General features: G+C 41.3%; 2 protein-coding genes across 3 annotated transcripts; one reads left to right on the forward strand and one right to left on the reverse strand.

Annotated features, from left to right (window-relative positions):
- Positions 1–14,388: 14,388 nt before the first annotated feature.
- LACC1 (laccase domain containing 1) lies at positions 14,389–37,098 on the reverse strand. 2 transcript variants are annotated; one of them, XM_077811839.1, is made up of 7 exons: positions 36,911–37,098; positions 33,670–33,776; positions 27,565–28,189; positions 24,838–25,019; positions 24,094–24,259; positions 21,588–21,813; positions 14,389–20,940 (listed from the first exon to the last, which is right to left on the reverse strand). In XM_077811839.1, the coding sequence occupies exons 3-7, from the start codon at positions 28,136–28,138 to the stop codon at positions 20,766–20,768; spliced, it is 1,323 nt and encodes a 440-aa protein (XP_077667965.1). In that variant the 5' UTR covers positions 28,139–28,189; positions 33,670–33,776; positions 36,911–37,098; the 3' UTR covers positions 14,389–20,765. The 2 variants fall into 2 exon arrangements, with proteins under 2 accessions (XP_077667965.1, XP_077667960.1); XM_077811834.1 differs by lacking the exons at positions 33,670–33,776; positions 36,911–37,098 and adding an exon at positions 31,504–31,631.
- A 3,868-nt stretch (positions 37,099–40,966) lies between these two features.
- CCDC122 (coiled-coil domain containing 122) lies at positions 40,967–52,189 on the forward strand. Its single transcript, XM_077833336.1, has 4 exons — positions 40,967–41,080; positions 46,337–46,735; positions 49,987–50,103; positions 52,040–52,189. Exons 1-4 carry the CDS (start codon positions 40,967–40,969, stop codon positions 52,187–52,189), a joined length of 780 nt encoding a protein of 259 aa, XP_077689462.1.
- The last annotated feature ends 19,900 nt before the right edge of the window (positions 52,190–72,089 follow it).

Raw genomic sequence — 72,089 nt, forward strand, 5'->3', positions numbered from 1 at the left:
CCTTCCCTGCAGTTGTCTCTAGCTATTAGATCATGCATGCCTGGGTTTACATAACAGAGCAGAGCTGGATGTGAGTGAGAGCCACCCACACAAAGAATGAAAACTGTCCACAGTGGAGATGTTAATATATGAAAATCAGGCTACCTCCTGTATGTGTGTTTATCCAGCTACATACACACAGCGAACGCTAGCTAGATAAACACAGATACTGTAAATATAGCTCTCTCTCTCTAGTGCACTCTCAGGCATATGCATGCATGCATGAACAGTACATCTTTTTTCTTGATATAGAGTATATCTTTTGCACAGACACAGAGGAGAGGAAAACAGTCAAAACTAGCAACATGTGACTGCAAAACCACGCAAATTCATAGGCAGGTCTAGAACATGAGGCTACCTTTAAATCATTTTTTGAAATTGACTAGTTTTCAATGTAACAGTATCCTCCCCAACCCCCCTCCTTCTCCTTTATTTTTTTCTGGCAAAGGCTAGTCTGTTTTCTAAACCTTGGAACAAATTCTACCTTATTTACACTCACACAATTTAACTATTTTCTATGGCATTTGCACAAGTACAGGGCCACATTCTGCTCTCATTACACCCATTGACTCAGTGGGTTGCATTTGAGGGCTGAATTTGGCATTCGCTGTGCAAATCACAATGCTGTATCACACATCTGTCTGTGGTAGACCACCTGCTTTAGGAGCTACATCGGAAGCACACATGTGTGAGTCCAATTAATCCCACCCCAGTGGATGCTGCATGGTGTGTCTTTCTAACTGGCCTGGAATCAACCCTCTGGCCAAGGCCTCTTGGCTGTTTTGTATCCTTTTGGGGGTCTCAGGTGAAACAACAAAACAGGACACACACAGCAAATGAGGTTAAACAAAATAAATGAAAAGAGAAACCTGTAAGCAGCTCCCTCCAGGATAGGGGCCTCTCTTGCTACTAAGGGCCCTGGGAGCATCAGTGTCCACTTCAGAGTTCACTGGGCTCCAGTGCAAATCTCAGCCATGTCCCACAAGGGTAGGGGCTCTGCAGGCTGTCAGCCCTTTCTTAGGGGCTGGAGAAGTTCAACAGCCTGCTCCCTTCCCCGGGTTGCCCCAGCTGAGTGGAGTTCCCTCATTTTAATTCTTCCTCCAGTCCTGGCACGATCCACAGGTGCAGAGGGGCAGGTCCACTCCAGCCCAAAGCAGTTCCTTAATTCCTTTCATGCCAGTGCATGGTTTATCTATGCCATCAAATTCTGCCATCTGCCGTACATTTTAAAGTAGTTTATATTCTCTAATAGAGGATAGCACACCCACATGCGCATTGAGACTACTGGCATGAGAATGAACCAGTCAGCAGGAGGAAGCGTTTCAGAATTGGCCTCCTGTTCGGTACTATTACCTGCTCACACAAGTTGCATAACTTGTATGTACAAGTGATGCACAAAAAGTTCACATGCGTGTGTGTCTGTGTGTGTATGGGAACAAAGTTGCTTGCTCAGAAGTGGAGAATGTCTTTCCAAAATAAGGCCACTGGTACACTACCTTTTGTGACAGGTTACAGTGCCTGTGTCTGTTTTACACTCTATACTTTGCTATAAATATTGAATGTTTTGAGCTGGGTATGAAGGTAGGGTTCATTGTGTTTCTCTCACATAAAAATTGCTTTTCAGTGGTTTAAGAACATAAGAACGGCCATACTGGGTCAGACCAAAGGTTCATCTAGCCCAGTATCCTGTCTTCCGACAGTGACCAATGCTAGGTACCCCAGAAGGAATGAACAGAACAGGTAATCATCAAGTGATCCATCCCCTGTCGCTCACTCCCAGCTTCTGGCAAACAGAGGCTAGGGACACCGTCCCGGCCCATCCTGGCAAATAGCCATTGATGGACCTATCCTCCATGAATTTATCTAGTTCTTTTTTGAACCCTGTTATAGTCTTGGCCTTCACAACATCCTCTGGCAAAGAGTTCCACAGGTTGACTTTGCGTTGTGTGAAAAAATACTTCCTTTTGTTTGCTTTAAACTTGCTGCCTTTCATTTTCATTTGGTGACTCCTAGTTCTTGTGTTATGAGAAGGAATAAGTAGCACTTCCTTATTTACTTTCTCCATACCAGTCATGATTTTATAGACCTTTAGCATATCCCGGCTTAATTGGCTCTTTTCCAAAATGAAAAGTCCCAGTCTTATTAATCTCTCCTCGTACGGAAGCTGTTCCATACTCATAATCATTTTTGTTGTCCTTTTCTGAACTCTTTCCAATTCCAATATATCTTTTTTGAGATGGGGTTGACCACAACTGCATGCAATATTCAAGATGTGGCCGTACCATGGATTTATATAGAGGCAATATGATATTTTGTCTTATTATCTATCCCTTTCTTAATGATTCCCAACATTCTGTTCACTTTTTTGACTGCCATTGCACATTGAGTGGATGTTTTCAGAGAACTATCCTCAATGGCTCCAAGATCTCTCTCTAAAGTGGTAACAGCTAATTTAGGCCCCATCATTTTATACGTATTGTTGGGATTATGTTTTCCCATGTGCATTACTTCGCATTTATCAACATTTAATTTCATCTGCCATTTTGTTGCCCAGTTTTGAGAGATCCTTTTGTAGCTCTTTGCAGTCTGCCTGGGACTTAACTATCTTGAGTAGTTTTGTATCATCTGCAAATTTTGCCACCTCACTGTTTACCCCTTTTTCCAGATCATTTATGAATATGTTGAATAGGACTGGTCCCAGTACAGACCCCTGGGGGATACCACTATTTACCTCTCTCCATTCTGAAAACCGACCATGTATACCAACCTTTTGTTTCCTATCTTTTAACCAGTTACCAATCCATGAGAGGACCTTCCCTCTTATCCCATGACACCTTACTTTGCTTAAGAGCCTTTGGTGAGGGACCTTGTCAAAGGCTTTCTGAAAATCTAAGTACACTATATCCAGTGGATTCCCCTTGTCCACATGCCTGTTGACCCCCTCAAAGTATTCTAGTAGATTGGTGAGGCGTGATTTCCCTTTACAAAAACCACGTTGACTCTTTCCCAACAAATTATGTTCATCTATATGTCTGACGATATTGTTCTTTACTATAGTTTCAACCAGTTTGCCAGGTACTGAAGTCAGGTTTACTGGCCTGTAATTGCTGGGATCACCTCTGGAGACCTTTTTAAAAATTGGCGTCACATTAGCTATCCTCCAGTCATTCAGTACAGAAGCTGATTTAAATGATAAGTTACAGACTATAGTTAGTAGGTCTGCAATTTCACATTTGAGTTCCATCAGAACTCTTGGGTGAATATCATCTGGTCCTGGTGACTTATTACTTATGACTTATTATTTATCAGTTTCTTCCAAAACCTCCTCTAATGACACCTCAATCTGGGACAGTTCCTCAGATTTGTCACCTAAAAAGAATGGCTCAGGTTTGGGAATCTCACATTCTCCACTGTGAAGACTGATGCAAAGAATTCATTTAGTTTCTCCGCAATGGCTTTATCGTTCTTGAATGCTCCTTTAGCATCTAGATTGTCCAGTGGCCCCACTTGTTGTTTAGCAGGCTTCCTGCTTCTGATGTACTTCAATTTTTTTTTTTTTTTTTTGCTATTACTTTTTAAGTCTTTGGCTAGCTGTTATTCAAATTCTTTTTTGGCCTTCCTAATGATATTTTTACACTTCATTCGCCAGACTTTATGCTCCTTTCTATTTTCCTCACTAGGATTTAACTTCCACTTTTAAAAGGATGCCTTTTTGTCTCTCACTGCTTCTTTTACTTTGTTGTTCAGCCACCGTGGCACTTTTTGGGTTCTCTTATTATGTTTTTTTAATTTGGGATATACATTTAAGTTGAGCCTCTATTATGGTTTCTTTAAAAGGTTTCCATACAGCTTGCAGAGATTTCACTTTTGGCACTGTACCTTTTAATTTCTGTTTAAACTAACCTCCTCATTTTTGTGTAGTTCCCCTTTCTGAAATTAAATACTACAGTGTTGGGTTGCTGTGGTGTTTTTTCCCGCCACAGGAATGTTAAATTTAATTATATTATGGTCACTATTACCAAGTGGTCCAGCTATATTCACCTCTTGGACCAGATCCTGTGCTCCACTTAGGACTATATAAAGAATTGCCTCTCCTCTTGCGGGTTCCAGGACTAGCTGCTCCAAGAAGCAGTCATTTAAGGTGTCAAGAAACTTTATCTCTGCATCCTGTCCTGAGGTGACATGTACCCAGTCAATATGAGAATAGTTGAAATCCCCCATTATCACTGAGTTTTTTATTTTAATAGCCTCTCTAATCTCCCTGAACATTTCACAGTTACTACCACCATTCTGGTCAGGTGGTTGGTAATATATCCCTATTGCCATATTCTTATTTTTAGAGCATGGAATTACTATCCATAGTAATTCTGTGGTACAGTTTGATTCATTTAAGGTTTTAACTTCATTTGATTCTACGCTTTCTTTCACACATAGTGCCACTCCCCCACCAGCAAGACCTGTTCTGTCCTTCTGATATATTTTGTACCCTGGTATTACTGTGTCCCATTGATTATCCTTATTCCACCAAGTTTCTCTAATGTCTATTATATCAATATCCTCATTTAATATGAGGCACTCTAGTTCACCCATCTTATTATTTAGATTTCTAGCATTGGTATATAAGCCCTTTAAAAACTTGTAACTTTTTAGCTGTCTGCCATTACATGATGCAATTGAATGGGACTCTTTTTCATTTGACAGTTTCTGATCAGATCCTACCTGTATTTTATCATTTTCCATCCTCTCCTCTTTACTAGGACATAGAGAGTCTCCATTAATAGATCCTCCCCTTAGGGGTGTCTCTGTCGGAACCACATGCTCTTCCGCACCCATTGGCTTTCCCCAGCCCTTAGTTTAAAAAACTGCTCTATGACCTTTTTAATTTGAAGTGCCAGCAATCTGGTTCCATTTTGGTTCAGGTGGAGCCCATGCTTCCTGTTTAGGCTCCACCTTTCTTCATGTGCTTGTGCCCTCTCCACTCAGGTAGCATAGTGGATGACAACTACACCAGTGTTGGGTATGACTCCCAAAGACAATTCTATCACATCAAATATACATCCTCAAAAAATCAACAGACAGACATTCAGACAGGAGGGGATGTTACTGATACAACCCCGAGTGAACAGTAACTCATACACTAATGAAAAATGACATGGATTTCCTATGTATAGTTTCTCTACTTCTCTGGGATCCTCACCAAACAAATCACTGTATCCCCTAATATTCTATGCGCCATTCAGAAATTCAGTCCAGATCATAATAGCTCCAGATTTCATTGTAGCTAGATCAGGAGATGGGGAGGAAGAACTCCTAGGTTCTATTCCCATCTCTACCCATGACTTGCTTTGTTACTTTGGGCAAGTCAATTAACCTCTCATTGCCTCCATTTTCTTATTAGTATGTTAAAGTGCACCGAGCTATTATTACAATTCATGATGGTAAAGCACTTTGAGATCAGTAAGAGGTGCTATTACCATTAGAAGTGATTTGTATTATGGGAATGCCAAGAGACCCCAGTCAGGACCCAGGGCTTCCTTGTGCTAGGTGGCATTAAGATGTAGGTTGAGATCTTTGAAGCTGTGGAGTTTAACTACACAGAAATCCCATTAATCTCAATGGGAGGTTGCCATGTTCATGAATCTTCTAGTCATCATAAGAACAGACGGCAAAATCTATTATGGTTGTGATGGTCCAGTGAGACTGTAGCAAAATCAGTGCCTTAGTTAGGACTGAATACGTACCAATGTGAGGGACTCAATTCCCTCCCAGAAAAGGTGGCATTAGAGGGAGGAGGAAAAGGGGCAAAGTGGAGAGACACCCAGCATTAAAGCAAAGCCCAAACGCTCAACACTATTGCCACCTACTGAAAAATCAGTAGTTCTTATTATCATGTTGAATACTCAGGGTCAGTTTGTTCAGTTTGCCAAAGAATGTCTGAAATAAGGTCACCTGATCTCAGTTTGTTCACTGATTGACAAAGCCCACTGACCTTATGTGATAGGTAATGGATACATATAAAGGGTCACATATTCAGAATGTAATGATAAAGATATTTGTGCAATATTATTCTTTGCACAATACTGAAAATATAGTTACATCACGGATTCCATGCCATGCTCAAAAATGAAGCTGTGCTGAAAGTCTTTCTAATTTTCCTGTTTCTCTTTTTCTAGGGCCTGGTGGCAATGTTAATATTTTTATGGTTCTTCATCTCTATATTGGATCAAAACAACAACCTCAGGAACCCGTTTTTCAACCTTCTGTCCCCATTGTTTTCAGGTAAGAGGAGATCACACTTAATCGGCTTAATCCTTCCTGCCCAATCAGAGTACAAGCTATACTAGGTCGCATGCAAAACATCTTAAGTAACTTTTTTGAAACAAGCATCAGATTTATCTGAACCCTGTATAGGCCCTGAAGCAGTAGACCACTGGAGTGGGCCTACTCCCATGCTCAAAGATAAGCACATAGGTACGCAAGTGCTCTGCTGAATCAGGTCTGTAGTGTTCAGAGTAGTAGCCGTGTTAGTCTGTATTCACAAAAAGAAGAGGAGTACTTGTGGCACCTTAGAGACTAACAAATGTATTTGAGCATAAGCTTTCGTGAGCTACAGTATCTGTAACAAAATTCTTGAACTCTATCAGGTATGAAAAATTCTCAACAATTGATGAAAATAAGAGTCAGTCTGGAGGTGCAGATGAGTAGTGATGGCACAGCATAATGCCATAATGCCATAATGCCAGGAGGGGAATGGAGTTCAAGGTACACAATCAGCTGTGGCGACCACAAGGTCTCCACTTCTGCTTAGTAGGTAGGATGGGCTTTGTGTCCCTCCATGATGAGCTCTCTGTTCAACCCAGCAACAGTTTTGAAGGGCTCTACACTCCAGAGAGCCCCTTTGTACTGAAATTTAGAGTACATAAGTAGTTATCGCATATATCAAGGGACCATTCAAGGTTAAGTGGCCCATTAACACCCCTCCAGTCATAAGGGGGAAAGGAAGGGCAGGGAAAGGCAGCTTGGAGGCGGTTGTTAGTGGGTTATAGATTGTTGTCAAAAGCCATAAATCCAGTATCTCTATTCAATCCATGATTTCTAGTGTCTAGCAAAGTTATGAATTTAAGCTCTCAGGCTCATATTTTGAAAGTGTTGTGCAGATTTCCTTTAGAATGAGGACTGATAGGTCAGAGACAGTGGGATCACTCTTGAATGAGCTCACAAAGGAAAACGATAAAAGAAACAAAAACACCATATCACCTGTGGGTGGACACTTTTCACAAAGCAATAACTTCACCTGAAATTGTCCCTTGAAACATGTGTTAACTACTTATGCTAAACAATCTGTTCCAACTTGTGTTTAGCTGTGACACTCTGATGCTTGGTCTACACTACAGAGTTACGTCAATGCAAAGTAGCTTACAACCTAACTCTGTGAGTGTCCATACTAAAATGTCATTCCTGCCAATAATAACTCACCCGCCTTGCCGATTTAATAACTCCACCTCCAAGAGAGACATAGTGCATATGTAACCCATGCCTGCTTGGTGTGGCACTCTGTTGCCCTCTAGTGGCACCTAGCCCAGCTAGAGATGGATGAGTCTGTTACAGCCATGTGGCTTTTAGCTCACGCAGTAGAGAAGCGCAGTGTGGATATGCAAAAATTATTTAATTACAGAGGTGGCTGTACGTTGACATAACTTAGGTCGACCTAATTTTATAGTGCAAACTTGCTCTTAGTGCATTTAAGAGCTCTGTGTAAGTTTAAAAGCTTGTCTCTCTCTCAACAGAAGTCAGTCCAGTAAAAGACATTACCTAACCCACCTTGTCTCTAGTCTCCTGGGACTGAGATGGCTACAACAACATTGCAGGCAAAACAGTATTGGTATTATAATAATAATTTTATTTATTTATTTATTTATTTACAGCATCCCAAAATATGCCAAACACTTAGCAGAAGATATGGGGCCAGATCCTGGGATCTGGATGAACTACACATGACACAGGTCCAGGGAGGGTGCTATAAAGGTGTCATAAAGCTCATCTTTGCCCTCCCTGGATCATGGGCTGATTGTGTATTGTGCTGGTCTCCAGGCATAAAGGCTGATCTGAGTTATGCCAGTCACCAAAAGACCCAGAGCACTTAAACAGCATCCCTAGCAATGAAAGCAGGGGATTGGAGGGATGTAAGGAAATCCCAGCCGTGCCCCTTTCCCCCTTGCCATGTTCATAACAAGGAAGGTAAGTTTGGTGTAGGAAGATCCATAGCACGAGAGGATCCTCCTATTCTGAAGTGAACCCTCCATGGCCAACTGAACTGGGTTTACGGAGAGAACTTGGTGGTACCGTGCAAAGAGGCGTTGCCAAACTACAGTTTCCAGCCCAGCCTCGTTGAGCTTGCAATCTACAGAAAAGCATGACACAACACATGGATTAAGAGAAACAAAAGGGCAAGAGGGAGCAAGAAGAACAAGGGTTACAACAGCAAGGCTGTGTGGTTGTTTAGTGAGTAACATATGCATCTTAATGGGTTTTTAAGTTGTGATTCATTTTGATTGGTTCTATCTTTCTTCTTTTTCTTCTTGTCATTTTGACATATTTGTTAAAGGCCAAGAAGGTGGGAAAAGCAACAAAATAAAAACAAACAAAAACATCTCCTATAATTGCTATTTCCAGCTCATGATTTAAAACTGAAATGTAACAATAACCTGTGTTAGGTACTTAGACTAAATATGGAATCATTTAAATTTGAGAAGGCTATTGTCATGGATTAAGTTGATTTAGATCTAATCTAAGTAGAATCCAACTTTTCTTCTCAATCCATTCAGGCTTTTGCTGAAGTGAAGTAGGGTTGAATGATTTCACATTTAGGAGAGTTCAGAGTTGCAAAACAGCTGTGACCAGAGTTCAGTGCTAACTCAGGAAATCAGTGGTTTGTCTCGCTGGGAAAGGCCAGGCAAAACACATATCGGAACTACAGTTTGATAACTGTGCGAACAAGACTATGGTTGCATAAATATGTAAATACAACATCTGAGAATGGAACAGCCAGAGAACTATTGTTTGACTGCAGGCCTAAAATATAGAAAAGAAAAGAAAAACCCTCAAAGAGTTACAATGCTCTTGTATACATTTTTAAACACTGATGCATGCGTTATGGCAGCAAAATGTGCATTTGCATGCATGCAGAATGGGTATGCATAAATGATCTATGAATTTGATCTGATTAGTACCTGTGTGCTCAGAGACTGTACCCATTTGTACACTCCAGGATCTATTTCTAATTGCAAATGAGAGTTTTGCGTGCACAGTTTCCTGTTTACATATTCCCAAATGCAAAATGAGGTGCTGAAGACCTTTGGTTTAGTGGCTGGCAAAACTTAGGCCCTAATCCTGCACAAACTTGCACACATGCTTAACTTCAGTAGGAGAATTCACAGTGCATAAAGTTACATATTTGTTTTAGTCTTTGCAGGATTGAGGCCTTTGGAGCTATATTTGAAAATCTCACCCCCTTTGTTAGTACAGAATTGATGAAGTGTAGCCAAACAATACAGAAAGAAAAGGAGTACTTGTGGCACCTTAGAGACTAACCAATTTAGCTCACGAAAGCTTATGCTCAAATAAATTGGTTAGTCTCTAAGGTGCCACAAGTACTCCTTTTCTTTTTGCGAATACAGACTAACACGGCTGTTACTCTGAAACCAAACAATACAGAGTTATACTGTTAAGAATTAATGTAGAACCTAGGATGTCTTAGAATGACAGAAGATGAAGAAGAATCATTAAAAATTAGAACCGGAAGACACAGAAATTGTCAGCCTCTGGAATATTTAATTTACAGTTCTTGTCCCCTAAGCATTTTTTCTCTCTTCCTTTAAATCCCTCCTTCAAAATATTTCTTATGTGAAACTTTAATATGCCGGTCATGTCACTAGTATATCTCCTGAACTTCACTGTTATCTGATGTTTGTTTTCTGTCTGAGTTAATGCCCCATGTAAATGTATCAGGGCTTCAGGAGTCAATCCTTACATTTTTCAGAGTAGCAGCCGTGTTAGTCTGTATCCACAAAAAGAAAAGGAGGACTTGTGGCACCTTAGAGACTAACAAATTTATTTGAGAATAAGCTTTCGTGAGCTACAGTGGAAAATACAATGGGGAGATTTATATACACAGAGAACATGAAACAATGGGTGTTACCATACACACTGTAATGAGAGTGATCAGGTAAGGTGAGCTATTACCAGCAAGAGAGGGAAAAAAAACAAAAAACCCTTTTGTAGTGATAATCAAGGTTAGTTATTAATAGAGTTAAGCCTAAACCAAACTCCTAGATTCAAACACATCAAAACTTAAAAACAGACACTTATAACTAGGCAAACCAAAAGACAAGGCCCAAACATCCTCAAATTTGACTTCAAAACCTGGATCCAGATCCAAATGCTGAGGCTTGAATTCTCTTTACACATAATATTATTAACAACAAAATGGACAACGCTGTTTTTATTGTGTTCATTATACTAGATGATCTGTGAAACTCTCTCACTGAAACTACTATGTTATTAACACAACACTAATTGCTACTGAAAGGAAAGCCCCTTAACTATGGGTGGGAATCTCCATCGCTTGCATAAGAAATGATTTTATAAGCTATTTCCTCCTCAGATAAAAATCCATTTTGACACTCCCTTTTCTAAGAAGCGTACAACACATGAACGGCCTCATTACAACAGTTTGATTGCTCAGTCAAGTTGACAGCACTAAGGGTGCTCTAGGTGAGCCTTGCTCTGCCCTGTTATTACATATTAGAGCTCCTTCAGCGTAGTCCTCCCTCTCTGAGTCTTGCACGTCAAGGATCAAATCCTGTCTCCTCCTGGGGAAGAGGGCTTGTGAGCCACTTTGCCAACAATGGGTTCTGCTGCAGCAGGGCAGAGTTACCCACTTAATGTTCCACAGAGCATGCATAGGGATGTTGCTCCTGCACTTGGCATTGCTCCACAAACCCATGGTCTTCTCCGTAGAGAATATGGTCATGTCCCCAGACCACCAGCCTGCTGGCTGTGGTGTGCAGCATGTACTAGAGCAGGGCAGGTGCTGCTCTTTGGTAACAAATTTACCCACACGGGAGTGGAAACTCCTTGGATTCACACTCTCTGGAAGTTTCCCCCTGATTCTCTCAGGAGCAAGGTGGAGTTTGAACCACCCCTCCCTGTAGGGAGGGCAAGGTACACAACCACCAAACCCAGCTTTTGAGGGATGATGCTGAGACTTTTCTGTACAACCCTCTCCCTCTCATCTCTCCTGACAATCCTTTGATATAAAGGTTGCGAGGGCCCTCTCCAATTACTGACACTCCAGTAGAACCCCTTAAGTTGTGGGAGGTCGCAGAGTGGAACACAGAGAAGTTACAGGAGAGTGAGTGCAGGAACTTGATTGGGTCTAGCTAGCCCATGAATTGCAGGTGAAAAGCCAGCAGAACCCAACAGAACCAATCCATTCCTTTCCACCCTCTCCCTAGCACCAGGGCTGGAGCCCTGCCCAGAGGCTTCCGTGGCTTAGTGAGGAGGTCGTGCCCCCTTTTTCTGCACCCCCTAGGTATTGGCAGGATCTGCTAGGTAATGGCCTTGCTCTGCTCAGAAAGGACTGGTTTCTGCCAACCTTCTTACCTGGTGTTTTATCTTACCCCACCAATGAGCCTCTTGTTTCCAATGTCACCACTTGCAGAATAAGGTACTTCTCAGTATGAGTCAGAGAGTGGCAGAATCTGGCTCCCCGAAGCAGTAGGGAGCATAAGGCCCTGAATTAGAAGCTCCGGATTTGGTCCACAGCAAACAAGAGAAGACTCCTGAGCAATTCTAAGCTCTCAGCTCTTGAGCCAAACACACCTAATGCCACTTGCTGTTACAGCTGGCTGCAGAGAAATATTGTGGTAGAAATTCTTCCACATCTGCACAATAGGGAGGTTAGCCAAGCTGAACAAAACTGAGAGAAGTTTCTTTTTAGTATTTTCAGTCCAGAAACACAGAAAGATATGAGAAGGACAGAGGCTTACCATTCACTGCTTCCCCTGTTGTCCTAGGAAATTATTGCCAATCATCTCAGGCTCCAGCAAATCACTTAAGCAGATGCTTAGCCTTATGCCAGGATTGCATAAATGCATTGCTGGACTGGGGTCTCAGTGCTTCCTAGCAGGATAAAAACCACTGTATCCTTCCCTGCTGATGCACACCCCTTCTCACACTAGAAGATGGTAGTGGGGAGAGAAACCCTTCTCACACTAGATTTGGAGATTGATTTAATCCTGTGCAAGTGGGTAAGAACTTCAACTGCCAACTCTGGTTCCTGGAGCCTTTCTAACCCTTGAGCCTTCAGACACATATCTTGTTTCCCAGCTGATGGTAATCTAACCTTTTCCTCTCCATCTCAGAGTTTCATGCAAAATAAATGGTGTCAAAATGAATACCTCCTGTTTGAGCAATGCAATGCTAGTTTGGTGCTGCCCACAATTAGGTGTGCCTCTCAGGACATTTGCCAGGTGCATCCGAGTAGATTGTGCAGGCATTGCAAATCCAAAAGGGGAAGAGGAGGTAAAAGTAAAAAGGAAAGAACTGAGACAAGCCAATGGGTGATATGTGTCCCATACTTTTAACAAACTCAGAAAAAATTGACTACCTAATTTAAAGTAGCCTTAAGCATCATTAGCATTTGTGGCCAATAACTTCACAGAGGAACACTTTTGGTAGTATTATTCAATCAGCCTGGTGACAATTACGGGGGTCACATTTTCACACAGATGAATTGTTCTTGAACTACCTCTTCAATGTGCTGTCATAGAAATGACTTCATCCTCATGATACCGTCTCTTTCCACCTCTTGTTTTTCTCCACAATCTCTAACCATTAATGTTTAATATCCTCTGACAGCATCCCAAGGCAGATTTGTTTCCTCACTCCTGTCCATTTACAAGAACGTTCCTTGTCATGTCTCCAGAGCCACAGAGTGACAAATATTTATCGCTCTTTTTCAACAGCAGTTATTCTGCTGGAAGGAGGTAGCTCAACCTCAGATTGGCAGGTGAATATCCCTATGGTGAGCAACCCCGAGACTATCTGCCAAGAGCATGCACTGGAACTGGCAGGCAGCACAGGACGTAGATCAACTGCCCTTCTTAGATTCATAGATTTCAAGGCCATTGTGAACATCTAATCCAATTCCAATTTCAGCCCAATAACTTGTGGTTAAATTACAGTACATATTGTTAAAAGACATCTAATCTTGAGGTAAAGACTTCAAGTGACTGAGGATATGCCTCAGTCTTAGGTAAACTATTCCAGTGTATAATTTCCTTCACTGCTAAAAATTTGCAACTTATTTCCAGAATGGATTTTTCTATTGTCAACTTCCAGCCACTGGATTTTGTTATGTCGTTGTCTGATGAACTAAAGAGCCCTCACATCTCAGATGCCACAGCATCAGGAATACCAATAGTTCAGCTGAGTAAGGCCTGTCCTCCCCCCACTCATGCAGGTTGCTCCTGGAAGAATACTATGGATTATGAATTACGGCTGGGGAGGCTAAAATAAATCATTATTAAAGCACAGCAGGCTATGAGTCCTTTGCAAAAGAAGAAGAAACCAAAGGTGGCTAATGTGGCTCACCACTCCAGAGTTTGGTAGTTCCGTGCTGAAAATTAGGTGTGAATTTGCCGTCTAAAGGAAAAAGGCCAGTGCAGTTTTACACAGAAGACAAAAGAGCCTCTATGCTGCTTTGGGATGACTGTACTTGGAATAATGCATCAGTTCAATTCTCACCCTTACCCAAAAGCTGTTGATAAACTGGGCAGAGCTCAGAGAAGAGCAGAGGACTGGAGGGGTTGATTTATGAAGAAAGATTCAAGGAGCTAACTATTGTAAATAGGTTAAATGATGACAAGGAGGAATATAATAACTGCCTATAATATGTGAAGGGTGTAATCACCAAGGAAGAAGAGGGGTTATTCTGGATCTTTCAGAGTGGTGTGCATAAGAAATAATTCAAGCTATGCGAAGAACAGAAGTTCCGTTTTGCAAAGGGCCTTGAGATTTTTGAAAACAAATGCCATTACAATTCAGAATGAATCCCCAAAGTTTTGAAATTCTCCATGATTCCAACAAAATTCCATTACAATTCAGAATGAAACCCCAAAGTTTTGAAATTTTCCATGATTCCAACTTTGTTTTAGATTATATTATAATACATAATACAATACAAAATAAATTCTAACCAAAAAGTTGTTTCAAAAGGAAAATCTGAAACTTTTTATTTAAAAAAACCTTGAAATGGGACATTTTGACATTGTCAGAGTTCTCCCCACCACACACTCTTTTTTTCTCCAAAACAAAATTATGACAACATTGACATGATTTCATTCAGCATTTCTAATTCAACTGCACTTCATTTTACAACGGAAACCTGTTCTCTCAGCTATTTTGCCAGCTCTAGAAACAATAGAAAGTAAAAAAGAAACTTTAGTTGAATGTCACAGTTTCTGAAAGAGTGCTGTATTAATAGTGTGGAATGGCTTCCCAAGAGGAACAGATGACAGTCCTGTATTTCAGAACATATAAAGTTAGGCCATGTCTACACTTAAAAGCTTACAGTGACACAGCTGTAAGAGCGCTCGTGTAGCCGCGTTATGCTAATGGGAGAGAGCTCGCCTGTCAACATAATAAAACCAGCTCAATGAGTGGTGGTAGCTATGTCAGCAGGAAAGCATCTCCCGCCGACATAGCGCTGTGCACACGAGCACTTATGCCGGAAAAACTTACATCACTCGGGGTGGGTTTTTTTCACACCCTTGAGCAACAGAAGTTTTGCTGACATGAGTGCGAGGGTAGACATGGCCTTCAAATGGACAAGATACTAGACCACAAACCATGTGGCATTGGCAGGGAGGTGGACTGCATACCCTAACAGATTGCTTCTATCTTTTAGCAATTAGATTTTGTGAAAAACAAGAGATACATTCATTACTGATTTATATGCTCTGCTCTCAATTCAGTGGCCTTGTCTATAGTGAGCATTTCTTGAAAACCCTCCTACCCAAAATACCCTGGTATTTTGACATTTGTCTCATTTATGCTTGTTCTAAGCTGGGTTTGACAATATAAACACCAATAGTCAGTCTATGTTAGCGTTCCCACCATGGTTAGCACGGATGTAGTTGCAGTTATAATAGTGCAATGGAGGGAAAATTTGAGAAATCTCTCAGTGTAGTACCAGCCAAGGGGATTGCACAAGATATAAATGAAGATTTGGCAAGAAACATCCATGAGCCTAAGGTGGCTTGCCTAACTCAGGTGAACTCCTGAAACTCTCGTAAAGCTTTCTACCACAATTTCCTAGAGAAGGAACTGAGACACAATTATCTGTATAATCATCTTTTTAATACAGATTATATAAAGCATTGAGAAAAGCATTGTAACTGAAAACATTCATTGGGCCTGATTCTCTCATCACACTGGGTTTTACAATGTTGACTTTAATTGAGTTACTTGTGATTTACATCAGTTTAGGGGAATCAGGCCCAGGGTCTTTCAGACAAAATCAACAAAATGTTTTCATTATGACAACATCTATGAGAGTCCCTTTAAGATGCCTTTGAGGAAAGCACTGAAGCACGTATCTCAGGTTTCTATAGTACCATTGGCAATGACATATTACATTTGCTTTAACTAAATGCCTGCAAAATGCAAAGCAAAATTTCACAACGCTGCCTAAAGCCATTATATCAGGTGAGAAAAAATAAATTATGCATATTTAAATGTAAAGAGTTCTTAGAGCCCACATTATAAAAGAGACATGTTCAAGTACTATGTTAGGTTCCCTACTTTCAAAATAAAGGATGTCAAATTACTATATTATAAGCCATTACAGTCATGCAATCCTATGCTAAATGTAGAGATGACACTGCTAGAAAAACAAATCTCATTCAACATTTACTAGTTCTGAATTACATTTGCAGTAGAATAAAGGAAACACTCCCTTAGGTATAATTAATTGTGAAAATGAATCCTAATAGTTTAGCACAGTCCATATTGATTTTGTCTCAGATCTCTTTTATGTTGCAGGAACCAAATGGAAATCCATGCAGTGTCCTTGTTCCCATGTTTGCCAGAATACAGGTTGCCTTAGAGATATGATGTCACATTTGTTAAAGTGGAATATAGATATTTCAGCCACATTGCTCATGATAGCTCAAGCCTCTGAAATTCTTCTTGGGGTCTCTTTTGAATGGATTACAAGGAGAAAACTCACACAAATAGATTCAGCAAAATACCTGTAACACGTGATGCTACTGTAAATTAAACATTTTGTAATGAAAGATCAGAGAGATTACTTTAAAGGCTAACTCCCTATTCTTCTCAGAGTGACATTAGGTAACACATAATTATGCTTTCTACCAGCACCAAGAACTGTATATTGCATATTAAAGGGAAAGCAAGCAAGTGAAACCTTTTAATGTTACAAAAATGTGCAGTACTGTATAATAATTTATAACATCCTGAGTGCATTTGATACACATGCCTAAAATCATTCTTAAATTAAATACTTCAAATGAATGCCTAAATTATTCACTCATTGGAAAACTCTGGTAAATGTCTGCTGGAAATGGAAAGCACAAGTCAGTTAAACTGTATTACACTTGGGTTGCCAGGATTCTTTGGAGGCACGTGTCCCTTCCAGCAAAGCAAGACATTATTTTTCCTGTCACATGGAGAATTTAGCATGCCCATGTAGTGTACTGTTATGTTGTCACACACGAGATCCATGTTCATGAAGGACTATGGGACTCAAAGGACAAAATCAGGGCACACATGATGTTAATGCACGCAGCCTCAGGATAAGCGAATGCAGTTCATCTCTCTCATTGCATTACTCAAAAGCAACTGATCCATGAAGTGAAATGAGGACAGCACAGGCTGAATCTAGGAACGTTGACTTGTTTGCTATTGAGGCTGATAATGGGGGACCATTGTGAAACCATCCTGTGGGGTATGGCTTGGTGGACCCTTACAAAGATCCTGTGCTTAGGAGGTAGGCTCCACACTGGCTCTGTGCTGTTTTAGAGGGGACTGCTGGGGCTATGTCAGAGAGAGCACAAATAGCTCCTCACATGGTTCCTGTCTAATAGCTGCTGCATAGAAAGACAGACTGTGCAAAGCCTGTACTGCATCCCCACAGGGTAGATTCTGTCTCCTTAAACACCTGCTCCGGACAGTCATATGAAGCTCTCTTATTCCGTTTATAGGGGGTTTTGTGTGGCATTTGTGAATTTCACCATACAAAAAGATAGCAGAAGATAAGCACGAGAAGGAAAAAACATTAAAGGGAGAAAAGACCCACTGTGCGAAATACAGTTCTGTCTGGGAAAGGTGAAACCCTTCCGGCATGTTAGTGGTTGTAATTTGTGGTGCATATGTCAGTGTGTGTTACACCAGTCAGTGTATATTACATGTGCTACTCTCTGCTCAATCCACAGAGGACTGGAGCCTATTACAGCTCTCAAGCTCTGACCAGAAGACCACACAGGAAAATCTACACACCTCCCTCAGAGACCTGAAGGTTACCATCCAATGCTGAAGCAACGCTGTTCTAATATAATACTTGATCATTCATTTCTCAAAGCCTGTTCAATAATTGGAATATATCAATGCAAATGAAAAGCTCTGTCCAGAATTTACAGCTGCATTGAATGTTAATTATACTGTATATTTACAGAAGACAGTGTTCAGTATGATAATATCCTCACACTCTCCTCACAGCACATCCCAGTAATAATTAATAATACCATTTACTAACTTGATAATAGCTCAGAGAAATGTTATATATTCACACTAGAAGTTAATGGGTGAGAAGGATTATTAAACAAGTATGTCAGAATAATTTATGAAACATGTTAAAAGTTCCCCTAGAGGTGGTGAGGCTCGGCTGCTACTACTGATCTGCTTATTAATACAAACAGCAGAAAAAACTCTACGCTTACAAACTATACACACAGCTGTGAAAGAACATGCTCAGACTATTGTTATCCAGTCCTACCTGCACCTTTTATTTGATTATATGTAAATATATTTGTTACGTAGAGCCTAGTGCAATGGGGCGCTGACTTGGCTGGGATCTCTTAATTATTATTTATTTATTGTGTGGTGGCAGAACATCAAGCTAGGTGCTGTACAAACACACAAAAAAGCTGGCCCCTGCTCTAAAATATAGGCTAAGTAATGTAGTGTAATAGAAATAATGAACAACAATGGTAAAAATGGCTTGTGAGGCTCAGTGTGAGCACATTTTCAGCAGAACTACTCATTTTGCACTTGTTCTGTGACTTGGATACTTTTCTTACCTATAAATGGTCATTTTTCCAACAGACAACGTAAGTCTCTAACATCACGCTTGAGCAGCTATGAGTGACCTGGTGGAACTGCAGAATGATCTTAAACCGCCAATCACATCCCAACTGCAAATGCTACAGTACTAAAGCTACAGACAGAAGCTGAGAGGGGAGGGGAGAGGTACCTTAAGGGAAATAAAACAGAGAACGATAACTAAAAGTGAAAGAACTTTCTCCAGAAAGACTGCAGTGCAAGGGAAAACGATTGTCCGAATGAGAAATAGGAAGTGAAAAACATACAAAATAAAACCACCGGTAGATTATAGCTAAAGAATAGTGTCAGTGGATTCTGACCTTGTCCATAAAGTCCATTTACAAATAAGACACAGATTTAAAAAAAAAAAAATTATCTCCAAATGGACAAGCAAAGTCTCTAATTTGCCAGGATCTAAATAGCAGCCCCTCAAAAAGAACAGATTACTTTTCAAGCACAGATGCCGGAATGATTTAGCTGAAGACCTATTGGCAAAGTCATAATAAGAGTCTACTTTACAGTGTCTTATAAAAATAGCTTTGGAACACCAAACTGCAGCTTCACAGATCTGCTCCAACAAAGCGTTATCCTGGCTAAAGAGTGAATGAGTGAGCCCTGACCCCGTAGTGGGCAACACTTATCCTGGCCCATGCAAGGGACTGGTTGAAAAATAGAAAAGATTTTCCAGACATTTCCCCCAAGACGTAAGCCAGAGAACTCTGCAGGTTATAATCATCCTAGTAATTAGGGTGACCAGGCAGCAAATGTGAAAAATCGGGACAGGGGGTAGGGGGTAATAGGAGCCTATATAAGAAAAAGACCCCAAAATCATGACTGTCCCTATAAAATCGGGATATCTGGCCACCCTACTAGTAATGGACCTGGCAGATAAATGACTACAGTACGGGGAGGCTCTTTTCACTCATATATGATGACCAATAATGTCTATTGTGAAACCATAGTGTCCAGAGACACATTTTCAGTAGGAGCATAAGAAGGGTGCATATTTAGATTTTACTAGCAGAACAGATAATGGGGTTAAAACAGGTTTCTTTTTTTTCTTGAGTTTAGATCAAGCAGAGAAGATAGTGTCTAGAGTAAGCTCAAGCTGGTAAGAAAGCATTGGTTACTAAGAACAAGCAATGTGGGAGAATAAGAAAGTTTCTGAGCTTTATTGAGGGTTACCTGGCCACATCCCCAACAACAACAGAACTATGTTCTATGTTTACTGGAGCTATGGTTGCAGATTTTATCTACCTCCGGGACTGCTGCCGAAAGCAGTTGGTGGTTTAATATAATAGAGACCTATCCAGGCCTATAATAGAGATCTATCCATTGCCATATCACAAGAGGAGTTCTCACCTGATCTTCTTCAGTTTTGAACCTTGCTTGAATTGTAAAGGCCTAACCGGGGAAAGAAAGTTAATGGAGATTTTAGATGCATGTATGGAAACTCAGGATTCCTGCTGGTCAGACTGTATGATATAGTGAGACAGAGATGCTGAGAGGAGCCATCAAGCTCACTTGGAATTGTATAAATTTTCAATTCCACTGATTATTCAGGCCTGAAACTGACCTTGTGCACTAAGAAAGGACTTGGTGTCCAGTGAAGCTAGCTTAGGAACTTTAATCATCTTAAATTAAAATCCATTGGGAAAAAATAAGCAGAAACCAAATCATGAAACTTTGGTTATGTATTACTAATGATCCCTTTGCAACTTTCATAATGAGCTCAAACATTTCAGTCCACCCAGCATACAGGCAGGGGGAGCTGAGAGCCAAGAAATATACAAAATAGAAAAGAAACATCTCCTCTCCAATATGTCCCTCTGATTCTGTGTCTTAACTTTGAATACAAAAATGATACATGCATACAAATAGGATGAATAGATTCAGTAGATCATAACCTTTACAGAGATATGTTACATGGCATATATACCATAAAACATATTCCAGTTATGTCATATATACATTCATAAGCATATTTCCATAAAGCCTTATGGGGTGCAACATCACAGCAGGTATAATTCAGAAAGGTATGGGGCTGTTGTGCATGGATGGCCTAGTTCCCACATATCTCCACTTTCCATGAGAACTTCCCCATGCAACCCTCTCTTTGGGTCTTTAATTCTGCTGCTGGTCTCGCCTCCCACAGAGGAATAAGGCATCGCAACAGGTACAAATCCTTTATGATAAATCCACTTCTTCCTCAGCGCTTATCAGTTGAAGGAAAGGGGAGAGGCCTACTATCAGGAGAGTAAGATGTCAAGTAATGCTAACAGTTATTGCCTGGTTACTACCCAAGGATAAGGGACGTTACCTCAGTCTCTGATCGATATGAAGCCAATCTGTGTGCCAAAGTTAGTGCCATCACGAACATGAGAGTAAAATGTATCAGGGTGGCATGCTGTGCAGAAAGTGAGACTTTGGTTGTGGTCAGTGACAGAATCATCCTGTATGTTCTGAGGCAGAATCCCTCCAGTCTCTAGAAGAATTCTTAAAGAACGGAAGAAAAAGAAAAGATGAACATTTTATCAAATGGCACATTCCTTAAGCCAGTGTGTTACTGCTATTGCAATAGTGTAAGACAAACTGTGCTAATACCATTTTTCTTTAGATTAAAATAAGTGGTTTTGCTCATTCTTTAGGACACATACTGAAGCTTGAACATGTATACAGAACAAAGAAGCTACTCTTAAGGCATAAAATAGCTGAAATATAGCAATATTTCAAACTAGAAGACTTGGTTCTGTCCTGACTTGCTGCTAGAGGAAACTCGATACTTTGGCAACACATAACAAAACTTTGCTTGTAATGTTGTTATCCAGAAAAGCTCAGTTCAGTACATGGTGTTCTTGGAGACAGTGGGGATTTCTTTTGTCCGTCCCACCCAGTTTTTCAAGTGGAATTCAACAGTACACAAGGTGAGCAAATATCGTCCTTAGGTTCATTCATTAAGGGCTTGATACTGCAATGCTCCCATGAAATTCTGAGAGCCCTCAACTCCTACCCAGTAGGACCACACTCCATATCAGTGACTAACTGGAACTAGAACCTAAATTTCTTTTGACTCAGTCTTTTGTCCTCATCCCTAGGCTACTTAGCACAACAAACTATAGCGTAGAAAAACACACGAGACTTACCGTGTTGCCCTTCTAATATCAATATAGGGAGTTGGAGAGTCAAACTGTCTGACACATTTTGGATCAAGACTGTAAAATTCCTTTGCTGATTCCCGACGAAGTGTAAAACAGCATGGTCCAACAGATGGGCCCAGCACCACAAGTATATCCTTAACGTTACAGCCATATTCTTTTATCATAGCATTTACTGTAGCCATAGCAACTCCTAACAAAGTGCCTTGCCATCCTAAGAAAAAACATAAGGGGAAAAAATCCTGTAAAATTATTTTTGAATTGAATGCTTACAGAAAATTATTATTATTAATTATTATTATTATTATTATTAAGGATCTAAAAGCCAAATACATGGAGGAATAATTAGCTTTTAGCAAACATTAACAGTCCTCAGAGCATTCTTCTGAAGTAGCCGCATTACCATTTTAGAGATGGGGAAACTGAAGAAGAAAGGAGCTTTAAACTGCCCAAGGGCAAAGGAAGCCAACATTACAAGGGGGCTTAGAACTCAGGAATCCTTTGCTCCCAGCCCTGATTTTAGACCATTCAATTACACCTCACTGTTCCTCTGTGCTGCAATATCTCATGGGTTAAACACTGTCAAGGTTTCTTTACAATCTCACATGACAGCACCGTGGAAAAATATTATTTAAATAGAAGGGAAAAAACATTTAATATTAAAAAAATCTCCTTATCTGTACTACTTGGCTGAAGCAAATGTAAACTGTGCTGCATGCCAGGATTGTTTGGGCTGCAAGAAAGAAAGCCCAGCTCTGACTTCCTGTTCCTTACACAGAGCTCAAGACAGGCTTTGTACAGAGCCGAGTGTGCCTTAAAGTAGAGGCAGGGCCATCCTTACCCATATGTAAAGTTCGCCAAATTGCCTCAGATTTCCTGGTGCCCTACACAGCTGCGTGCTGCTCCGGTGGCCAGACTGATCCTGCTACCAGATGAGCCGCCCAGAAAAGCTGCCCCTGCCTCATAGCCCCTGCCCCTGCTCCGCCCAGCCCTGCCTCTTCCCCTGAGCAACGACCCGGGGGACTCCAGCAGGGGTCGGGCGCACCCTGCACTCATCGGGTAGCGGAAAGTGGAGAGAACTGGCCCAAGCCCACTCCACACTGTCAGCGAGTGCTGGGGAGCATTTCCTCTCTGCCCCCCAAGTCCCAAGACTGGGAGCCAGGGGAGCAGAGTGGAGCGTGCTGGGGCCGGGTCACTGTACCTCCTGCTGCCCCATGAGTGCGGGGTTGGGCCTGCCCTGCACTCACTGGGTGGCAAGAAGTGGCTCGACCCAGCCCCAACCTGCTCCGCTCTGCCAGCTCGTACTGGGGGGTGGTTTCCCCTCTGCCCCACAAGCCTGCTCCTGCCCCCCAACCCACGGAGGCCTGGAGCCAGCCCCAGCCCTGCGGGGTGTGTGTGTGGCCCCAGGCCTCCACGGGGGGGAGGGTAGGAGGCTGTGTAGGGCACCAAAATGTCTAGGGACGGTCCTGAGTAGAGGCTAAGGTATTTTGTTTCTTTTTCTCCCCTTCTTTTCTGTGACCCCTGGCTACAGTCTGGGCCATGGTATTTAAGGGTATACAGAGCAAGGTTTAAAGCTGTTTGTAAATGTTTATGAAAATAATTTGACCTGCTACTGACTTCAGGCATGGATTTGGGGAGTGCAAGGAGGATGGAGAGGGGGAAAGAATATGTGACTGGTGAGGGATATGATATAATACAAGGCATGTGGATTGGAGAGGGGATTGGGTGACACATTCATTACCTGGTCTTGGAATGGGAGGGTGAAGCAGATGGAGGGGGTGGATGGAGAGGGCACAGGAGACTGGCAGAGAATGGACAGGGTGGAGCAGCTTGGGAGTCAGGAAGCGGGGAGCAGGTAACTGAGGGGCAACATAGAAAGGGACAGAGCAATGCACAAACTCTTATCCACGTTAAATTTTTAACACCTAACATTTCTAGATATAAAACTTCAACCTCTTAAAATTTTCAATGTGAATAAAAGCTTCCCTTTTATCCCCGCTTCGTTTCCGTCACCACTCATTTCCCCCACACATATAACACCCACCCACACACACCCGGTATTGCTCCCTACACACATACACTCTTCCTGTATGTATAAAGCCTGCAGAGGGGAGCTACACTCTGATGGGCCTTCTAAGAGCTATTTGATCCATGGATCTCCAGCACAATCTGATTGAAATGTTTGATGCTCACATCAAAAAGTGGGCAATTCACAAACACAAACCTCATTAGAAACAGTTAAAGTTGCAAGTGTGTTTGACTGGAGTTCGGCTAACTCCCAAACTATTACACGCTCTTCGGAAGAATTCTACATCTTTGAAAAAGAAGTATATTAGGAAGCCTGGAAAGGAAGAGTTAAGGGATTCAATTTGGAATCCTTCACTCACTTACTACTTGATTATTAATCCCGTTTACTATACAAGGGATCCATTCCCAGTACTCTCCTAGTATTATATTACTTTGATTATGAGAACTGAATACTAGATGCCCTTACCAGAATGAGCAGCTCCACATGCTTTTTTGACAGGATCAGCAAAAAGCATAGGTATGCAGTCAGCCCCGGGAGCTGCTATCGTAACATCTTGCTGATTCGTTACTATTCCATCATAGTTGTCAGGCTGGGGCTTTCCCATAATCCAAACATCACTGGCATGATTGACCTGTCAGTACAAAGACAGATGAAGCACAGTCATAAGGCAGTGAAAAAAAAATTAATTCATACTTTGCTCAATGCCTTTTCTCCAACTCTCTTGTTCACACCCTCGTCAGGCCAACCCTGATGTTTAGAACTCCATCCCTCTTCTTGTTCAACAAACAACTATTGTCTTTGCATTGAGATCCCTTCTTAAAACACACCTCTAGTGAGCAACCCATCCGCCTAAGAAAGAAATGAATTTTTTAAATAAAAAGATATCTGCACCGCTTTGATTTTGGATCTTTATCTGGTCATATATTGTATTATATCACTGAACTAACTGTATGATCTATTAGAATAAACTTCTTGGGAGAGGGACTGGGTCTTCCTCTCTATATAGTACCAAGTGTGTTGACAGCTATGATGACAGTTTCATCATGATAAACTGTCACAATAACTGTCTTAAAAAGTTGTCCTACCACTTATAATCTCTTGCTAGGAAAGAGAAGATTAATGCATAGTTAAAAAAACAAAACATTCACTGCTACACAAAGCAAGCTCTGATTAGTTAATATAGGAGTCCATTGGTATCTGATAACATACCTTCACACTGTGAAATGTCTCTGGGTCAAAGCCTGCAGCATTAGCTAACCTACGTAGATTTTCTTTAACCACGGCCTTTGGATCTCTCCGCTTGGAACTGCTGAAGAGGTTGAAGGAGCTGAGTGTTGGTATATAAGAGATTCCACCTGTCCTCGTGGTGAACCCATGTAGGAAGATGTGACCTGGTGAAGAGAGAGAATTTGTTGGAAACAAACGAGAAACCTGAAAATTATACCAGGTTCTGCCAAATGGAATTGGTATCAGCCAGTCAGATTGTTGGATGGCTGATTCTTATTTAATGATGACATTTAAAAACAAGGATCCCATGCTCCCTTCTCCTTCTGTGAGAACAAGTGAGAAAGACTGTGACTCTTGCCAGGATAAAGCATGGAGTGAATAAGAGCCAGGACAAGATCATGTTCCCTGTGGCCACATTACCCCTGGACTCCACAGAGCTCCAGGTCAAGGGATGTGTGGCAGCAGGCTCTCTGCTAGATCTAATATCACCCTCTCCCAGCTTCCAGAGTAAACCCAAGCAAATTACTGCTGTCCAAGTCTCTAGCAACTCCTCCTCTGAAGAGACTTCTGGGAGCACCTGCTGTGGAGGGGTTCCTGGCACACAGCTCCAAGAGGTGGAATACTGTCCAGGAACCACAGAAACCTGGGTGGGGAGCTGAGCACCAGGGCAGTGTCAAGCGATCTTTGGGCAAATGGTGCTTCCCTCCACTAGAGATCTCTAAGGAACTGCAGGTTTAGGGAGAATCAATCTTCTGCTAGGTGGATATGTGCAGGGAGACCCACTCCTTGTTCTGTAATAAAAATCCATTCCATGATTGCTTCACCCAAGCCAAGACTTAGATGGACATGTGTGGTGACAATGTGCAGAAAAGGCGGTGGCAGGGGCATGGCCACGGGTGGCCTGGGTGGGCCACGGCCCACACACTTAGCATCCAGGTTCACCCAAATTTGAGCAGGGGTATAGTGCTGCCACAGCAGCCCAGAAAGTCACTCAGGCACCTGAAATCCGGGATGGAGCTATGCGCCCGCCCTTCAGAAAGTTACGCTCCGGCAGCTCTGCCTTGACATTTTCTGAGCCGCCCCATATACGTGCCCAGCTTGGCAGGTGAAGTCCTATGTCTGGGGCACCAGGGCTAGGAAGAGGGTGTAGCATTGGGGGAGAAGCTGAGCTAGCAGTCTGTCATTGCCCGTACACCAGAAAGTTGGGGCCCACCCAAATTTCCACTCCTATCTATGCCACTGGACTGTGGGTATGCCTACACTACAGATGCCACAGCGACACATCTATGGTGCTGCAGATGTGCTATGGTGACACAAGGAGTGTTTCCATCGTTGTAGTTAATCCACCCCCTCAAGATGTGCTAGCTAGGTCACAAGAAGAATTCTTCCATCAACCTAGAAGTGCCTATATATAGAAGGGCTTAGGTTGGCTTACTTACGTCCCCCACAGGAGTGAATTTTTCACACCCATGAGTGATATAGCTAGGTCGGCCTAAGTTTTAGGTGAAGACCAGGCTTGTATCTGTGACCTAGATAGATAAGGAGAATTACAAAGTGTGTGTACATGTGACTGAGAGAGTAAGAGACCAGGCACCCTGAATAAAGAATTCCCAGTGCATTCTCTACAACCTCTAACCCCTCTGCCACAAGGGGTGCTGTGCTATAATCTCCTGTCCCCCCCGATGGAAGAATTCCAGGAAAACTCAGGTTGAAAAATCCCTCTTCTCGAGCTGGGAATAATGTACATACAGAAAAATGAGGTAGTAAGTCTTTGAACCATTACTGTAAGGTATAACTGATTTTCTCACTGGCTAAGGCATGTAGTGGGTGTGTTTTTGAAGATATTTGTTATCTTAACATCCAAACAGATACAGGATATAGCCAGATAGAGATCTTCCAACAATTCAGTTCTTTGACTTGGGGAGTGTCATTTCAAACAGTCGGAATATGAAGTAAGAAGGTTGTTTTTATCTAAACCATGAGATGCCCCCCTCCAATAGTGCAGGAAAAAACAATATCCAAAGATTTAATTAAATGTAAGGTGTGAGTGCTGGCAGAGCAGGGTAAAGGGAACCCATTGCCCACCCCTTCCCACCCAGAACTTCAACACAAGACACAGCAGCCCACAAGCGCTGGGATGGAGAGCAGTTAGATTAAGGGGAGCATTGTGCTCTATGGCTCCACTCAGAGAGGTGTTTGCTTTTTGTTTCTTCCCCATAAGAATCACTGCTACTGACCCCATCAGCTGAGATGGTGTCTCTGTTTTCTGCGTCAGCACTAACACTGAACACACAGAATCGTAACCTATGTTGTGCCATTCTTTAAGCCACATTTGCTCCTTCCCAATTTTGGACTGCTCCAGTGTGATTTAGGCATCCTGTGGGACTGATCTAAGTTATTCAGCAGTGCCACTGAGAATCTGCCGAGTGCTACAGGCCTACCTCTTTAGGCCCCTTCTATGCCCCCTGTGCCTGGACTTACAAGGTGGGGGCTGCATAGGACAATCTATGGCTATCTTATCTGATGTCTGCACTGGGGACTTCTCCCCTGGCTGGCTATAGGGATATCACAGCAGCAGAGAGACATTTTGGGGGTGAAAATTTCATGCCTAGGACTTCATGTTACTAACCCCTGAAGTAGAAGAATCCGTAAACTGAAAACTGAATGAAATAGGTTTAAAAAATCCATAAAATCTGTTTTCCAGTTTACCTGGGATCAAGGAAGATTTTAGAATGGTAAGCTTCCCTTTCAGGGCTGGCAGACTTTCCAAGAATGTCTGAATCTCATGCCTGACGAGTTCCATCTCAGGGGCAGAAAGTGTTTGTATGTCACTCTGAGGTTCAGCTATTTGTTGGAGATTGTTTCCTTCACAATCCACCCCAAAATCCTCAAACTGGAACTGGTAAACAGCAGTGAATAGGTGGTCTATAAACACTTCCATTAAAGCTTTCCTTTGTACTGGTAAAATGATTTTAATGATGCTTAAATCCTTTTCATCTAGTTTTTGTTTAATGGTGTACAAGGCAGCAGCTGTACTTGTCATGCACACAACCTCAATTCCTTTCTTCAGAATCTGAAAACCGCTGATTACTTTAAGTAACGAATCTTGTTCACTGCTCCTTTCGCTTCTCGGAGTTTGGTAGCACATTATGTAAACAAATGGAGCACTGGCAGAGAAGTGTTTTTCAATCCTTTCTAGTGTGCTACATAATAACTTCTGAACGCCATTATTTTGTGAGTTCATTTGTAGGCTGAACAGATCAATCACTACTGCTTCTGCCATCTTCCAGATGATTTAAGGAGTCCTAAAGGTACCAGATATTGAATAAAACACCTTCAAAGAAAAAGAGAACATTATTAGTCTAAATAAGCAAAGTTACAACTTATTATTTGTTGTTTAGTGGTTAGAGGAATTAACATACTGAAAAGTAATGTAATTTCAAATATATTTTCCATTGCATCCAGTGTGAAGAGCAAAAGGGAACTAAAAGAGATGGGAATTGTTCTGCTTTTGTTTAAATCTCCCTTCTGCATTCTTTTTGTGTTTCTCCAGATCTGAGAGGTTAAAAGTATGGCGCACAATATAATCTGGCTTTCACAAATGCATTTTAATGACCTGGATTCCTTTCCTACCAAATACAGCTTCTAAGGTGAACTTGAGGTACAGCTCCGTGAAGCAGTTGGTGCCTCTCTGTTAATTGCATCCTCTGGAGCAGTGGTTCTCAACCAGCGGTTTGGGGGCCCACGAGCAGGTTTCAGGGGTCCATCAAGCAGGGCCAGCATTAGACTCGCTGGGGCCCAGGGCAGAAAGCTGAAGCCCCCACCACATGTGGCTGAGGCCCAGGACCCTGAGCCCTGCCATATGGGGCTGAAGCCTGAGCAATGTAGCTTTGCAGAGGCCCCTGTAGCACGGGACCCCAGGCAATTGCCCTGTTTGCTACCACCGAACACCAGCCCTGGCTTTTATATGCAAAAAACTAGTTACTGTGACACAGGCGGGCCATGGAGTTTTTATAGCATGTTCGGGGGAGGGGCTCAGAAAGAAAAAGGTTGAGAACCCCTGCTCTGGAGGACATTGAAACCTGGCTCCAAATCCACATGACAAATGAAGAACATTCCTGGTTTTCATTGTCACCTTTTTCAAAGCTGGTGTGTCATAGTCCTAGTGGAACTCCCCCTGCTGAACACTCACCAGGTTGCTGTGTTTGGATCCCACCATGCTGGATTTGTGTACTTTAAAGCTTTCCTTGGGGCAGGGGTGGAGCTGAGGCAGGAAGAGGTGGGGCAGGGTGGAGCTTGGGGGTCCGCAACATTTTAAAAATCAAAATGGGGGTCCTCAGGTTGCTAAAGCTGCTCTAGGGTATCCAGGATCCTCACCCTTCTGTTTCTGCAGAGCATTGCTTTCTGCTTCTGGTCTCTTCCCCCTCTTTCTAAAATGGCTACTGAGAGTCCTCTTTTTATAAAGTTGCAGTTTCCTCTGTCATGTGACCTTGTCAGATGTTCAAAGTCCACCACCAGGTGATCTGTTGCCTGAATACTAGGCTTCCTGGCAGAACCAGGTTTTCTTGGTTTTGCCACCTTCTTTTTTCCAGGGTTTTCCCATTTGAATAGAAGACTAACCTTCCATTGCTAGCCCTGGGTTATCACCTCTTGGAATTTCATCCCAAAATGGAAGTAAAAAACCCCAGAGAAGCCAGACTAGCCTTACAATCAAAATGAAGTGTGCAGTTTGCTAAAGATACATACAGAGTTCATAATCTCAAACAGGATTCATAAATTGTATGTAGACAGATTCCCCAAATCGTCACAAGGTGTTACGGAGAAACATCCTGTACTCATTCTGTCTCTCATGGGGACTTCCATTTTGTTCCTTCTTTATTTTTGTTTCCCTCAAACGGAATTTAAAGTCATCCTGATTAAAAGTGCCTGTTTTCTCTTTGTGTACAGAATACATAAAAGATTTCATTCTTGCTATCAGATGCAGAGGACTTGACTGGTCTACTTGAAATAAGCTAGGACTCATGATCAAAATCTGACAGCCGGTGACAGTGTCTGTCAAGGGATTTATGACTCTCAATCTCCCTAGGACTATTATTACATACAACTGATGACACCTACTAGGGAAATCTGCTTGCTGATGAAACTGCGTGAGATAGGTCAAGACCACACACCCAACAACTGTCACCAGAGAACTCAGAACGGTAGCTTAAGTTACAAGCAGCAATAATGAGGTGGCAGTTGCAGCAGACATCTTCCTTGCCCTGCTGGCTCCCAATGGAGAGTGCCTTGCCTGTCTGCCATCAGAAGATCCCAGCTGAATTACAGGCAACATCATACCCCACAAAAGGAAACTTCTCTGGGACAAGACAGAAAACTGCAACTCCCTCTTACCTCATATATATGAGTAGGGAGGGCGAGCAGGGGTCACTGACTCCCACATCTTCCCTCCTTCCTAAAGAAAACACCACCTGTAAAATGAGGGAGGGAGGATGCCTGTTGAAGAAGAAATATCTACCAGCACAATCATTAAGATGTGCGTATACAGAAAGAAATCCATTAGGGCAATTATGAGGCTGTGCACAAATGGACATAATGAGGCTGATTCACTAGTGCATTTAGCCAGTTTTGTATCTTATATCTCCATCAAAATCAATGGTGTTGCACTGGCATTATTTTTATTGCAAATACAACATTTTGTTTACATTAGAGTGGAATTTGATGACCGCTTCTTGAGATATTCACAAAACACTGGGTACTGCTATACAGCACATTGTGTGCCAAGCAAAGCAGTATGTTGGGTTCTCTATAATGTATCATGGTTGTTGAAGTCTGAAATATCTTAGCTTGAAAATCCCAATGCTCCTCAGAATATGCAACTGCCAATTCCTTCATCAGAAAATATTTATTAGAGAGCAGTTCATTACAGTGCACGGTTAAAGTCTGAAAATTCATGCAGGTTTGAAGACCAAACCTGCAAATTCACTCTCTTCTGTACACCCTCTGAAACACTCAGTACACAAAGCTGGATGATGAGCAGAACCCATGCTACAGACCCCATCCAAAGAAAAGAAAGGAAGGATAAAATGATAAAGAGTGGTGGGAACTGACAGGAAGAGGAAAAGAGAGAAAAGAAACATAAAATGAAAAAAAAGCCAGGTCAGAATAGAAAAATATCATGAAGAAAATTTACCAGAAAATTAAACTGAAATCTGAAAATGAAAATAAACTGAATATATTCCCAGTTTTGGACTAGCAAAGACTGCCACTTTCCCCACATTGACCTCCTTTGGATCTTATCTATCTCTCTTATTTTCTTTTTTGAGATGTAAAGAGATATGTGCAGTTTTGAAAAGAGATAAAAAAGCCAGAAAGTATTTAACATCTTATGTGAGATTACTAATAAGTGAAGACATGCATCAACTCCAGAAAAAATACGGAGGGTGTTGAAAGTTCCACACAACACTTTTAATAAATCACTATATATCAACAAGCAGAATGCCATCGAAATGTAGAAACCACTCTTCATTTAGGAATATTTATGTGTGTAAAAGAGCCAGAAGTTAGCATTTACAGTTACAAAATACAAAGTACATAGAGTTTCCATAAATAAATATAAGCTCAAAGACGTAAGTACAGCTATTTACTTACAGAGGTGGACAATCCTTTTGCAGCTCCCGAGAGATCACACAAAATACCCACATACTGTTATGAGCCTTATATATCTGCATAATTGCAAGTCGTGCAGTAGATTTGTGCAAGATGGAAATCCCCTTCTAGGTGAGACCTGAGTGGGGGAAACCCACCTTTTCTCTGCCTGAGGCCCTGAGTTGCTACTGTCACTGTACACAGGAAATCCCAAAGGGTACTCAAAGGCACTAACATGATTAATTCCTAGGGTAATACAAAACCAGGAAGCAGTGTTAACCCTGCCATACCAGTTCTAGGCAGCAACTCCTTGTAATGATATGTGCCTCTGCGAGGGTCCTGTTCATGTATATGAAGCTTCACATAGCCTGAGAAATGGCTGGACCCCCAAATAAGAAAATAAATACATGGAGTGGAGAGAAAGGCAGCACAGAAGATAAAGAATTCCTCTCTGCTATAGTATAACTCCCTGCTCAACGGAGAGGTTTGGCAGTAAATCAAGAAGGGAACAGCCACAGAAAGTTAACTCAAAATTACTGAAAGAGAAAAGGGGCCGCAGGAACAGAGCTAAGGAAGCTTAGAGGCACTGCAAAACATGCAATATTTTTAAAAGGCGTCACTAAAAACAGGAAGTGCTTTTTCATTTTCATGAGAGCCAATTATTCCTGTGAGCCCTTCAGAAATTTTTAACTTCACTGGTACATTAGCATGGCCACAAGAATAAACCATTTCCAGCGATCTGCAGCCAACAATCAGATTGTGTATGGTATCTGAAGAAAAGTACAGAAAATAAAACTATGATAAAAGTAGAAAACACCATGGGAACAGCTGGTGAGAGTGCAGCAAAAGAGGCAAAAAAGATGTTAAGAAATAAAAATAATGGAATACAAAATAATACCAAAAATATTATAGTGACATGATATTAATTGATATTACTTCACCACCTGAAATACTGCGTTTAGTCTGAAGAGGAGAAGAGTAACAGGGAACATGGTATTATTGTATAAAATGATGCATGGTGTTGGGAAGGAAAATCAGGTCCTCCTGTTTATCCTTTTTCATAACTGAAGAACAAGGAGAAGCCAATGAAGCTGATGTTCTCAGCAATTTACAATGAATGCCATCAAATTTTAAAACTGATTTTAAAAATATTTACATTTTAACACAATGAATTAGTTAAGCTAAGGAACTTGTTACCACAAGGCAACATGGAACCAAAGAGCTTAGCATGATTTTAAAAAAATAGACATTTATACAGATAATGATACCATCAGTTAAATTAAGTAGGATAAAAATTGTAGGGATATAAACCTTCACATTTGAGGGTTGCAATGACAAAAGCATGACCTTTTCCATTTTTTGCATTGCAAACAAACCACCTTGCTTATTACTGGAAATGTGAAAGCCTAATTAATAAGACAGTTAAAATTAGGAACAGATACACCTTCATGTTAGAAAACATAAACAAAAACATTCCCCTAAACCCACATTTTACACAAGTTTCTAGAAAATCAGGGTGAGAGTCTGTGCTGTCCCTCTATGTATGTCTTCGCTGCCGAGTTAACTTGGACTCTTACATGTTGCCCCTAATCCCACTCCCATCCACACACAAAATCCCCTCACACAAGTTTAATGGTGCTTTAAACCTTGGCTAGCTGGCACAGCTGGGGGTTTAGGCCAAGGCCCAGGTGCTGCTTTCACTCAGACAGGTAACTTGTCCTTTTTACAGTGAGGGTGCAGGCTAGGAAATGTAGCACAAGACTGACAGCCCATGGGGTGGGGTAGCAGGTGGGGTGAGCTAAGGTGGTTTTAATACACCTTTATGCCCAGCTGAGCCTGGGGTGTTTTGGGGGTTGGAGAAGCCCATTGGGTAACTTAGAAAGCCCTGACCTAATTTTTCTAAGGGTATGGCTATACTTTGAGCTGAAAATGTAATGTCCAGCTTAAGGAAACATGCCCTCACTACCTCTGATAGAGCTAGAGTACTAAAATTAGACTAAAGGAGTCTAATAAAGGAGCAGAGGCTACCCAACCCTGGGTACAATCCCATCCAAGATACTCATGCATACCTGGGGTGTCTAGACCCTTCTGCTGCTGCAGCTACCCTTTTGTTTTTACTGCGCAAGCAGTGATTGGAATTTATACATCCAGCTCACAGTGCAGACGTACCCTAAGTTGCAGCAGTCTCCTAAGGCACAGGTCACTGAGCAGTGCTGGTGAGATGAGAGGGAGACAATTGTAGCAGGGCCCTGAGCTCAGGGTGGCCCCCAACACATCTGTAAATAGAGGGGAAAGGGAGAGGGTGGGGCCCCAGTGAACAAGATGTACTGGGCCGCACATAGCTTCTGATAGGCCTGACTGCACAGCCAGGAATCTCAGCCCCACCCCTAAATTAGGGCTTGCAAAGGAGTCCTGTAGCTGTTCATATCTTCTGCCTTGATAAGTTGCTTACTCCCTTTATTTTGTCCTCTCTCCTCCACCCCCACACTCTCTTTTGTTTTAATTCTTACACAACCCTTTTCGTCATTTGCAGATACTTCTATTTGGTTTTCCCTTCCACTTTCCTTCTTTGTTTGCCAGCACATCCAGACACGCCGCCTCTCGCGAATTTATCATGAGAGACGCGCTTTCTAAGTAAAATTAAGCCCCACTCATGATCTCACGATAGAACTCTCAAATGTCAAGATTTTTTCCCCAAATTCTGATATTTGAGAGTTCTCTCAATAGATCATGAATAAGGCTTAATTTTACTTAGAAATTGCTGTAAGCCCCGGGTGGCTGGGGCTCCCCATTGTAAGCCAGGGAAGTGGGAGAGGGGACCTTACTGTAGCCCCCCAGGCCTTGGGGGGGGTGAAGAACCCTAAGAAGAGCAGAGATGAGGCTGGGAGGGTTGAACTATGGCCTGGGGATTTCCTGAGGGGGCTTAAGTGAGGAGGGGTGGGGACTGGAGGGGCTGTATTGATGGTGGGTTCTGAGCAGATGGGGTGAGTTCTGGGAGGGTGAACTGAGTCAGTGGGGTCGATAGAGTAGGGGGGTTGAACTGATAGGGTGGTGATGATGGGGACTGGGGGACTGAACTGATGGGCATCTGGAGGACAGGATTAATTACTGGGCAAGAGACGGGCAGATGTGGGGGTGAGAGCACCTGCAGCAGGGGCCAAAATGACCTTATCTGGTATATGTGGAAGAGTAGGCAAAACTGTCACAGGCACAAACCCTGGGGACGAGCCAGGTGTTTTTTGTTGTTTTTTTCCCCAAAAATCAAGAGACTGGCCTAAAAAACACAATATCATCTTTTTTAAAAATGTCATGATTTTTTGGAGTACTTGTGGCACCTTAGAGACTAACAAATTTATCAGAGCATAAGCTTTCATAAGCTATAGCTCACTTCATCGGATGCATACAGTGGAAAATATAGTGGGGAGATTTTATATACACCCATGAAACAATGGGTGTTACCATACAGACTGTAACAAGAGTGATCAGGAAAGGTGAGCTATTACCAGCAGGAGAGTGGGGGTGAGGGGGGCAGGAACTTGTGTAGTGATAATCAAGGTGGGCCATTTCCAGCACTTTACAAGAACAGTGGGAGGGGAAATAACCTACATTCCACACAAAGATGGACTACAAACCGTCAGGAACAGTGTCCCCGATAATGTCATGGCAAACCTGGTGGCTGTACTTTGTGACTTTGTCCTCACCCATAACTATTTCACATTTGGGGACAATGTATACCTTCAAATCAGTGGCACTGCTATGGGTACTCGCATGGCCCCACAGTATGCCAACATTTTTATGGCTGACTTAGAACAACACTTCCTCAGCTCTCATCTCCTAATGTCCCTACTCTACTTGCACTACATTGATGACATCTTCATCATCTGGACCCTTGAGGAAAAGAAGCCCTTGAGGAATTCCACCATGATTTCAACAATTTCCATCCCACCATCAACCTCAGCCTGGACCAGTCTACACAAGAGATCCACTTCCTGGACTTCACAGTGCTAATAAGCGATGGTCACATAAACACCACCCTATACCGGAAACCTACTGACCACTATACTTACCTACATGCCTCCACCTTTCATCCAGACCACACCACACGATCCATTGTCTACAGCCAAGCTCTACGATACAACCGCATTTGCTCCAACCCCTCAGACAGAGACAGACACCTGCAAGATCTCAATCAAGCATTCTTACAACTAAATACCCACCTGCTGAAGTGAAGAAACAGATTGACAGAGCCAGAAGAGTACCCAGAAGTCACCTACTACAGGGCAGGCCCAACAAAGAAAATAACAGAATGCCACTAGCCATCACCTTCAGCCCCCAACTAAAACCTCTCCAACGCATCATCAAGGATCTACAACCTATCCTGAAGGACGAGCCATCACTCTCACAGATCTTGGGAGACAGGCCAGTCCTTGCTTACAGACAGCCCCCCAACCTGAAGCAAATACTCACCAGCAACCACACACCACACAACAAAAACACTAACCCAGGAACCTATCTTTGCAACAAAGCCCGTTGCCAACTGTGTCCACATATCTATTCAGGGGACACCATCATAGGGCCTAATCACATCAGTCACACTATCAGAGGCTTGTTTACCTGCACATCCACCAATGTGATATATGTGATCATGTGCAAGCAATGCCCCTCTGCCATGTACATTGGCCAAACTGGACAGTCTCTACATCAAAGAATAAATGGACACAAATCAGACGTCAAAAATTATAACATTCAAAAACCAGTCGGAGAACACTTCAATCTCTTTGGTCACTCGATTACAAACCTAAAAGTGGCAATTCTTCAACAAAAAAACTTCAAAAACAGACTCCAAGGAGAGACTGCTGAATTGGAATTAATTTGCAAACTGGATACAATTAATATTTTTTAAGCTTGAATAAAGACTGGGAGTGGATGGGTCATTACACAAAGTAAAACTATTTCCCCTTGTTTATTCCTCCCCCTCCCCCCCCCCCGCTGTTCCTCAGACGTTCTTGTCAGCTGCTGGAAATGGCCCACCTTGATTATCACTACAACAGGTTCCCCCCCCACCCACCCTCGGCTCTCCTGCTGGTAATAGCTCACCTTTCCTGATCACTCTTGTTACAGTCTGTATGGTAACACCCATTGTTTCATGCTCTCTGTGTATATAAATCTCCCCACTATATTTTCCACTGTATGCATCCGATGAAGTGAGCTGTAGCTCACGAAAGCTCATGCTCTAATAAATTTGTTAGTCTCTAAGGTGCCACAAGTCCTCCTTTTCTTTTTACGGATACAGACTAACACGGCAGCTACTCTGAAACCCATGATTTTTTGAGCCAATCCCAAGATTTTGGAGGGTCCGACTCACAATTTGTGATCTCTTGAAGTTGGCAATACTGCATGTCCCCTTTACCTCCTTGTCTCCCTGTCGGCTCTCTCCTGCTTAGACGCTCCCTTCAGCTGTGTCGATTCTTCTCTCTCATTTGGCTCCTCTTTAGAGACGCTCCCTAGCCATGGCAGGGGCCGGCCACCACAGGCTTCCTGCCCTGAGGGAGCAGGCGGCAGCAGGCCCTGCTCTGGGGCTGTGTGACGCTGAGGGGGAGCCCGCCGCAGCAGTTTCCTTTGCTTCCCCCTCCCTCACCCCAAGGTGCACAGGGGTTGGTTGGGGCACTGCAGGTGACCTCCCCCCTCCCTTTTCTTTGTTTGCAGATTTATTTTTAATGCCACAACCTCTAGCTCCTCCCCACTGCCTGGTGGAAAGGGGGGGCACGCCCATTGGCTTTAATTTGTACACCACGCCCCACTTTCCTGTCACGCTGCTCCCTTCAGAGGGGCTCTCACAAAACCTTTCTCCAGGGCCATCAGGGCCAGCGCTAGGCATAAACAGACTGAGCAATTGCCTAAGGCCCCAAGCAGCTCAAGAGGGCCCCCTATTAATTATTAGGATGTGGGGGGAGCGGGGAAATATTCCTGCTCAGGGCCCTTAGTGGGCGAGCACTGCCTCTGAGGGCGATACTAAGTGATGCTAGTCACTTACTGGATGATTTCTATATTAGAATTAATCCTGAGTCAAACCCCATGGGCAGCCCCCGGCTGTAAAAGGCTCAAAATGCACATCACATTTTCACTGCACATAGCCACCAGGGAGCAAAGGTCACACAGAGGGAATGTGACTCCCACACACTATGGAGCAGATCTGTTTAACCTCAGTCAGGGGAATTTCTCAGGGCTGCAGAACAGCCAACCCTAAGCATTAAAAAAAAATTTTTTAAATGAATCAGGCCTCAAAAAATTAAGTGATTGGCTTAAATATCATGAGCTTTTCTTTCAAAAATAATACATTTGGGGGTCTTTTTATTTGCCTTCTGATTCTTGAGGCTTTAAGGATCTTGTTTTCTCTGCAAGCACCAGGGGCAGAAACTTACTCTTTAAAAAATGATAACTGAGATTCTGACACACTGAGATTCTGACTTCAGAAGCTTGGGGTTCAAGCAAAACACAAAATATCATCGTGACTCATAATACCATCCTGTGTGATAATATTTGGACTTCTCCCATAATCTCAAGGCTATTTATTTATGCCACAGATACGTTATCCACAGAAATTGCAGCTGCCAAAGTAATGTTGAATAGAATAGAGGGTGAATTAAGAGTGTAGACAGGCCAAGAGTTCAGGAGTCCCACTATTATTCAGTTTCACCTAAAGAAGCGGGCATAGTTGTTTTCCTGATTTAAAATAAATTTGAAATGTATTTGATCATTAGCCTTGCCCCTCCCATGTCTCAAAACGATATAGAGAAATCATCTGAGAGGAAAATCTCTACATTTTCCTATTGTGGACAAAAATGCTGGAAAATGGAGTACTCCTCAGTGGCTCTCCTAATATAGCTATGGCGACGTGGTCCATACACAGCAATGAGGCCAAAACTGTATGGGGGAAAAGCAGCTGCTCATGTCCAGTACTCCCCACAGACCCAGTTCATGGCTAAATTATGTGCTGGTGACTGCAATTTAGTACTGAAGATATCCTTAATATGTGCCCCTTTCATGCACATTTTTTCCAGAGCATTTAGCATTTAGCCAGTTTACTTGACTGTACAGTGATTTTCTGTCTTTAATTAACCTTTATGTGAAGTGATACAAACAATATCAATAGGCTTCAGATAAATGGTTGTAAATGAAGTCAATCTGACAAACACATTGTGTTCTCTATGATTGTTTCACTACTGTGTCTTTTTTTCAGTTTTTTCTATTTTTTGTTTTACCTGAAGAAGGGATAAAGGGGTAAATAAGCAATATAATTAGGGCTGTCACTTAATCACAGTTAACTTACGCAATTAACTCAAAAAATTAATTGCAATTAATCACAGTTTTAATCACACTGTTAAACAATAGAATACCAACTGAAATTTATTAAATATTTGGGATGTTTTTCTACATTTTAAAATATATTGATTTCAGTTACAACACAGAATACAAAGTGTACAAGTGTACAGTGCTCACTTTATATTATTTTTATTATAAATATTTGCACTGTAAAAATGATAAACAAATAGTATTTTTGAATTTACCACATACAAGTACTGTAGTGCAATCTCTTTATTGTGAAAGTGCACCTTACAAATGTAGATTTTTGTTGTTGTTACATAACTGCACTCAAAAACAAAACAATGTAAAACTTTAGAGCCTACAAGTCTACTCAGTCCTACTTCTTGTGCAGCTAATTGCTAAGAGAAATAAGTTTGTTTACATTTACGGGAGATAATGCTGCCCGCTTCTTGTTTACAATGGCATCTGAAAGTGAGAACAGATGTTCACATGGCACTTTTGTAGCCGGCATTACACGGTATTTTTGTGCTGGATATGCTAAACATTCATATGCCCCTTGATCCTTTGGCCACTATTCCAAAGGACATGCTTCCAGGCTGATGATGCTCGTTAAAAAAATAATGTGTTAATTAAATTTGTGACTGAACTTCTTGGGGGAGAATTGTATGTCTCCTACTCTGTGTTTTACTCGCATTCTGCCATATATTTCATGTTATAGCTGTCTCGGATGATGACTTAGCATGTTGTTCCTTTTAAGAACGCTTTCACTGCAGATTTGACAAAATGCAAAGAAGGTACCAAAGTGAGATTTCTAAAGATAATTTCGAAAGATAGCTACAGCACTCGACCCAAATTTTAAGAATCTGAAGTGCCTTCCAAAGTTGGATTGGGACGGGGTGTGAAGCATGATTTCAGAAGAAGAGCAACACTTCAATGTGGAAACTGCAGAACCCGAATCACAAAAAAAACCACCTTCTGCTGGTGGCATCTGACTCAGATGATGAAAATGAACATGCATTGATCTGCACTGCTTTGGATCGTTATCGAGAAGAATCCATCATCAGCATGGGCACACATCCTCTGGAAAGGTGATTGAAGCATGAAGGGACACATGAATCTTCAGCGCATCTGGCATGTAAGTGTCTTGCAATGCCAGCTACAACAGTGCCATAGGAATGCCTGTTCTCACTTTCAGGTGACACTGTAAACAAGAAGCTGGCAGCATTATCTCCTGCAAATGTAAACAAATTTGTTTGTCTGAGCGACTCGCTGAACAAGAAGTTGGACTGAGTGGACTTGTAGGTGCTAAAGTTTTAAATTGTTTTATTTTTGAATGCAGTTATTTTTTGTACATAATTCTACCTTAATAAGTTCAACTTTCATGATAAAAAGATTGCACTACAGTACTTGTACAAAGTTAATTGAAAAATACTATTTATTTTATTTCTACAGTGCAAATATTTAAAATAAAAATAAATATAAAGAGAGCATAGTACACTTTGTTTTGTGTTATAATTGAAATCAATATATTTGAAAATGTGGAAAACATCCAAAAATATTGATATAAATGGTATTCTATTATTGTTTAACAGCATGATTAATCACACGATTAATGTTTTTAATCACACGCTGAATCACGATAAATTTTTAATCGCTTGACAGCCCTAAATATAATAGGCGTTTATGATTAAATTGCCTCAATCATATATTGCTGTTGCAATGTTAGAAATTACATTAGAACTGCAAGCAAAATCCTCAGCACATGTTGTGACCATATGCAGCTATGACTGTTCATACCAGCTGAGGATCTGCCCCATGAACCAGCAGGAAGAACATTTATAACACTCAACAAAGGAAAAAATGTAGTTTTACAGAAGAAACACCATGGTGTAGATTTTGAATCCTCTATCATCATTTCCTTTGAGTTTCAACCCATTAATTATGTTTCCTTGATGATCAAAAATGGGCCATGATGAATAATTTATTGATCTGGGTTCTTATATGAAGAGTAAGTCCAAGAATATTTTGAAAGTATTGTCCTTTGTCTTTATCAACTGTTTAACATGGGAATCAAACTAGACTATGTGAAAACAATATATTTTTATTCTGTGTTCTTACAATACTACCCTTTTGTCTAGAAATGGCTAAGCAAAATTCTCCATCATTAGTTGAAGTTGTAAAACAAGTAGCAGAACAGCAACATTCACAAGCATCAGAAATAGAAAAAAGCAAAATAGTTCTTTCTCAGTTACAGGTAAGATCTAATTTAGAATGTTGGATTTACAATGTAGTACAATAGACAAGAAAGTATTACTATGAATAAGGGAAGCTGATATTTCTCTATTTTCCTGGGGTATCTTAATTCAAAGTTAAGGCAGTTAGTCCATTCTTAAAAACAATGAGGAGTCCGGTGGCACCTTAAAGACTAACAGATTTATTTGGGCATAAGCTTTTGTGGGTAAAAAACCCTTTTCTTCAGATGCAAGTCTCCATGCATCTGACGAAGTGGGTTTTTTACTCATGAAAGCTTATGCCCAAATAAATGTTAGTCTTTACGGTGCCACTGGACTCCTCATTGTTTTTGTGGATACAGACTAACACAGCTACTCCTCTGATACTTAGTCCATTCTTAATTTACCTTGTTGTACTTAGGTTTTGCCAAAAACAGTATATGCCTATGTCATTATGGTGCAGTTTTAACAGAAGTTTTAATCTTTTATTTTGCAAAAATTTAATTGAAATGGCAAAACTCAAAACATGAAATATAAGCTTAGACCATTTTTCATGGTGGACTGAGTAAAAAAAATGAAGGGTTTGATAGAGAGAGGATAATAAGAGTTTAAAAATCACCATAACAGTTTTTCCACTGGAGTGTTTCACTTTTTGGTATCCTTTTTCAAGAAACCTAAAATCCTTTAGGACATGTGGATTTTGGCTGGATGGGGTGTGTCCTATCTCAGCCCTCACTGCCGTGCGTGTAGGTTTTGTTTGATAATATAATATATTATATACTGGATATATATAGCTATGGCTAAGATTGCATAATGGTTTCTGTTCTGATCCTTGCAAAAACTCCCTTGATTTTCTGAAACTCTCACCTTTTGGACTGAATTATTCAGTCTTGATTTCTATCTGAAAGCTATATTTTTAATATGGGGAGAATAAAAAGGAAATACATTATTTCTGAGCTAAAAATATTCTTTTGACCACTTTTTGGAATAGTCTTACATCTGAAACAGTCAAGGTTTGAAATTTTGCCTGAAAAGTAATTCCTATTTGAGAGCAGTGTACACTCTTCCTCCTGACAAAATCTGTTTTGATTTGATCAAGTTATGTGTATTGGGAAATCACATATTGAGTATGCATATTCAGTAGATTGTTTTTTCTGAGCTCAATGTGCACCTAAGGAAGATAGTTTCACAATCAACGGCAAGTCATCCATACTGCTGAAATCAGTAGCAGAAGGAGAATCACCACTGAGTGATGGGCTCCTGTGGTCTTTTTAAGGTCCACAAGTTAGGGGCCGCTTTATTACCTTATCAATCTACTATCTACCAGCTCCCCTGCATCTATCTACCAGCTCCCCAATTTGGGAGCTCTAAAGTTGCACAGGAGAGGAATCCCCACCTTTGGATCTTCTAAGTTCTGTTGAACAGTGGCTTCCTTCTTTAGACCTTCTTGGGCACATGGCACAGGAATTCCTTTCTGCAGACAATTTTTATGGCTCACCAGAGGGAACCTTGGTCTGTCATGCCTTGAAAGCTTTTATCACCTGCAGGAGAGGTGCTTCCTAAGGGGCATGCAGCAGAATATTGAGATATTGTTGCAGCAAATATTTCTAGATTATAATATTTACACAGGTTATATGCAACTTTTGGGAAGCCTACGGAGCTTCAAAGTCCTGGACAATTACACTCACTCATTTTCTTTTAGTTTCTTCCTTTTTTTAACCTAGAACATTCCATACAAAAGCTAGCATTAATGTTAAGATTGAATAGTTATGAACTCAAAAGTCAGGAAATACCAAAATTAAGATTGTATTTACATCTCTAACTCTACTTCCTTATGTGTATTTCACAGAAAGCACATAAAACAGTTGTTTCTTCTCCAAAATTCAAGATCTTTGCCGTTCGGACCTTTCACTTGTCTATCCTAGATGGCTGGTAGATCAGAGATGATGCCAGTTCTACTGAAAGTTTCTCTCTTGTTATCTAAGATTTGACAAAAGTTCTATATAAACAATATAGGGTCATTCTCCTTAATCCTGTCAAGGAATTCAGCTTCATAGATGATGTCCCTCCTCATACCGTTATCCAGGTCCTCCATGTAACAGTCCTGCCTAACAGCATGCCTGCACTCTAAATTGTTTATGATAGTGTTCATGATTAGCTCTTCAATTTCTGGACATATTGTTAAGTTAATTCTTTTTGGTTTAGTTTGTCAGAGTTCAGTTGTCAAAGTGGTTTACTTTAGAGACTTCAGTACTGTAAGTGGATTCAGCAACTTTACAGCAATGTGACTTAATTTAGACCATTAGTGCTTGCAGCCAAACAGATATCCCTCCTACATTTTCACTTGTCAATGTCCCTTTGAGTAGGTATGCACTCTCCTACTGATACCATCATAGAAAACGGAGATGGAAAAGATATAGTAGGTTATTTTGCCAATCACTACTATTTCATTATTGTTTTATATTGTGAGATGCTGAGTCCAGTCTAGTTTTATTCATAGATATTAAGACCAGAAGGCACCATTATCATCAGCTAGGCTGATTTACTTTAACAAAGGCCATAGAATTTCATCAACTGATTCCCACATCAAACCCATAAATCTGGCTGAGCTACGGCTTGATTTAAAGTGATGGAAAATCCACCACAGCCCCGGATAAGTTGTTCCAAGAGACAATTACCCTCACTGTTAAATATTTCTGAATTATTTCTAGTGTGCATTTGCCTAGTTTCAGCTTCCAGCCATCAGATCTCATTATGCCTTTGCCTGCTAAATTAAAGAGCTCTCTATTGTCAGAAATCTTCTCCCCATCTAGGTTCTTACAGATCTTAATCAAGTCACCTCTTAACCTTCTCTTGGATTAACTAAACAGATCTCACTTCTTTAGACTCTCAGTGTTAGGCAGATTTTCCAGTCCTTGAATCATTCTCATAGATCTTTTCTGAACTCTTTACTATTGTTCAACATCCTTTTAAAAATGTGGACACCAGAACTGGACCCAGTATTCCAGTAATAGTCTCTCTAATGTTGTGTATGCTGTTAATACCCTACTCCTACTTGATATTCCCCTGCCTATACTTCTAAGAATCATATTTGCTCTCTTAGCATCTGCATTACGAGGTGAGTTAGTGTTTAGCGGGTTGTCCTCATGACCCCTAAATCCATTTCTGAACCTTCCAAAATACAGTCCATAGTCCTATTAACGTGCCCTACATTCTTGGTTCCTAAATGTATGACCATGCATTTAGCTGTATTAAAACATTTTGATCAAGTAAGCCCAGTTTACTACAAAATTGAGATCTCTTTGTAGAGATCCCGCGACAGAAATCTGTCTTTATCATCATTTACCTCTCCACCAATTATTGTGTCATCAACAAACTTTAGCAGTGATGCTTTTATATTTTCTTCCAGATTACCGATAAAGAGATTGAATAGCACTGGGCCCAGAGCAGACCCTTGTTATATCTCATTAGAAATGAGTCATAGATGCATAGATATTTAGGTCAGAAGGGACCATTATGATCATCTAGTCTGACCTCCTGCACAACGCAGGCCACAGAATTTCACCCACCACTCCTGCAAAAAACCTCACACCTATATCTGTGCTATTGAAGTCCTCAAATCGTAGTTTAAAGACTTCAAGGAGCAGAGAATCCTCCAGCAAGTGACCCGTGCCCCATGCTACAGAGGAAGGCGAAAAAGCTCCAGGGCCTCTTCTAATCTGCCCTGGAGGAAAATTCCTTCCTGACCCCAGATATGGCGATCAGTTAAACTCTGAGCATATGGGCAAGATTCATCAGCCAGATACTACAGAAAATTCTTTCCTGGGTAACTCGGATCCCACCCCATCTAATATCCCATCACAGGCCATTGGGCCTATTTACCATGAATATTTAATTACCATATCCCATCATAAGCCATCATTGGATGACAATTCACCATTTACAATTACTTTTTAGATGAATCACTTAGCCAGTTTTTAATCAATTAATATGTGCCCCAATGATTTTGTATATTGCTATTTTTTTTCTCAGAATGTCAGGTGGTACTAAGTCAAATGCCTTCTAAAAGTCCTGGAGATCACAAGATTTAGGCTTATCTAGACTAGGAAAAAGTGATTGATGCTAAGAAGATCTGAGTTAACAGGAACTAAGGACCATCCCTACCTCTCACTGCAAGTGAAAGACACACTTCCTTGACCTAAAAAGGCACACTTCCTTGACCTAAAACACATAGCAGCACATACATTTTTACAAAACTCCATACCTAAACACAAAACCCTACACTGCACATGCAATTCTCCCCCTTGGGAGAACATGAGAAAGAGAGAACAAACTACACCTGATGGATGTTACTCATGTCACTTAATGCATGATTGGAAGGCACTCAGATATTATGGTGATGAGAGCAGTGTAAGAACCTAGATCGAATTGAGTTAGCTAAACCCAATTAACTCAACCACATTTCCTAATATAGAAGCAGGGTGACACCTTTACCTTGGTTTTAGCCTGTTGCCTCCTGATTTTACCCTGCATCTGCAATAGGAAAAGCAGTTGAGTTTAGTTTGGCCTAAACTCCTAGTTTAGATAAAACATTAGGGAGACTGATACAGTTAGGGTCTCTGACACATCCCACTATACATCATTTGACTATGAGGAAGCTGAACCCATTTGAAAGATAACAAATTTCATGTACACTTACCTTTAAGACCAATAGGATAAAGCAGGGGTCGGCAATCTTTCAGAAGTGGTGTGCCGAGTCTTCATTTATTCACTCTAATTTAAGGTTTTGCGGGCCAGTACTACATTTTAACGTTTTTAGAAGGTCTCTCTCTATAAGTCTATAATATGTAACTAAACTATTGTTGGATGTAAAGTAAATAAGGTTTTTAAAATGTTTAAGAAACTTCATTTAAAATTAAATGAAAATGCAGAGCCCCCCAGACCGGTGGCCAGGACCCAGGCAGTGTGAGCGCCACTGAAAATCAGCTTGCTTGCTGCCTTTGGCACATGTGCCATAGGTTGCCTACCCCTGGGATAAAGCCTCAGATATTGTCACCTATCATGTCTCTTGGTGATGATTTTAGGAAATGGAACTCTAGTGATCTCTTCTATTCAAACTATTTTTTTAAGTTGTATAGATTTCTTTATTGTGTGTTCTGTATAAAATGAAAAGAAAGAATTCTGTTAACTAAATGTAAACAATATTGTTTAAATAGCCTACTGCTATACTCCCAAACATTGGCTTTCCACTGAAAGGAGAATATTATAACATTTTACAGGCTGAGCTTCAAGAACTTGAAAAACAAATGGAGTCTGCTTTATTAGAAACAAAGGCAACAGAAAGGCAAATTTATCAGCAAGATGATGACATAGAAACTACAAAATATCACTGTGAAAATCTGGAGTCCCAAGTCAGATCCCTGTATGCTGAAAAGATAAGGCTGAAACTTGACACAGAAGCAGCGCAAGAAGAATTTGAGATGATGCTTTCAAGAAATAGTGCATATCATGAGAAAATAATGGCTCATAAAGAGCGTTATTGGGAAGCAGAAAGCAAAATGCCAGTTATGCTCGAACTTGCTAAAAAACGAGACATGGTTAAAGAGCTAAAGACAAAGAAAGAAGAATTAATGAATGATCTCCAGAATCCTGAAGGACAAGTTATAAAACAAGTGCAGGTCAGATGTTTCTGTTTCTACATACCTTTCCTATTGTGTACAAAAATATTTTACAATTTAAAATTATAATCTGGTCTAGCTTTGCAGTGCTTGCTATGGTGTGCGGATATGTGGAATATCTGGGTTCATTGCCCAAGCCAGATTGAGTAAATGGTGATCTTAGCTTACAGCAAAAATGGTACCAGCCACTATTCTTGATGTTTGATTCCAAAAGCTAGGTTCACCTGATATAACAACATTAACTTGGCTGTGAGGAAACTACAGTGCTGTCAGTTAAAATTCATCCACTGTTATTTGTAGGATACTGCAGGGTCTTGGATAAACCTACATATACACTTTTCAAACACACACTGTATATCCCTGTAAATGTTACATTACCACTGTCAGCTAACAGCACATTGTTTAGTTGGTAACAAATTGTACTTGAGCTATGTGTGAACAGAAGGTGGAGGGGGTGAGAAAAGATGACATAAGAAGGGAGAAGGAGAAAAAACATCAATTTTATTATGTCTAATCTCTAGCAATCGTGTGTGTGTGTAATTTTAATGCTTTATTAAATTTGTAAAAGTTAAAGCAGTCTGAGCTGCAAAAATGTACAACTATAGAGGAAAACTAAGTAACTGCATATTTGAAATTGTCTTAGAATCACAGAGTCTAATTCTGATGTAACTTACACTGGTATAAATCAGAAGTAACTCCACTGGAGTTACACTATTATAACAGTAATGTGAGATTAGATTAAACCTACAGCTCCCAGACTAAAAAAACAAAAACAAATTATCACAATAAACCAAGTCTTGCAACAAGATTAATGGACAAAATTAAGGCTTGACATAGGAAAGTTATGTCTCATACGGACTAGAATGGGGGTTGCACCTGCTTCTGCAAGGGCTAAGTTTGTTCAGGTTTTAGTGTCTCTTTCTTACATAAATGGCATTAAACTTTTACATTTGTTCAGATATGCCATAATCTGTATCCTCCCCCGCAGATCTATAGTGGCAAAAGTGTATATTACATAGGTGATCAAGTGATTATATGCACTAAAGCTTCGAATTTAAGGTTTATGTAAATGTATACATACATCTATATTCACATCTGGTGCTATAAAGAGGAACATGGAAGATATGCTCTCTTTTTGCTGCCTATAAACTCTATAAATTGTTGTGCTTTCTTTCTGTGGCTTGTGATTGCATATACTTTAAATTCCATGTGGCTTTTCTACCATAAAAAAGCCTATGTAGAATGAAGGTTTTATCTTGTAATCCCCTCTTTCTTCTCTGAGAATGAACTCTATAGAGAAACCAGCTTTTTTATTATAAATCATTTAGTTATGTAGGCGACATTGCTATTTGAGCATAATCAGAGAAAATTACAATAGATGAAAAATGATTTATTACATGTAAATCCATTTATAAATGTGGCCCTTCTGCCACGTGGAGTCGGCAGCAACAAGGGCTGGGTTCATAGTTTAGGGGTTTATCTTAACACTATAAAACAGAACGGGCTTGAGCCCCCACCCAGTAATCTGGGAAAACTGAACACTACCTCCAGGCGCCTTTAAGAGGCAATACGTCCACACTCGCAAGCACTGAATCTATGTATAACAAACAAGAACTTTTATTAAAAGGGAAAAGGAACCAAGCATTAGTTTGGGAAAACATCACAACCATATTCAAAAGCATGTGATCATGTGATCATCCCACCCCAGAATATGCTGGCAGTGTGGAAGTCCCACAAACAAGTGTTCTTTTAACAAGCCACTCCCCTCTCCCTCCACTGCACCCCACTCACAGTTGCTGTCCTTGCTCAGCAAAGACCTAGGGTTCAGAGGTGCGTTCATGTGAGTTCACCTCCCACTCACGGGGTGGCGGGGAATCAAGCGATGCCTCAGCTGCTGCTGCCATAGACGCTGCAATTGGCTCGCAGTTGCCACCATTCCCTCTGTATCTCTGCCCGCTGCCGCCACTGCGCCACCGTTCACTCTGCTCCCATTGGCCTCTACACCCTCGCTTTCTCTGCTGCCACCTGCAGCTCTGCTGTAACCTCTGTGACACCATGTCTTGAGGTCCCACCTCCTAACCCAGTTCTCAGTGATTTCAGAAATTCATGGGGAATCTCACTGCTAGTACAGGCTGTTTTGCTGAAATGCTGCCCCACAGCAGGTCTAAGAGCAGGTCTATACTTAAAATGCTGCATGGGCACAACTGTGCCACCATTGTGAAGACCTGGCCTAAGGATTAGCATTTAGAACTGGGTCTCAGAGACTTCAGCTGTAGTGATCGCTTAAAAAATCAAAACACTCTCTCTCTCTTACTTTTTAAAGACAGAACTGATTACATTCAGTTGAGAGAGAGAGAGAGTGCGCGCATGTGTGGAGGGAATGTCAAATAGCATCTAAGACACTTAGAAAGACCCCACACCACACCACCCCATCCCCACTCTCTCTCCCCTTTCATTGAGATTTGGCATCTCTGTCCCCTGCTTAGCGAGTGCAGTTCAGTTGATGGTGACCCCCTCAATCAGCACGTGCTAAGCACAGTTCTGCTTCCCTTTACAATAAGGATAACATTTCTTTACCCCTGCACTCAATGCTAAAGTGATTTGTAACCCAACACCACCCAAAATTGATCGCTTTGTCAGCACAGTTTGTCTGAGGCAGAGTAGGTGTGTTCATGTAAATACAGTTGGGTCCTCAAGTCTTCCCCCAACCCCCAGCTCATCACTAGATGTCAGGGGAGAGTTCATTCCCTGCTTACACTTTGATAAACACAATAGCCAAAATTCCATTAGCATTAGATTTCACATGGGAGGAGAATGTAATTCACATATTATGCACATTATTACATAATCAGTTGATTGAATTTTTAAAGTTGACTACTGGTATATATATATACCAGTACTGGTATATATGCACACTTCTAAAAACTTTTTTTTTTAAAAAAGTTGTGTGTGCAATAGTGTGCTAGATAAATTCAAATTGTTACAGCCCTGTAGCTGTAGCCATGTCCACAGCAATATTACTGTGTAGTTTTTGTAAATATATCAATACATATAATTTGCTAGGTAGGCAGGAAGTTTATTTAAGTCAAACTTTTAAATTGTTGAACTTATTTCTTTAGCTAAAGTCAATGTTTATGCAAACAGATTGTTAAAATGAAATTATAGACGGTAAACAATTATACTAGAGTTATTTTTGTTTTACAAATGGGGTTTGGGGTCTTTTTGTTTTTAATTCCCACGTGTATCTTCAGGAAGAAATTACACATTTAATAAAGGAAGTTACTATGGTAAAAGAGTCTATCGATGAAAAGAAAAAATTGCTTGAAGAAGAGAAAAAAGTGCACGCTAAGCTTAGAAAAGAGATTGAGGTAAGGTTTAGAGTTATTCGACTAGAATATAATTACAGTCATATGACAGAACATACATATTGTAGTTGAAGTTCTAAAATATTTTACTAAACAGGTTGCTACATATCCAAGCATATACATTAACCAATGATAACACCATTAAACTCAAATCCTGAAGAATACTTAATATTGGTAAAACTCATCTAACCTTGAGAGCTTGAATTTTTGAGAGCATGGGAAAAATTTTAGTCATCAGCATTTTCCACCGCAACAGCTTAGGAAGAAATACAGCCACGAGATCTTAGAATACTGTCAATCACTTCTCCTTTGCCTTCTTCTGAAAGCGAATGAAGAGATTGCTGAACTTGTAACACTTGTTGTTTCTTGAAGTTGCTCTTTATAGGTGGCAAGTTTAAGATGTTTGGGGAAAGGAGGTAATATTGGGAATTTTAAAAAAGAGTCTGCAATGGGATAGTATGTAGAATTTACCTAAAACGGTTTACTACTTGTTTCTGTCTTGACTGTTCATTGCTTGCCCTATGGTACCTGATATCTAACCAATGGAAGAATCAATTGCATGAAGAAAATGGCCTTCCTGAGCACCTTCAAAATTTGAGCTGTCTGTAAAGTAGAGAAAGCACAACTCCTCCTAATTTGCTATGTGCCCAAATATTAATTGTTATGAAGTTATTGTTTAAATAGTTGAGTGATATTCAAAAGTACATCTGAGAGGCGTTGAGCCTCAGACTTACATACCCTTTGTCTTGTTAGGCAAATTAAATGTCATAAAATGTAATGATCTGATTCAAAGCCTGATAATACAAAGGTTTTGAACAGATTTGAGACTAGCTCAGTAGAGCACTACAATATGGAAGGGAGAGAGGGGATTTTTTTCAGATTACAAGGAACAGGAGAAAATTCTTAAACTGAAAACACAACCATTTTAAGATCCTAGGTCAACTGTCTGTTCTTCGGCATCTGAAAACAGACCTTTTTATCATGACAAAATCCATCCGAGAAAGATAGAGGAGGAGTTTTAGGTCATCTGAAAGCACTTTGTAAAACATTAGGTTATCAGAATAAATGTAATTAATGCCCTTTATACTCCAGTCAGTTAATATCTACTTTATGACTGTTGCAGGCTGAAAATTAACTCTGATCCTGGGGTTACTTTCCATTTTCTTTAAGTTATTTAGACTGTGAGCTCTGTAGATCTCAGAGGAAAGGGGAATCTGAAAAAAACCAAACCCCAACCGAAAACACAAAGCACACGCACACACACACACACCCCCCCTTTGAGACTATCCTTTTTTTTTGTTAAAATCCTAGAAGGTTCCGCAAGGCAAATGCCTTGGTCTATGAGGTGTTTGGATGGAGAACTCCTAGGCCAAAGTCTGCGAAGCATTTGGTTGATTTTATAATATGAATATTGGAGACTATAAAGAGATCATCTAACTCAGGCGTTCCCAAACTTCATTGCACCATGACCCCCTTCTGACAACAAAGTTACTACATAACCCTGGGATGGGGCCGCAGCCTGAGCCCCGCTGCCCTGGGTGGGGTGGAAAGGGAACCACAGCTTGAGCCCTGCTGCCCCAGGTGGCACTGGAGCTAGAGCTTCAGCTTCAGCCCTGGGTCCCTGCAAGTCTAATGCTGGCCCTGGTGACCACATTGAAATTGGGCCATGACCTACTTTGGGGTCCTGACCCACAGTTTGAGAACTGCTGGTCGAACTTATTCTCTAGTAACCTAAGTTACAGTCAAATCCAGTTTTTGAGGAATGAAACAGTATCTTCACCCCTCTACTCTTTGTATTGTCTATACTCTTTTCTGTACAAATCAACATTGGCCAGAGCAGTGCAGCTTTCCTGACCATAGAGCCCTGCCAGCTACATTAGTCTGAATCTTTGTGTTACCTGCCAACAGTCCTCAGATGTATTTTATTCTGTTTTATTAGGTACAGAATAAAAGATGTGATGCTATTCTAAAACGTTTGCATTGTCAACTGAACAAACTCCAGTCGAACAGAAGACAGGGGCACTGGAACATTCAACAGATGGAAAAAAAGGCAGCTGAACTAAGAAAGTGTGTCGGAGCAATAGAGTGATATATAAGACAGTATAATACAATGCTCAGCAATTTATAACATATGCCATCCTTTATATATAACAGGTGGTTGTTGGAAATAATCCCTTGAACTTTGGACTAAGGATGAGTGATTTTTCCCCCCTCCTACTCTGTGCCCTAAAATACTTTGTGTTCTGTGCCAACCTTTAATGGCCTAAAGCAATGTTCTCTTTTGTTCATGGGGCAAGTGACTGCTCAGGAAGGAATTTATTACAATTCCCAGACTGCCTTCAAAAGCATCTACCAACATTTGCAAATCCCTTAAGACCATATAAATTTGGAAAGTTCCTTTTCGTTTGGTTGGAGGTTTTTTTTAGATCAAGTTCTGCATTGTTTTTCACTCTGGGAAATTCATATGAGGTGGATAATTGCATTTAATGAGCTACAAAAGCTTCAGCTCTTTCAAGCACAGCTCTAATCAGTGCAGTGTACTAAGTAACTCTGAGCTCTCTGGTAGTATTTTGCCATGTGGAAGAGTCAGCTGTACAAGATACTATAGCATTCCCGCTCGCCGTGTGCCAGGATTCCCCTCACCCTAGCACAAGTGTGTGGGAGAGAAAGAAGGCATACACAGTCTTTCCTGCTTGCTTACCACGAAAGGGCCAGGGTCAATCACAGGTTAAGAATGGCGCCTCCTAAAACACAATCGCTTCCAGAGCTCCCGGTAAGGCTGTGCAGCACTACACTACCCCTTCCTCAGCGTTGTGGCTAAATGCCACAGTCTAACTCTATAGAGGCTACAGTATGGGTAAAATTAATTCTAGTAAAGAAAGATCACTTTCTAGAGACCAGTTTTGTTTGAAACACACAGATGTATGTTTTCTGGGGTTGGGGGATGAAAGGAACGTAAAGAGTAAAATGGCAGTTTAGAATGACATGGTGCTGCAGATTCCTCCATCCTTCCGAACCAGTCCCTCTGTTAGGACCTGAGACTATTCCTATTGGTACCAATATCAAAACTCTTCTTGGATTCAGATGGACTAGGATCAGACCTTTGTTGTACACTGTTGATCTATGTCACAGTGAAAGAAGAGGGAGACAACATGGTATGATGGCCTTTTCCCTGGCCAACAAACAAACCAGCCAACCCAAACATTATTTAAACTGTAATTTTTTAAAAACCAGCTTTGTGCAGACTTTTTTACTGCTCTGGACAATAGAAAATGTGGAAGTTCAGCACAACATTACCAAGTTCTGTCAATTCACTTTTTTCTTGTCTGTACTGAGGTTTTGTTTTCACAGAACTGATCACTTGTTTGTCTTGTACTTCTTCAATTAACTTTCTGTGCTCAAAGTCAAAGCTTCAGAGGAGCACACAGAGCATCGTAATTACAAGACTTAAGTCATGCATTTCCCCAAGACTTTTGGAAAAGAAAAATGAACACCAAATCACCATTTATTTAAAACTTCATGTCAGAAAGTTAGTGAATAACCAGTTTCTCTGCATAATAATTTTTCTCTGCATGATTTGTATTGTTTTGTACTTTGCATTTCTGGAATTTGTATTCATTGTTTATTCTTATAGTTTAGATGACAATTCACTCTTGAGCCAATCAATAATATTCATATTTATTCCAGAAAGTATTTAATATTGTGTTTGATGAGGTATTGGTTTATGTAATTTACATTTGCCTTTGAGTATGTGCATGTATTTGAGCAAGTTGAATATTTATGTTTTACTTAGTTTTTTCTTATTAAACTGTCTAGATACTGTCAGTTTTAGGAAGCTAAAATTAAATGCATCATGACTGTTTTAATTACTGTTTTATTCTTAGTAAGAAAGTTCATATAAACATCTATGTACTTTGAAGAGTATGTGTTTTCCTTCATATAAACTGATTTGTGCCCATCACAATGAATCTCAAAGGGTCATTGTCACTTGTTTAATCCCCAACATTTGCCTGCCTTAGATAAAGGTAAATTCCCCATGCAGTAATCCACCTAAGGCACATTTTTAACACAGGTTTCAGAGTAACAGCCGTGTTAGTCTGTATTCGCAAAAAGAAAAGGAGTACTTGTGGCACCTTAGAGACTAACCAATTTATTTGAGCATAAGCTTTCGTGAGCTACAGCTCACTTCATCGGATGCGTACTGTGGAAACTGCAGAAGACATTATATACACAGAGACCATGAAACAATACCTCCTCCCACCCCACTCTCCTGCTGGTAATAGCTTATCTAAAGTGATCACTCCCCTTACAATGTGTATGATAATCAAGTTGGGCCATTTCCAGCACAAATCCAGGTTTTCTCACCCTCCGCCCCCCCCACACACAAACTCACTCTCCTGCTGGTAATAGCCCATCCAAAGTGACCACTCTCTTTAAATTGTTTCCAGAATACAATCCCCTTGCATTCTTTGTACCTAGATGTATGACCTTCAAATTGGCAGTATTAAAATACATTTTTGTTTGAGTGGGCCCAGCTTACCAAGCAATCCAAATCACTCTGTATGGCTGCTTTGGCTTCGTCATTATTTACCACTCCATCAATCTGTGTGTCATCACAGATGTTAGGAGCAGCGATTTCGTATTGATATCCAGGTCATTGATAAAAACGTTAAATCACATTGGGCCTAGTACTGATCCCTGTTGAACGCCACTAGAAAACCCTCTATCTGAGCATCACTTTCCACAGTTAGCCAGGTCTCAGTCTATTTAATGCTTTATCCATATTGCATAGTGCTGATTTTTTAATCAGAATGTTGTACAGTACTAAGTCAAACATCTTCCCAAACCTAAGTATATTACAGCTACGCATCATATGGTACAGACACCCTTTATCATATGGTACAGACAATAAAATTCTCAGTTATTGTGATTTACAGCCCCCACTAAACGCTGCAATTGTAGGCTCAGATCTTGCAAACAGTTAAGTGTGTGCTTAACTTTCCTACTGTGAGTGGCCCCATTGATTTCATTCCATTTCCTTACAGTGCTGTCTGTGCATTGAAGATATAATGAGTCCATTGAAATTTGTGTTCAACAGGAGTTTAAGGCCCTCAGGACTTCAGAGCAGGTGTTCAGTTCTATGGAGGAATAGGCCCACCTTGCAGAGACCAAGAATTAACTTCTTATTAAGTGTAATTCTGTTTTACACAATATTTAATATTTTTATCGTATGTGGAAATTCACAGCATCCCAGCTTCAGGAGTTTAATATTTAAGAAACAGTGCACACAAGAAAACAGGAGTAAAAACTTGCAGTAATGAATTCCAGTGTAGCAGGAGAGGGTGTAGTTTGCAAAAAAGGAATGTATATCATTGCCTGCACATGGGCCTAGCAGCATTCTTTGCAAGACAATGCTTTCAAAATGTTTGAGATGTGTTTTATGCTGCTTTTAGAATGCTGACAAATCTTAATGGGCTGATGAGGCAGTTAATTCTTGGTGTAGTATTCAACAGTAATCGTTTTCCCCAGGGGCATTCTTTCCTTCAGCAAGCAGTCACATACAACTGGGAATGACGTCTAATAAACAGAAATAATCCAGTGCATATACAAGCCCATTTTTACATTCTATTCTTTACATGTGAACATACTGCAAAGCTTTCCCTCTTTCTAGCCATTGTACCTTTTAACAATTACTCATATACGGTAGGTTTCAGAGTAACAGCCGTGTTAGTCTGTATTCGCAGAAAGAAAAGGAGTACTTATGGCACCTAAGAGACTAATCAACTTATTTGAGCATAAGCTTTCGTGAGCTACAGCTCACTTCATCGGATGCATAATGTGGGAATATACAGTAGGCATTACTTTTATGTAGCATGTGTGATAAATAAGGCAAGTTCTTGCAATATCTTTGGGAGACCATATGGTATTAAGTGTATGAATGGTCTACATATTGTTGTGGGCCAGGATTGTATGCACTCCAAGGGGTGGCGCAGGAAGGTTACCACAGCTCCACCAGGAAATGAAAACTGTAGGGAATGATCAAGGCAAATGACTCAGGTTATAACACCTCCAGGGAAGCACCATCTCCTGGGAAGATTTGTGTTGGTTCAAACTGGATTCCCTAGAGACCAACAGACAAAGGAAGGACTGTTGCATAAATAGCTAGAGCTTCAGTTGACTCAGGGCATTTATCCTGGTTACTGATCTAAAGACTGATATGTGTGTGTCACCATGGGGAAAACCCAGTTGTGGGATTTGAAGGTCTGACACCTCCCAGAGCCCTGTGTTGGAGTTGGGGATAGTTTTTTAGCATGCATGTAGGTTCTTTGATCATAACAATATGTTCTCTCTATAAGTGGGAATAAAGCTGCTTGCTTAAAAGGAGCTGTGTGGAAACTAACTGCTGACGATACACTGGCCAGAGCCCTCAGAGAGAGAAAAGTGCAGGTGCTAGTCTCTTAGGCAGACTGACTTAGCATAGATCAAGGAGCAGCTGTGCGGCTTTAAAACCCTGGTCAGAAGGAAGTGAGACACCAGGCTCTGCCCAGGAGAGGTGACAGCTGGGAGCTGGAAACCTGTAAGTGGGTGCCCTTGAAAGATCTTGGAGGGAGAAATACAGGTCAACTTATCCTGAAACTCTGACAATTTGTATTCATTTCCCCCCCCCCCCCCATCTCCTCTGAAGAACCTCCCAATTTAAGCCTCCTGCCCTAAAGGACTTGTCTTGAGGCGAAGGAACAGAGATAAATTAAATAGGGCCCCAATTGTCAGCAATGAGCACTTGCATCTGCATCTGGTCAGTCTCCGGGTGACCTATGAGTACAGCTGAGCCACCTCAGTGAGCATTCCTCCTGGCTGGCCAAGAAGGTGAGCAAGGGTGGCTCTTACACCCAACAGCACCAACTGATTGCTGGCTGCTCAACGTACATGCCTGCAATTGCAATCACGCCATTCTCTAGCCCTGCTTCCCTACTGGCTTCCTGACTCTGGGTCCTGACCCTTGACTCTGGCTCCTGACTCCCGACTCCGGCTCCAACCACCAGGCCCAACACACAAGTCCCAGTTTGTGACACCAATCAGCGAAAAAGGGTTACTGGAAAAACCACTTTTGCGTATTTCCCAGGATTTCTTGTCTTCCTGTGCTAAACTTCAGTGTTCCAAGTCTTGGGCACATTTTCTGAGCATAGTGGATTGAGATTATCTGTTCCACTGATCCTACCTTATGCCCCAATTCAGCAAAGTACTTAAGCATGTGCTTAAAATTAAAATATAATTAATATTACTTTGGCTATCAAAGTTGATTGTAGTGTCGTTGTAGCCATGCTAGTCCCAGGATATTAGAGGGACAAGGTGGGTGAGGTAACATCTTTTACTGGACCAACTATTGGTGAAAGAGACAAGCTTTCCAGACTATAGAGGTGACCTGAAGATCTCTGTGTAGCTCAAAAGTGTGTCTCTTTCACCAACAGAAGTTGGTCCAATAGAAGATGTTGCTTCATCTACCTTGTCTGTCCATCAAAGCCTTTCTAACATTACTCTGGCTATTGCATAAAGTTAAGCACACAATTAAGTGCTTTGCTGAATGGGTGATTAGTCCTGCACTATTGGGGAAGAATGAATAGTTTTCCATTCACAACACACAGCATAAACTCTGCATCTTCTCATTAGACCAAAAAACTGTTAGATTGAGGTACGGGAAGCATTGCTTCTCTCCTAACCTCTCTCACTGAACTGCCTCTACAACTCCAGCTGGCTGAAGGAGCAAAAGGCCAAACCAGGAAACAAACCGAAGTCTCTTTGACTGCAGTGCACTGCACTATTGCTAGGCAGCCAAGTTTGCATCCCTTTATACTTGATACATGCTGCACTGAATAAAGAATACATATATACATGAACTTGCTATGCTGCTAGCCTAATAGGACTTATCTTTTAACCTCACACATCCATAGCTCCTAGACATCATATCCCATAACATTGTCCTCCCAGGTCACCTTGACAAGGTGTTTGGGGAGGTAGCCGGAGCACCAGCTTTGAGCCCCATTGATTATGACTTTTTGCCAGGATTATTGTTGGAATTATTCTTTATGCAGGGTATTACCACATCACTAATTCAACAATAATTTCCCTTCTTAAATTCAAAGGCTGAATGGAATTTATACAATTGCTATAAACATGCCTAACTATCATCAATGGTAAGCAATTTATTACATCCAAACAGTAACACAACATTTATAAGTTTCAGAGTAGCAGCTGTGTTAGTCTGTATCCGCAAAAAGAAAAGGAGGACTTGTGGCACCTTAGAGACTAACAAATTTATTTGAGCGTAAGCTTTTGTGAGCTACAGCTCACTTCATTGGATGCATGCAGTGGAAAATACAGTGGGGAGATTTTATACACACAGAGAACTTGAAACAATGGGTGTTACCATGCACACTGTAACAAGAGTGATCAGGTAAGGTGAGCTATTACCAGCAGGACGGGGGACGGGATGACCTTTTGTAGTGATGATCAAGGTGGGCCATTTCCAGCAGTTGACAAGAACATCTGAGGAACAGTAGGGGGGGAAAATAAACATGGGGAAATAGTTTTACTTTGTGTAATGACACATCCACTCCCAGTCTTTATTCAAGCCTAAGTTAATTGTGTCCAGTTTGCAGATTAATTCCAAATTCAGCAGTCTTGCTGGAGTCTGTTTCTGAAGTTTTTTTGTTGAAGAATTACCACTTTTAGGTCTGTAATCGAGTGACCAAAGAGATTGAAGTGTTCTCCGACTGGTTTTTGAATGTTATAATTCTTGACGTCTGATTTGTGTCCATTTATTCTTTTATATAGAGACTGTCCAGTCTGGCCAATGTACATGGCAGAGGGGCATTGCTGGCACATGATGGCATGTATCACATTGGTACATTTATAAGTATTTGATCAAGTTACTTACAAATGGACTGAACAGTGGTGTTTAGACCCATATTGGTCAGCCAGATATTAGCAATGCATCCTCCAAGAGTTTATTTTTCTGTACCCTTTAGCAAACAAGTGATGTCATTGACAATTATAGGACCTTATCTAGGGGCAGGTGAAGGAGGTCCTTATATAGCCAATTATTTACTGCACCTGGTACCCAATTAACTGTGTTTTATTTCCATTACTTTAGCTCAAACCGTAAATAAGATAACATTAGTATTTTGAAGAGTTACTACAAGTTTAACACAACTCTTCTTTCTCATGCTCTCTTCCTTTTTGGTCACATGGTTTGGGCCTATTGCTCTTGCTAATATCCCATATTACAATAGTTCACCCAAATCTAATGTGGCCCTATATTCCTACAGTTACTCACACACAGAGTACGTTGTAGGGTCAGAAGCTGATAGTAAGGTTCACACTAGCGTAACAAGTAAAGAGTAGGGCTTTTGTTTTGGTTTCTTTTGCTGGGATATTGTATGAGATAATCAAGCTGTACAGTAACAAATCAACAGTCTTCAATGGCGGAAGCGGCCTTGTAGGACTCATAACGAATCAACAGTCTTCAAGACTGTTTTATTTTGTTTATTTTGGCTCATTTGTGCATAAATTATTAATGAACTGAGCAGGCACAAGGACATTGCCTTTGCGATGAACTCTGACATAAATGGGGAGCCTACTCTCCATTATCTTTCTAATATAGTGTCCAGAGGAATGATGTCAAGAAATTAATCAGCTGGTAACTCAGAACATCTAAAATGTACATGTCCTCACACTCACAGATGTTCAATATGTGACAGTATCCTGACATCACATGGCCTCTTCTGTTCCCTATTAGCCCTATAAATAAATGTCTGAGCCTCTCTCTCACTGAGGTTGCAATGATTTTCCAGTTCTTGGATCTATTCTTATTACAGGTTCTACAGCAGTCAGGGTTTGGTTTGTCCCCAGAATAAATTAGAGCAACTTCAGGGCTGCTCTAATTCACATGGGCTTCTAGTGGCTCCCAAGGGACCTGCTACTTCTCTTCCCCAATATTTTACAGCATAATCCCTATGACGCTGTGTGGTGGTATAGCCCTAGGCCTCCTGGGGGGATCCAGAGCTGCCCCTAGCTTCTTGACCACTAGAGTAGTACCAAAATATTGGAGCATGAGACAGGATCTTGCCCACAGGATCTGCCATACGGCATGATATCACTGGTCAGTCAAGTATGGTATCTTGCCATAGACCATATGTGATGCAGAAGAAGCTGTTTAAAAAAAATACAAGCATCCTGCATCTGGTCAATTGTGCAATGCTGCTGATTGGGGAAAAAAATCCTTCTTGATCCCTTTGTTAGTCAGTTTACTCCCTGTCACATGAGAATTGACTACATTGCTCTTTTCAGCTGCTACTAATGTCAGCAAATAGAGTGATCCAGCCCTTTTACAAAATCCAGCTACAGTATTTAATTCTGAGTCCCCTTGAGGCAGAGAATTTCAGAAGAGGAATTTCAAGCAGTCTGTAGAAATAATTTTCTTCTATTTGTTCTACTGTGCGGGAGCCAGAACTTTCTCCAGGGCCAAGACTGTGGAACTAACTCCTCTAGAAACTAAGGGTCAGCACAAATGTCACCACCTTCAACTCCAAGTGCAAGACACATTTCTTTGTCCTGCATTCTCTTATATAAACGAATAGTAACATGTATACTTAAAAAACAAACAAAACTCTCCCAAAACAAAACAACCCTACCAACCACTGCACAAACACCCTACCAACCACTGCACAGACTTCTCCCCTAGGGAGAGAATATGAGAACAAACAACACATGACTGATTTTAGTTGCATTGCTTAATGTTCTACTGGAAGGTACACAGATATTACAGTGATGAACATGGTATAAGACATAAAATAAAATAGAAAACTTTTACATGTCATTAATTTAAATGCGTGGCCCTTTATTTTAGAGAACATTTTTCACAGAACCCTTTCTAGTCTTACATACTTCATTTAATCCCTTCTAATTTTCCTCCTTACCAAGCTAAATAATCTTATTTTTAAAAAAATCTCTAATTTTATGTAAATCCCACCATACTCCAATATTTGCTGATTAAGTGTTAACACAAAAGCTCTCGTGTTCTGATTAAAAAACACTGCTAAATTTAATGTATGACTTGAATTATTTTCAGCTAAGTTACAAATGATCTCCTCATGTGAAAATAGCACTATTTACTTGAAATGTGTTCTTTGAATTTGTTTGGCCTTATGAGTGCTTTCATTCAGAATTTCTGCCATTTTTGTCCAAAATCAGTCTAATGGTTCCCTCTAGTGGTCAAATGTTGTCTTTACGTATGGTAACATGAAATGCTTTTATTTGAGGTTTATGGGAGCGTGTTAGTACTTTTAAAGCAGTGTGTTACGTACTGTAAACTATTCTTCTGCATATGTTCTTTTATATAGTAAAGTGGAAGAATCTGAAGGAGCCATGTGATTGTTCCAAGCAAAGTCCCAATTCTTACAACTATGAGACAATGGCATGAGGGTTGGATTTTTTTTCCTTCTTAGTTAGTCTACTTGTTTTAAAATTAAGCAACAGATTCCATCCAAGATGCAGAATCTTCCATTTAAAACAACTCTAAGTAATGGAAGAGAAAAAAAAACATTTGAAAAGTTCCCCCCAAATTTTCTCTTCTATTATGACTACTTACCTCTTATATAATGCTTTTTATCAGTAAAGCTCAAAGTGCTTTACAAAGGAAGTTAGTATCATTACCCTAATTTTACAGAAGGGTAAATTGAGGCACAGCACAATGCTGCGAGTTGCCCAATATCACCCATCAGGCTAGTGGTAAAGCCGAGAATAAAAGCTATGTTTTCTGAGTCCTAGGCCAGAGTCTAGCCATCAGGCAACACTGTCTTCTACAACGTAATGACTTAAACTCCACTGTGAATAATATAGAAAGGTTTCTTTTTTCCTAACAACTTTTAAAAAGTGTTTTCTTGAGCTAAGCGTGAAACCATCACAAACCTGGGTTCAAATTACTTGTCTTAGTAGTTACTGTTGGCAGGACCTGATTTAGAGGCAGGCAACCCAGGCCACTGCTTGGGGTTCTGAGCTTGGGGGTGCCGGGTGTGGGCTGCTGTTTTTGTTGTTAGCAACAAAAGGGAAAATAGAATGTCTGAAGTAAAATGTTTCAGGTATCTGTGGTGGATTCATTTTTCACTGACCTTCTAGAATGTTTTGGACCTTTGTAGAATCTCGTGGAACCTTCCAAACTTTCCGAGGATTACATTTTCCTCCAACCTCCTAGAATGTTGTCAGCCAGGCCCTCCTGGGTATATTTGCTTATATATGGCATGAATAAATACAGATTTGCACTTCCTAGCATGCACATTTATTGTCTTATTTGACAGGGATAAATCACGCATGCAAATTGTTCATCAAATAAAAATAAGGTATTCAAAAATGTAACAAATGGAGGTGGGGGGCGCTGAAGATGCTCCTTGCCTGGGGCGCCATTTGATTTAGGGCCGATCCTGACTGCTGGTCTTAGAACTATTAGCTGTTTTGAAAAATGTACTGTGTTTTAAACAGATTAAAAGCTGGCTAAAAGAAACCCAACTGATTAAAGCTGGTAGTGCCTCCATTCGTTCGAGGTTTAAGGTATTTTCCAGTATAAGAATTTTTTTTAGTTGTTTATAACTTTGCCAGACTTTAACCGTTTGGACAGAAATTTTCCATGTTGGCTGTGTATCTCAGGCTGAATTATTCTGGAAAAGTTTCAACACAAATGGTTCAGCCATTTCCAAGAGCAAGATTAAGAGATAAATGCTTTGTTTTTTCCATGTAAAAAACATTCTTACTTCCATTTCACTGAGAAGCTCTAGCATCTCCATGATTTGAAGCACAGACTTGAAATTTGACAGATAGTTGGCCTTTCTGTCAGAGTTGTGCTTTTGATCTCACCATGAAATACTGGCCAAATATGATCAACTTGAGAAAAAATTCAGTTCACAGATGCTCAGTAGAGACTTGCTGGAGTTTGGCAGCTAAATTTCCTGAAGATTCCATCTGCACTGAGCATCATCCAGCCCACAGCTACAGGCCTAAGCAGTACTTTCCCTGCAGTTGCTGTTCTCAGTTGCTACACTGTGGTGCTGGCATCCCCCTCAGTCTAATGATCTTTGGGTCTTAATTAATTTTATAATCAAGAGGTGGATCATCCCATCCTGATGTGTTTAAACTGCTGCCACACACTGCCCAAATGGAGTTAGTCCAGTTGGCCATTCTTGTTGTAACAAGGGATTATCTGCAATTCATAAAACTACACATATTCAAGTACTAATCACCCCCAGCACCTACATTATCTTCTGCAGCTGGGAGATGGGCTGACTCTCTTCCAGGGTCTTTGTAAAGATCAGGGCAACTGAAGAACAGAAGGAGAGAGTCTCAGTAATTCCATCTTAGTGACTAGTATCCTAAAATGTTCCCTCTGGGAGATGCAGTCTGCTGTATCCTAGACATCAGTTACTTTCTGTATTCTGGGTCTTACTGTATACCCCAGCAATAACTCTGACTTTTTCCTGGGCAATTTTCCACATGAGAATCCATTTCCACATGCTCCTCGGGAAGCCCACATGTTTGCAGTAAGAAGAACTGCAAGTAAGCAAGCAAGGTTGCTCAGAGGAAGGGGAGGCAAAAGGGGAAGTCTGCCTTGGACCCCCAAACCAAGCAGCGTTGTGAGCTACTATGCGGGGTCCCAACACCACTTCCTGAAATTTGGCCCAGCAGCCCCTCTGTCAGGATGGAGGAGTGGGTAGGCCACACCTGAGTGGCACTATAAACCAGCATGTCAGGTTGCAATGCCACTCACAGAAATTTGGCCCAGCAGCACATCTGTCATGGAGGGGCAGCCAGGCCAAACCTGCACGCCAGGTAACAATGCCCAGAGCAGGGAGCCAGGCCCAGGCCCCACGGGGCAGCCAAGCCATTATTGCAGGATGAGTGCAATGCAGTCTCGCGCTCCCATTTCAGGAGGGTTTGTACTCAGCATGGCTAAGCCATGCTTTTGCTGCCTCTACCCATGCTACCATATTTAACCTGCTATTTATATTCACGCTAGCTTGATGACAGCTACCACAAGTATGTAGACACGAGCAGGGAAATCACACCCCTAGCTTGTAATGTAGATGTAGCCTAAGCTGATGAGAGTTTTATAATTTATGTTGAATGAATGGGCACTAATGACTAAGCCCACAAGTGTGTGTTAGCCAAATGGGTCAGAAAGTGTATTTGTGTATTTCACTTGCCTTTCTTTGATGTTCATCATTGTAGTATTTGAGCACCTCATAAACATTAATGAATTCGTCCTTACATATCTCAAGTAGGGAAGTATTATTATCGCTATTGTTCAAATGGGGAACTGAAGCACTGAGAGTTTCAGTGACTTGCTCAAGGTCACATACGAAGTTTGTGGCAGAGCAGTAAATAGCATCAGGGTTGCTTATAATGCGTAGGGCCAGTCGTGTAGAGAAAAGATCCATACCACTGGAAGAAATGTCATTTCTTGTCCTAGTTCTGAAACTGACTTTGTCCATCAGAAAAACATCATTTTACAGCTAAGAAAATTTTTCTGTTCAGTGTGTTTGTGTGAGCATACACAACCAAAAGGTCTCTCAGTTGCTGGAAAATCTCCCTTTTATACCTACATCCATTTTTAATTAACACCTCGTTTATAATTGTTCAATTATCCCCCCTGCTGTTCAAGGAAACCAGCATAACAATCATCTAACACAACACAGGGGCAATTAGCACCCAGAAGACAACAAGGAAACTCATCACAACTCAGAGTTTCTGTATAACACAGGAAGAGGGATCAAAGTATGACATCAAAGTCAACTCATTGCAAACCTCCTAATGGAACTTGAGTTCTTATAGCAGCGACCATAGTATTTTGGTGTTTCTGAATTCTTTAGTTATTAAAAATAATATTTAACAAGAAGCTATGGTGCATACTTGTTATGTTTTCAAAAGTGTATCTTTTAACCCTTTGAGAGGTCCCCATTATGATACTGAAAGACAGAAGCTAACAGATTCATCGCTGGGTTACTCCAGTTTTATACAGTCAAACTCCATTGATTTCATCAGCATAAAACTAAAGTAATCTGTTGATGAATCAAGCAATATGCCTTTATTTATGTGACCTGTAGAGGATACAGTCATCACTTTTTACATTTTGTCTAACTCTCTTTGCCCTCATACTGCCTGTTGAGTTGAAGATGGCGTCCTTTTCATTTTAATGGTCTTGTGAAGAGCCTGTACATTTGCTACTTTCCCCCCCTAGGAATTGCATTATTTTATTAGCTGATGGCACAGGGGATTTTAACTACTTTTGAGGTTGTTGGCATCAGAGACATCCTTAACCATGCTTATTAAACCTTCAAGATTGCTAATTTCTTTGTACAAAGGGAGTTTTGAGCTTTCATTAGGATATTTCCCAGATGTTTTAATTTTCTGACACCATTTAGTATAATTATGTTTGCTCTTAGTACATAAGTATGGAAAATAATGTACATTAGGAAACAAACAAACAAACTAGCTGTCATATGAAAACATAATAAAGAGCAGCTGATAAGGAAAAACAGTCCTGGCAACATTGTTTTAACAGCCATGGGACACATAAAAAGCAGACATATTGTGATGGTAACAAATTTAATTACCCACGCAGAAATAAATAAAAAGAAAAGATAAGAGAATATACTAAAATGAGAAGTTCAGAGATGTGCACAACTAAAACAGAAAATCCTAATGAAATGTTTGAGCTGAAAGAGGTTTTTCAAGAGTGGCAGCCTACAGGGTATAGTATCTGTCATAAATATAAAGGGAAGGCTAATCACCTTTAAATCCCTCCTGGCCAGAGGAAAAACCCTTTCACCTGTAAAGGGTTAAGAAGCTAAGATAACCTCATTGGCACCTGACCAAAATGACAAATGAGGAGACAAGATACTTTCAAAGCTGGGTGGGACAAAGGGTCAGTTTTGTCTGTAGGATGCTTTTGCCTGGACCAGAGCAGGAATGCAGGTCAGAACTCCTGTAAAGAGTTAGTAAGCAATCTAGTTAGATATGCGTTAGATTCTGTTTTGTTTAAATGGCTGATAAAATAAGTTGTGCTGAATGGGATGTATATTCCTGTTTTTGTGTCTTTTTGTAACTTAAGGTTTTTGCCTAGAGGGATTCTCTATGTTTTGAATCTGATTACCCTGTAAGGTATTTACCATCCTGATTTTACAGAGGTGATTCTTTTACTTTTTCTTTAATTAAAATTCTTCTTTTAAGAACCTGATTGCTTTTTCATTGTTCTTAAGATCCAAGGGTTTGGGTTTGTGTTCACCTATGCAAATTGGTGAGGATTTTTATCAAGCCTTCCCCAGGAAAGGGGGTGTAGTGCTTGGGGGGGGGATATTTTTTGGGGGGCGGAAGACGTTTCCAAGTGGGCACTTCCCCGTCCTTTGTGTAACACTTTGGTGGTGGCAGCTTTTAACCTAAGCTGGTAAGAATAAGCTTAGGGGGGTCTTTCATGCAGGTCCCCACATCTGTACCCTAGAGTTCAGAGTGGGGAAGGAACCTTGACAGTAGCAGACATTTGTATAAAATGACCCTGTTGCTTTGAGTCAATAGCAAGGTGGGTATTTCTTTTCATTGGGGAGTAAGTGGTGATGAAAGGGAATGGTCTGTGCTATGGCCATTTGTTTTACACTTTTGTCAGTGTGCCTAATGATGTCATGTTGGGTGTGATGTACATTATTAGCTAGATAAATGAAGATTTTGCATAGTTCTACTCACGAATTCCAAAGGATTTTTCTTTAGGCAAAATTCTCCCCCTCTCTCCTTGGGGCTCTTCTTCCCTCCCTGCATAGCTGCAGACAACCCTTTGGCAGTGAAACTGATGCTGTTCCACTAGGCAAGTATAAGGATAGGATGTGCAGGAAATCACTTCTATGTAAACCCCTTATGTGCCCAGAGCCCAGCAACGCGCCTGGGCAGTGCAAATTGGGACAAGAGCAGAGCTGTGAGAATTCTTCTGTCTCCTGACGAACAGGGGAGTAAGGAGGACAGATAGGCCCCTGCACAGGCTACTTAAACCACAGACCAGTTCTGTCGCTGCTCCACGGCACAGATTCTTCCTCCATCTCTGCCTCCAACACACATATTTGTTCAGCATCCAGCCTGACTACTCAGGGGAGGGGCTGGGCTCTGGCTTCTGTGCTTACTGGAGATTCTATTCTCGTTCCATAAGCTCCCATACAGAATTCCGCATGCAGAACAAACGGAAAAAAATATTTAAAATGTCTGTTGTGTGGGTAAGAGATCCATAAGGGGCATGAGAGAGAAGACAACAGATATATCATTACAATATTTTTCAGCTCGCTTTGTTTCCAGTTGTTTCCTATCCAGAGCATGCTCAGCAAGCTAAACTTCATCTTCATAGGTTCCAATTTAAGTGCTAGATGTGACCCCCAGATTCTCAATGTGTAGTTCCTTCCTCCACTAGTATTCCCATTGACTCCAGTGGTACTGTATTGTGTACAGTATTGTACAAGGCCCGATTCATGAATAAAAGTACCACAATCTGGCCCTGGATAATTCTAGGATTTGTTCTAGTGAATAACACCCTTATGGCACTTCCTGTTAAAATACCACTAGGAATAATCTTTCTTCTTGAATTTTGTTGAGATGGAAATGGTGGCATTCTGGAGAGTCCAGGCAGAAAAGCTTTTGTCTTTGATTTATTGCAGCATTGCCATTTGCGTTGATGTACTGGATTGATGGCTCTCCCAGCATTTCACATCGTGAACTCCTATTTTTCGAACTATAGAGCTCCCTCATAAAAAAGAAAAATGTGGAACTTGACCCGCCAGATCCCAGACTGAGCGTGACCTTCATTTTAGATAATTAAACAAATCCATGGAGCCGTTTTTGAGTATAATCTCTTCATTTTAGACGTTAGTGGTTTAAGATGATATTTTGCATCTCTGTAACTTTTTTATGTATTTCTTTGAATAGTGAGTGAGTAGTCTGTAATAGAGGTATTTTTTAAGTTTAATTAAGATGGAAACACTCCAGTCTTGCCCTTAAAAACAAAAAAAAAAACCCCAAACCAAATAAAAACCCCAGACCAAAATTAGTAACCATGCTTCAGAGGGAAAGGCTTATAGAACTGAGTTCTCGGATTTGGTTCCTCTTCCCAGGCATTACAATAGTAGCTTTGCAGAAGAGAAAGACACCTCAAAGAGATTACACTCCAAGACTGAGATCCTCAGCTGCAGAGACTCATATCCTGTGGGCAAGGATTGCTCCACATAGCTCAGGAGCAGGGGGAAATGCAAATTAATGCTGAATGCCAATCCCACAGTGTAAGTTAGAACAGCCTCATTGTCATAAATATAAAGGGAAGGGTAAACCCCTTTGAAATCCCTCCTGGCCAGGGGAAAGCTCCTCTCACCTGTAAAGGGTTAAGAAGCTAAAGGTAACCTCGCTGGCACCTGACCAAAATGACCAATGAGGGGACAAGATACTTTCAAAAGCTGGGAGGAGGGAGAGAAACAAAGGGTCTGTGTCTGTCTGTATGCTGGTCTTGGCCAGGGATAGACCAGGAATGGAGTCTTAGAACTTTTAGTAAGTAATCTAGCTAGGTATGTGTTAGATTATGATTTCTTTAAATGGCTGAGAAAGGAATTGTGCTGAATAGAATAACTATTTCTGTCTGTGTATCTTTTTTGTAACTTAAGGTTTTGCCTAGAGGGGTTCTCTATGTTTTTTAATCTAATTACCCTGTAAGATATCTACCATCCTGATTTTACAGGGGGGATTTCTTTATTTCTATTTACTTCTATTTTCTATTAAAAGTTTTCTTGTAAAAAACTGAATGCTTTTTCATTGTTCTCAGATCCAAGGGTTTGGGTCTGTGGTCACCTATGCAAATTGGTGAGGCTTTTTATCCAACATTTCCCAGGAAAGGGGGGGGGTGCAAGTGTTGGGAGGATTGTTCATTGTTCTTAAGATCCAAGGGTCTGGGTCTGTAGTCACCTAGGCAAATTGGTGAGGCTTTTTACCAAACCTTGTCCAGGAAGTGGGGTGCAGGGTTTTGGGAAGTATTTTGGGGGGGAAGACGCGTCCAAACAGCTCTTCCCCAGTAACCAGTATTAGTTTGGTGGTGGTAGCGGCTAGTCCAAGGACAACGGGGGGAATATTTTGTACCTTGGAGAAGTTTTGACCTAAGCTGGTAAAGATAAGCTTAGGAGGTTTTTCATGCAGGTCCCCACATCTGTACCCTAGAGTTCAGAGTGGGGGAGGAACCTTGACATGGTGGCATAGCGGTGGGATTAACCTGAAATCATTTTGAGATCCAGTTGAGATTTTTTGAACTAGAAATACAGATTTTAAAAGGAATTTTTTTTCCTTTGGAAAGCAGTTGAAACTGAAAGCAGATTGTTTTTTCTCTGCTTTGTGGCCAAGCAGAGACAAAAGGGGATTATCTTGTGAATTGCAGGTTTTCTTTGCCTGGAGGCAGGGTACTTAACTCCTGCAGGGAAATTCACAGTCTTCCAACCCAGAGGTTTTTTTTTCTTTTCTTCCTAAAAGTAAATAGGGGGTGTGTGTTCTACCCATTTGCTTTTTCTTTGGGCTGGATAAGCAGGTTTCCAAGTAGTTGGAATTTTTTTTGCTTTAATTTGGGCCCAGAGCAGAGACAAGGGAATTGTCTTTTTCTGTAGGCTGACAATCACTATCAGAGAATAGGTATTCTATTCCAGCACAGCAAAATTTTACAGCCAAGTTTTGTTTGTTTATTTCTAAACCTCGGGTGTAAAGTTAGTTTAAAACAGAGAGGTTAGAATGACCAAATCCTCAGCTCGACTACAGCTGGAATTAGCCAAATTTCAGGCTGAGGAAAAACAAAAGGAACATGAAAGACAGATAGAACTCATGCGGCTGGAGAAGGAGGCACAGGAGGCTGCCCACAAGAGGGAAATGGAGGCAAGGAAGCATGTGGAGGAGGAGAAGGAAAAAGAGAGGAAGCATGTGGAGGAGGAGAAGGAAAAAGAGAGGAAGCATGTGGAGGAGGTGGAGAGGATAAAGGCCCGGCAGAATATACCAACAAACCCTAGCAATCCTTCTCCAGGTACCACTTCCCATCCCAGAAAGTTCCCCACCTACAAGGCAGGTGATGATACTGAGGCCTTCTTAGAAAACTTCGAAAGGGCCTGCCTTGGGTACAACATCTCTACTGACCAATACATGGTGGAACTGAGGCCGCAGCTCAGTGGACCCTTAGCTGAGGTGGCAGCTGAAATGCCTAAAGAACACATGAACAAGTATGAACTGTTTAAATCCAAGGCGAGAGTCAGAATGGGGATAACCCCCGAGCAGTCTCGTCGGAGGTTCAGAGCCCTAAGGTGGAAACCAGACATGTCATTTACCCGACATGCCTACCACATTGTGAAACATTGGGATGCCTGGATATCAGGAGCAAGTGTTGACTCTCCAGTAAATTTGCCCTTCCTAATGCAAATGGAACAATTCTTAGAGGGTGTTCCCGAGGAAATAGAAAGATACATCCTAGATGGGAAACCCAAAACTGTAATCGAGGCAGGAGAGATTGGAGCCAGATGGGTGGAGGTGGCAGAGAAGAAGAAAACTGGTCGCAGTTGGAGCGGAGACCAGAAGGGACCACCCCAGACCACACCCTATTACCGGGGGCTGCCCAAGGCCCCACCTACCTCCCAAAGAACCCGCCAGACCCCTTATCGTCCCACCACCCCGTTCTCCAACAACCCTCCTCGCCCCAGTGACCCGTCAGCTGGAAGATGTTTTAAATGTAACGAGCTGGGGCATGTAAAGGCCAACTGCCCCAAGAACCCCAACAGATTACAGTTCATTGCACCGGAATCACACCAGAGGTCCACAGGCCCAGATACTTCCCAGATACCCTTGGAGCGGAGGGAAACTGTGAGTGTGGGCGGGAAGAAGGTCACCGCGTGGAGGGACACCGGAGCACAAGTGTCAGCTATCCATGCTTCCTTAGTGGACCCCAATTTAATCAACCCAGAGATCCAAGTGACGATTCAACCCTTCAAGTCCAACTCTTTCAATTTGCCTACAGCCAAGCTGCCTGTCCAGTACAAGGGCTGGTCAGGAACATGGACTTTTGCAGTCTATGATGATTATCCCATCCCCATGCTGTTGGGGAAAGACTTGGCCAATCATGTGAAGCAGGCCAAGAGGGTGGGAACGGTCACCCGCAGCCAGGCTAAACAAGCCGTGAAGCCTAGCTCTGTTCCGGAAACTTCTATCAGGACCCGGTCAGAGGTGATGGACCCGGACCCCAGGCCAATGTCTGCAACAGCAGTAGTGGATCCAGTCCCAGAGACCCAGACGGAACCAGTCCCAGAACCGGAACCAGCCGAACAACCAACACCAGACCCAGTGTCAGCACTGAATCCAGTACTTGCAACCTCAACACCAGAGGGCCCCACCGACCCTGAACTGGCAGCAGCCGATAACCCAACACAAGAGGCTCAGCCGGAGCCTGAATCCCAACATAGCGCACCAGTGGAGAGCGGTGCACAGTCAACAGAAACAGCCCCATCCCCTACATCGCTTCCAGAGGGACCAAGCCTAGGTCCACAATCCAATGAGGAACTGATGTCTCCAGTATCAAGGGAACAGTTCCAGACCGAACAGGAAGCAGATGAAAGCCTCCAGAGAGCTTGGACGGCGGCACGGAGCAACCCACCGCCTCTCAGCTCTTCTAATCGATCCAGGTTTGTTGTAGAAAGAGGACTTTTATACATGGGGTCATGGTCCAACCCCCTGCTCAAAGCAGGACCAACCCCAACTAAATCATCCCAGCCAAGGCTTTGTCAAGCTGGGCCTTAAAAACCTCTAAGGATGGAGATTCCACCACCTCCCTAAGTAACCCATTCCAGTGCTTCACTACCCTCCTAGTGAAATAGTTTTTCCTAATATCCAACCTAGACCTCCCCCACTGC

The sequence above is a fragment of the Eretmochelys imbricata genome, chromosome 1 (genome assembly GCF_965152235.1).
Source record: "Eretmochelys imbricata isolate rEreImb1 chromosome 1, rEreImb1.hap1, whole genome shotgun sequence".
Taxonomy (NCBI): domain Eukaryota; kingdom Metazoa; phylum Chordata; order Testudines; family Cheloniidae; genus Eretmochelys; species Eretmochelys imbricata.

What these genes read in the sequence shown, in the direction of transcription:
- LACC1 (XM_077811839.1), bottom strand. Translation starts at nt 28,138, where the DNA reads ATGGCAGAAGCAGTAGTGATTGATCTGTTCAGCCTACAAATGAACTCA. An exon ending in ATGTGGAGCTGCTCATTCTG is followed by an intron (nt 21,814 to 24,093) that starts GTAAGGGCATCT and finishes GTTTTTTCTTAG; the next exon opens with GATGGCAAGGCACTTTGTTA. An exon ending in GATATTAGAAGGGCAACACG is followed by an intron (nt 20,941 to 21,587) that starts GTAAGTCTCGTG and finishes CCGTTCTTTAAG; the next exon opens with AATTCTTCTAGAGACTGGAG.
- CCDC122 (XM_077833336.1), top strand. Translation starts at nt 40,967, where the DNA reads ATGGCTAAGCAAAATTCTCCATCATTAGTTGAAGTTGTAAAACAAGTA. An exon ending in AAGTTATAAAACAAGTGCAG is followed by an intron (nt 46,736 to 49,986) that starts GTCAGATGTTTC and finishes GTGTATCTTCAG; the next exon opens with GAAGAAATTACACATTTAAT. An exon ending in AGCTTAGAAAAGAGATTGAG is followed by an intron (nt 50,104 to 52,039) that starts GTAAGGTTTAGA and finishes CTGTTTTATTAG; the next exon opens with GTACAGAATAAAAGATGTGA.